The sequence below is a fragment of the Ornithodoros turicata genome, chromosome 1 (assembly GCF_037126465.1).
Source record: "Ornithodoros turicata isolate Travis chromosome 1, ASM3712646v1, whole genome shotgun sequence".
Lineage (NCBI taxonomy): Eukaryota > Metazoa > Arthropoda > Arachnida > Ixodida > Argasidae > Ornithodoros > Ornithodoros turicata.
Window position 1 is genome coordinate 185,388,035 of NC_088201.1, and position 60,948 is coordinate 185,448,982.

Here is a 60,948-nt window from a genome sequence, read left to right on the forward strand (position 1 = left end):
TTTGTTTGACCGCAGTGCCGCGCTGTCTCGTATGTCAGTACGACCCCATCGATGCCATGCTCGTGGCCATAGAAAGAGAGCACCAAGCTAGAATAGAGAATCTCAGTAATAGCCCAGTCGTCCTTTCAGATGACGACGACGACAGAGTCAGTAGTCCGCCTTTCGTAATACCTGAAACGGACGACGACGAACCCCTAGATGGACATGACAATGCAGACGAATTGCTCATGTGGGAAGAGCATCAGTCGTATGCAGATTTCATTCCTCTGTCTGGTAGGGTTCGAGATGAATCACCAGATGCAAGCCCACAACTTTGAAACGAAGCTGAGCCTGTCCAGGGTCGTAGAATCGTTGAAATGAGAGAACACGTCATAGAGAATCATCCCTCCATCACGGAGAGACGATTCCTTCCTTTTTTGTCACAGATGAGGCATTTGACGGAACGGCTACTAGGTACACGCTTCTCTGTTCCCCGCACGATGACAACGTCGACGATTTGCGACTCTATTTACCGAGCATAGCTCCAGTAATCACGCGCGTCCTCGAAGCATATCCCATGCCATTCAAATTTTGTCTGTGCTCGAAAGCGCTCATGATTAAGGACGGAGGCGACGGGTTGACTTCTCATCTCCTTCACGTGAACCTTCACATGAGCATCGTTCATAACCGCCAAGAAATTGAAGGCGCGATAAATGCTGCTATCGCAGAATCCTCGCAACGCATTGAAAACTATGCGAGAGAAGGGTCTGGTTTCACCTCGAACGACGTCCAATGTGTCGACTTGAAACTAACGCGCTTAAAACCGAAGCGGATTGGATGCACGATCGAGCTTCCCGAGCTGCTAAAAAGAAAAACAAAGACTCTCACAAACGTCAAACTTCCACCGAATCACGGTGGTTCAAGTATAGCGTGCTGGCACTCTTGCATCCTTTGAGGAGCAAACCAAACCTTCATGTAAGCTACCACAAGTACATGAATCCTTCGAATGCGGAGACGCGCGTAACGTACTGGCCGCCCTGCTTCCCAGTCACTTACGAAGACATCTCCCTGTGGGAGAGAAAAAACAAAATCTCCGTGTACATCTACGTGTTCGACGAGCAGACGAGTTCGATAACAACAGGACGGGTTCTCTGTACGCTCTATAAGGATAAAGTCCACTTGTTCGGGATCCGAAAATTTAGCACTTTCATGGGACGAAGTGAGTACTTTTATTGCGAGAAATGCACGTCCGGTTACGGAACGAGAGAGGCATTGCAGCAACACGAACGTCTGTGTCGAGACGTAAACAACAACAAAACTTTATTTTCGCCCTTGGAGAGTGGGGAGTTTCATCGCCACAGGCGACACTCTACCCCATTGCTGGGTGGAATGGGGAGAATAAAATAACGAGACGTAAACGAACGTAACGAAGGGAGACGTAACGAGACGTAAACGAAGTGATTCTCGAAATGCCAAAAGCGGGGGAGAGTGTCTCCTTCAACAAGATACAGTACATGCATCCCTATCCCTATTTCGCGGTGTTGGACAGGGAGAGCGTTTTGGAAAAGAATGCGCTCGTGAAGGACGCCGTAAGTGTGCACAGGATGAGCTCGTACTGCATCGTTGTAGTGAGAAGTTGGGACGGAAAAATACTAGGCGTAGATGGCTATTTGGGACCCAACGCGGCAGAGAAATGCTTGCTCTCGCTCAAGCGATTTAGCGATCAAATCGATAGGTTGAACAGTTGTCCCGCGCCGTTGGTCATGAGTATGGAAGACCACTTTCGGCACGCGAGAGCTACACACTACGAATTTTGTGGAATCGAATTTAACCGACATACGCAGAAGGTATCGCATCACGACCACACCCGCTTCGTATAGCCCGGTTCTTCGAATTTTGTCGCGACGCTGTGTGATACGTGTAACCTTACGTGTCGTAACACCAAAGAACTCGTCGTGTGCGTGCACAACCTGCAGTACGATTTGAGCTCCCTTCTGCGCCACATGTACGTTCTAACTCTGGGCGAGCCGTGGATCTTAGCTTCGAGCTCGGAAAAGATAAGAGGGTTCAACATTGGCGATCTCCATTTTCGCGATGCCACGCAGTTTTTCAACCTCTCCTTGTCGAACCTGGTGGAAACCCTGCTCGCCAGCGGTGGCGAAAGCGCGTTTCATTGCACCTGTCAAATGTATGGTGACCGTTTCCGACGCCTGCTCAGGAAAGGCATTTACCCGTACACCTTCGTCGACAGTTTCGAAGCGTACAATTTGCCCACACTACCGCCAAAGGAAGCTTTCAAAAGTGACCTGAACGACCAAGAGATCACGGACGAGGACTATCAGTACGCCCTCGAGATTTTCAAATTGTTCGAATGTAAGAACCTCGGCGGTTACACGCGTCTCTACGTCATGCTCGACGCCTGTCAGCTCTGCGACGTCGTACTGTATTTCAGAAAAAGATTGCGCTAGAGACGGATAGGTTAGATATCCTACGCACAGTGTCCCTCGCCAGTTACGCGTGGAGCAGCGCTCTGAAGCCCACCAAAGTCAAACTCGAGCTCATGAGCGATCGCGAGATGTACGAAACGGTCGAGAAGGGAATCAGGGGAGGCATTTGTAACAGCTTCCACAGATACTATCGGGCTAATCACGAGGGGTGTGACGATTACGATCCCCAGCAAGAAAAGACTTTTATCCAGTACCTCGACGTGAACAGTTTGTACCCGTATGCGATGACTTTCCATCTCCCGACAGGTGGTTTTGAGTTGGTCGATCCTTCGAGGTGGAGCGAGATCATTTTCTCAACATTCCTCACAATTCGGAAGTGAGTTACGTCTACATGGTAGACTTGCCATATCCTGAAGAACTGCACGCGCTCACCAGGGATTTTCCTCTGGCTCCCGAACACAGGTGCGTGGACGAGAACGAACTCTCCCCGTACCAACGCCACCTGAAAGATGCGTTGGCGCTGAACGCTCCTTCCACAACGAAACTCTTGCTGACATGCTACGACAAAGAACGCTACGTCGTTCATTATGCATTGCTCGCTCTGTACGTGAGGTTGGGCATGAAAATAAAACGTGTTCACAGCATCCTCTCGTTCTGCCAAGCAACTTTTTGCGAACCTTCATGCAGAGAAACGTCGCGTTGAGGAATGCTGCGAGCACGAAATTCGGGCGACTTCTGTACAAAACCATGTCGAACAGTACGTTCGGTAAGTCGATACAAAAAGTGATTCGCATGAAAAGGTACGCTATAGCCTACGACAAAGAAAGCACGCTCCGAAAAGCTAGCTCCGTCGACAGTCAGCATTTTCACATTCTGAGTGACAAGTGCATCTTGTACGAGATGAAACAACGCCGCATCAAATGCACGCACCCCCTTTACGTGGGCTTTGCCATTCTCGAGATATCCAAAGTCCGAATGTACAGCTTCATCTACGAGTCGCTGTTTTCTCGCTTGACATGTCCAGTGCAATTGATCTATAGCGACACGGACAGCATAATTTTTTCCCTTACGTGTGAAAGCCTGGAAGAGCAGCTGATGAAAATTGAGGACAACTTAGACCTGTCCTCCTATCCAGTGAACCACCCAGTTTCCAACGACGAGCACGCGAATCAGATGGGGTACTTCAAAGACGAGACGGGGCGGAGTTATTCTGGAAGTCGTAGCCATCCGAGCCAAAATGTACAGCATTCTCTTGGCTGGGACACACAAACAGATCGCGAGAGCGAAAGGAGTTAAGAAAGACGTGGTGAGGAAACACTTATTGCACGAAGTGTACTGAGATTCTCTGTTCAATGAAAAGATGGTCTCTCAGAAGCAGTGCACCATCCAGAGTATAAAGCAAACGATGTACACCATTTCGAGACTCAAGAAGAGCTTGGTCCCCTACGACGACAAACGCTATCTCGTGGATGCCGTACACTCCTTCCCTTATGGGAGCTGCGAATACGGTAAGCTTTACTGCTGTTTTGACACGTATCGCATTACGATAGTACTCCCTCTTTGTGCAGCACCATCCAGAAGAGGGCCCGAGACCGTCGACGTCATGCATCGAGTAACCGTGGAACGAAGAGCTGCACGCGCATGTAATCGAGAATAAAAGTTCTAGTCGGGACATGCTTCTCTCTCTCTCTCTCTCTCGCAGACAGGAGAAGCACGGGTCATCGTGGCAGTGTGGTAGCGGAATGGGTGTACGAAAAGAATTACCATTCTGTCATCGTGCTGGTGCAGTGACCCGCGCAATGACGGCGCTGCGATGAAGATTCCTCTTTTCTGGCTCGTCTGATCTCACGAACGCAAGATTACGAGATGATCTGAGAAGGGAGGGAAGGTGCAGGCATCTATTGACCAACTCTTTTGTTTGTATTCAATAAAGATGTTTCAGTGAAAGAACACACAGAGCCTCGTCAAAGTTATTCAGACTGTTTAATGCGTTGCATGTCAATAACCAATCGGTATTACAATAAAGCAATGACCAAATTGGCGATGTAGACTGCTTGCAAATGTCGCTGCTTCCGCAGGGCGTGCTTAATATGAGCGATGGCACGAGCGAGAAGGTCCACGATGTCTGTAGCGATGTAGTTGAATTCTGCGTTGGACAAGCTCACAAATTCGCTCATCAGTCCCAGGGGTCCGTCCGGAACCATTATGCAGACGTTCTTTTAACAGGTGTAGATCCGACGCACCATCTCCTGCAGCGGCCCCGGCGAGATCTCTCCTATATTGCCAAAGCCTACCATGTCTATCACGTAGCGAAAAGCAGTGATGACGAGCTCGTTGTGGGGAGTTTCACTGTTGAAACATTCCTTCTCCACTTCTTCCCAAGAAGCGTGGGTGTGGGAACAATTTTGTAAAGAGTGGTAGCTGAACATCTTCACGTAGTGATGAGGCGAGCGTGGCGCGCGCTGCCTTTATACAGATAAACGCGCGCGCAAAGAAACGAGAGTGAAACCAAAACTAAGAAGCCACCCGTCGCCGCTAGGAGCGCGCGCGCATCCATAGCTGCCGCGGCGCGGCGCCTCAGTCAGTTTCTCTCTGGCTGTCGCGGAAAGCAGACGTGCGGTCCCCGCACTCGCTCAGTTTCTGGCTGGCTGGCGCAGAGAGCAGACGTATGCCTGGGTGGTCCGCGCTCGCTCAGTTTCTGCCTGGCTGATGAGCAGTCGCCGCGGGGGAAAAGGTGAGTGATTTGACGCGCTCCTTTTCTCGCATGTTTGCCGTGTGTAGCAGTGACCAACGAGTGGTTTGACCGCGCTCATGTTAAGCCTTTTCTCGCATGTTTAGACTTGTTTTGCGGTGAGCAAGCCTTTTGTTCGTGTTGACGCATGTTTACGGATGTGTGGCCAGTGGTTCCCGCCTTGTGTTAGCTGCATAGTGTTGTGAGGTTGTGGTTAGGCCTAAGCGATCGCCCCTGTAAGCCTTTTTCCACGATGTGTACTGTTTTCTCCGTGCTGTTTTAGCAGTAGCGGTTAGACCTTTTCTCTCGCAAGCCTAGACTTGTTTAGCAGTGCTGCCATTTTTACCTGCCGCTAGTATTTTGTTCTCTGTCTTTCTCGTCTAGAGCTATGATGGTGGCGCCATCTGGTGTGATGCCTTGCAACTAAGTGGCCACCTGTCGTCGATCTCTGCAACTGCTGGGTGCCAACTACCAACATGGCGGGCGCTGGTCACTCGGGTGTTGCGGAGCGGCTTCTTCGCCGCAGCATCGTTGATTTTCGAATAAATTGTTTCTCTCCACTCTATTTCTGTATTTTTATTTTATTTTTTGCCTATGTTTTTATTTTTTATGACCACGATTATCCGGAAACGCACAACTGGTCTGGACACGAGATAGACGTTCCCCAATTAGTGTGATGGCTCTCTGGACGGTGCTGATTAATGTGGAGGGTCCCAATTAGCTCTAATTGCTAATTAATGGCGTCCAGACGAAGATGTGCGTTTCCGGATAAACGTGGTCAGTACTTACTACTCTCATGGGCGTTCAGTGCGGCTCTGTCTGCTGCTTCGTTGCCGCTGATACTGACATGTCCGGGGATCCACTGCAATACTACAGTGTGCCATACAATGGTCGCCTTCTTATAAGCTTGTAGGATGTCAAAGACAACAGGACCGAGGGGTCCACGTATCCCCAAGTTGGCCACACACTGGAGCGCGGGTCTCGAGTCTGTAAAGACGACCCAGGACTGGGCTGGACTGGCTGATATTTTTTGCATAGCAAATAGAATGGCGTAAAGCTCGGCACACGTAGACGATGTTCTGTGAGAAAGACGGTGACCACAGGAGGCTGACTGAGATGGAATGACAAATGCCGAGAACGATCCACCCCGAGTAGATGACCCGTCAGTGAAAACTGACGTTGACGCCGTGTAGTTCATCGTTCATCATGCCCAGGGTAAGCTGCTTGGCGACACGCAGGGCTGTATCCCTTTTCCTTCCATGCAGGCCAGGAACAGTTAGGCAGGTTACTGGGCTTGACAGAGACCATGGAGGGGCACTGGGAGCCACTGTCTTCACTACGAAACGCGGGACGCTAGGCTTCGGATGAGTCATCACCGAGCGGACCTTGATGACGTCACGACCAATAAGAAAGGCCCGCAGGGGGCGCAGGAATGCTCTTCTCTCATAGCCTCTCGGAGGTGGTCGCCCCAGAGGGCGCTAGGAGCGCGCATGCGTAGCGGCCGCAGAGCGGCGTTCCAGCCAGTTTCTCGCTGGCTGTCGCAGAGAGCAGTCGCATCGGTTTGCGCTCCTGCTGTGGTGAGCTGATTTGTTGTGTAACTAATGCTTTCGCCAACTTTGTTCCTGCTTTGTTCTTTTTGCGATTTTCGTGCCAGTGCACATCGGGTGCTGGTTGCTGTTGTCCGGGCATCCCCGCCGTTTTCTATCTTCTTCTGCCTTGGGAACGTAGTAGCGCTGGCGTGATTCTTAAGAATTTTGTTGTGAGAATAGTTGAGAAAGTAACCGCTAGGGGGTACAGCTGTGGGGCTTTATACAGGAGAAAAAAACTATTACGAGTCAGTTCTCTGCCTGGCTGTCGGATAGAGCAGCGCTCCTGTTGTGGTGGGATCATTTGTTGTGTAACTAGTTCTATTTTCTTGTTAGCTATTGATGGTTTGCATATTTACTCTTGCTTTCCCAGCCTCTGTATTACGAGTGTTTTTCTCCTTGCATGTCCAGAGCTGTCGTAACTTGCCCAGACATGCCATGATGAAGTCACAGCTGACGTCACAGGATGTCCGGAGCTGGTGGTCATAGCTGCGATGCTTTGCAACCTGCCTCCGTGCTCCGTCGCCCAGCGACAGTCAGCGGCCGTTCCGGACCGCTTTCTTCAAGATGGCGTCGTTGATCTTCAACTAAACTCCTTCTCTCCACTCTATCTCTACCTATTTTTTTATTTTTTATCAGCTCAACTAGCCCACAACTCACACAGTGGTCTGGACACGTCCTAGATGCCCCCAATTAGTGTAATGACTCCCTGAATTATCCTAATTACTATGGGGGGTCCCAAATTTCTCTAATTGCTCATTAATGGCGTCCAGGCCACTGTGTGAGTTGTGGGCCTGTTGAGCTGACTATATACTACTGTCTACATGCATGTCCGTTAGCATCGTTTCTGGGAGTTTGACCTGAAACAAAACAGAGCAGCGTGACATATCCCCTTTTTCTGTATAACGCCGCGTGCACAGGGTTTTCGTGCAGGAAAAAAAAACAGTTTTCACGAGTCGAACTTCCATGGTGACGCCAGGACGAGCGGAGTTATCTTTCTGCAGTGGAGCAGGCTAGATCGTGCTTGTCATGCTGCTAAACCAGCACAATCTTGAAAATAATTGTCTGTATGGCCAGCAAAATATGACTGATTAGCATAGCGCACATGTTTCTCTTTCTTTTTACGATTACAACGCTCAGCACCACTGCTGACACGGTCACGTGAGGTAGGAAGAACATGTTTTTCGAGTGGAAGACGAACTTCTTTTCCCCACCGTAGCAAAATATAAGGTACGCCATTTGTATGCGTGTGTAGAAAATGGGCATGATCTGGTTCTGCATCACATTTACACACATGCATTTCCCGTTCCCTCCTATAGAGGGTCAATAAATTGCAATATGGTCCTAAATTTTCTTTGACAGGTACATGCTGGTGCGTAAATGCCATCCCAACAAAAATACTAAAAATGGCATAATTCGACTTATCACCTTATTGCCCCTTATTTTCATTATCCCCTTCTATCAAACTACAACGCAGATTTCAGACGAGCACAAGAGCAAATTGATGATCAGACGAGCTTGAAAACGACGCAAGTCGCTGGCGCGCATGTGCACACTACAAAGATCACGTGATTCCAAAGATTTCTGCGAGCGCTACCTACTGACCGGCGCGATGCCGCTCGTCGTCCATCCCCTGTACGTTAACGGTGGATCTTTGCAGTACTTTTGAGACAGCTCGAAGCGGGGATGTTCGCAACAGGGATGTTCGCAGCCGATCCTAGAGCGGCGAAGACGTTAGGCTCAAGTATGGACGTTCGTGGTTCCGTTGTGGTTGTGTCGGATACTTATCACTCGGTTTTGCTTGTATCCCTCATATTTGAATTGACTTAAACCTAGTGAAAGTATGTAGTGAGTGTTTTGGCTGGGATATGTGGTGTAGGAGAATTATGGCCCACCTTGACATGTTTGAACATGTTTGTCACGCATCTGCTATGAAAGACGCTGAGCTGATCGAATTTGATCGATAAAAGTATTTTGAGGTGTACATTTCTCTATTCTCTGCGCGGGAAAAGCAATAGCCCGTGGGGCGTCGATGCGTCTGCATGCAGGGTGAGTTGTAGCAGTGCGTGGATTCCACAGGGGTGACACAAACCCGCAATTGTTTTAACTGTCCTCAAGCTGGTGCTTTTGGCAAAACTGCCATCTTGTCCTGGTCGCGATTCATAGAAAACGTCATTTTGAGGTCATGTGACTTTGTTTACATGTCGTTTTGCCGCTTATCGACATATTTCCGTCGTCATAACGACAAGAGATGGACGTATTTTGTCAGCGTAAACCATTTCGTGTTTCATCGGCAACATGGTAGCCCATTTCTTCTTAGTTTAAGTAGATCGCATCGGCTCAGTGAGTCTTCACGCGCGGTCGTCATCACATCTTTGGAAGTCGCCAACAGTGCGAGGCTTTATGTGCAAAACTGTGCGTTTTACTGCGAGAATATGGGATAAAAATAATTGCCGTGCTCGAAAAACATCCAAAACGTTGCGCAGGACAACAACTGCATTGTTTACAAACGGTTTGGCTGCCGATCACCGGCGCCGCCATGTTTAAGGTCACGTGCCCCTTGACCGTTTGCTGTGACGTGCGACCAGGACATGTCCAGGATGCACTGCGTTCGCCCAGCACGCTTTCGTCTACTGAGCAATACAATGGATGCCACCCCTGTGGTGTGGTCGCTAGTGACCGGCGGTGGTGACATGTGGTGCTATGATGCGGTATGTAGAGTACGGTATGTAGAGTCTTATGTCATGAAGGATATGAATGTGTAATATTGCGTATCTTTTCTGACCAAATTATCTTTACTTTTTATTCTTTTCCATTTCTTTATTCAAGGAACCAACGTTCTCTGAGTGAACACAATCAATATTAACAGTTAATTGAAAAGAAAATATTATTCAATGCAATGCGCACTTGCCACACGTTGCGGTGAAACAGCCTCATCATAATCATTAAACTAGAGTTGATTTTACCAGGCGAATACTAAAGGTTATACATGATTGGCCAACCGATACATGACTTGCGCGAATCATAAGAAACCGTCATTCGCTAGAACAGTGTTTTAAAATGCGAACTTTATTTCACTGAGATACATTCATTTAAAACGGTGCTTCCTCAAGCACATCAGTAATTTCACTTCTGTTCTACTTGAGAAAATCACAATTGTGGCATCCCATGCCCGGATCCTTCTCGCACAGTTCCCTCCACGTCACCTTGCCTTCCTCATCTTTGGTGGTTATTTCCTTGTCAGGGTACCATTTCTTCGTAAATGCAGCGTAGAAATTCGGAGGATCGAGGAATTGCCACTTTTTTTCTGTCTCATTTGCTTTAACTTCACACTGTTGCATAGATGACCACCATGAATAGCTTCACATGGAAACATGAAAAGATAAAAGACACGAAGAGACTCTCGGGTTAAATATCTGATCATTTCAAATACACGGTAACCAATATTAATTTGAAGGAAAACTCTTCGTGGAGAAGCAAGATAAATACACGTGACTGTACTCCGAGCCATACCATTGAAGACAATACACCTTCAGAAGCATACTAAAACTCCCGAAACGACCACTATTCAGATCGCTCTGTGTGGTGATTTTTCCTGAATGTTTTCACACAGCTTCTTGCGTTTACTTTGTCTACATGATAAAAGCACAGAAAGGCGTCCACTCCATTCTAAAAGCTAGTCAGAATATCAGAACTATCAGCTTGTCAAAACCGCTCAATAATTGCAGAACCCATCTAGCGAACGTTGTGCATACTGGTCAGCTTAACCAAAACCGCATGCGAAAATAAAACATGGATAACCGACATATTCATGCATCTGGAGCGAGAGCTTACGCCGTGGTCTATCATGAATGGCGCTCGAACAGGATATCATCACGACGACGACTGGCTTGGAATATGCGTCTTTCCAGCTAGTTTGCACAAAACTGGAAGCTTCTGCTAAACTACTCACCTGGTGCAGCTTACTTTGAGAGTGTAAGCAAAGCAAGGAACTCCAAGGGCGTCAAAAAAAGCTTGGCCAAACTGATATGAGTCTGTGGAATTGTCTTCCAACAAGCAGTTGAAGAGCTTTATATCATCCGCGCAGTTGGTTCTGCAACATTCCACATTGCACGATGAACGTATCTCGGTAAAAAAATACTAATGTTCCGTATGTGCTTTTCCAGAATGGCAGTCGAAGTGGAAAACAACATACAGGGTGCATTTCGCTTTTTAACGAGAGGAAACTTTGATGAACAAGTTATGAGAGCGACAGAAATGCCGTGTATTTGTCGCAGAACACGCATCAGCCAAAGACAGAGAGAAAACGGGGCCACCTGATTGCTCTATAAATGTCTCGTGAAATCGTTTATTCTTACTTTTTGCGTCAGTTGTCGCGCAGTACTAAAAAAAAGGCACTTAACTTAACGCACAAGTACTGAGGAATTTGCTCAAAGCGAGACCCCGCACCAAAAATATGTTGAGGTAACGGTGCGACATCATTCCGTGGCTATGATATTTCAGTAAATACAATTCGTTATCCACAAGCGGCACAGATAATTAGAAAAGGAATATCTTCGTTAGATGTGAGTAGGCGCTCCACCACAGAAAAGTAGTCCTACAACACTGGGCTTCACCTCACCGGTATTCCTCGTGTAGGGCTTTCTGTAGGCTTTGCTTTTACCCCTGGCGAATATTTTGGAACGAAATCGCAGATGACTGGTCATCCATGTCGTGCGAAGAAGTTGCAAAGCTCGTGTCCGAAAAACAGCCGGTGGTCCACACGAGAATGCGGGTGACAACACGCAGGGCACAGGAGGTAGGAGAGTGAACCCTCAGAAGATTCGGTTGTGCTTTGAGCTTCCCAGCTCTTTTGGATGTATCGGGAAGACAGTCTGGCGATGTGGTTCCTGTACCACAAGGTGATGCCAAATGGCCCGGTGCCCAGTACACAGACACAGCGCTCTGTCCTATACAGCTATTGGTGGAAAGGAGCACTGAGGCGATCCCCAATGTCCGTTTCTGTTTTTGGATGTAGCGTGTTCAGCGACGAATAAAACCATCTCCTGTGAAAGAACGAAGGGCGCGGGTGACCTGAAGAGCGCGCAAGAGGCCTCTGTTCCGCACAACTTTGAAGAACCCTGGAGAGTGCATTGGAGAATTAGAGAACGTGATAACGTAGCGTGTTCCTATGACATGTGACTCGTAACGTAGATCGGCGCGGCTCAAGCGAGTACACTCCACGTAGCATAATTTGAATTTATTCCACAGTCGGTAATTTGGGTTGGTGTGAACCGTTATTGGAACCGATTACCGAAATTTCTTTAACGGTTCAGTTCTGCTTCAGCTCCAAGATGGCGCCAACAGCTTCGGTTTGCATCAATTCCGGTTCGTTGAATAGTTACGGTTAATTAGGTTTTTCGCCTCACGTTCCGGTTCGGTTCGACTCGCAGTCTCCTCGAGCCTGGTATTCAATTTGTCAAATTTGGAGTACACGTAAGGTGAGTCAGCCTATTTGTGTGGCGGTATACTGCACGTGCGGCAGGGTAGGGCTGCGGATAATTTCGGTCACCTGGTTCTTTTGACGTGCGCCGGAAAACCCTGACACACAGTGCTGGAGGCAATATACCTCAAACGCTCTGGAGGCAATGTACTTCCCCAACACTGCTACCGTCACCGGCCGTCATCGCACCCGCGATCTTAATATCAGCAAGCCAGCACGTTACCGACTTAGCTACCGAGGCCGGCGAGGCTTAGCTACCGAGGCAAATCACTCCGTCCTGTGATTCGCCAAGAGCTCATGCGCGAGCTTACCAAAGCGTCTTTACTTTACCTACCAGAGCGCGCGAACTTTAAATATAATGATAACGTCTTAAATGGCAGATTGGGCCAGTTGGTATATGACAGAGGTTCGTGAAACTTGGACCAAACATATACGAACAGGAGGACGGCACACCACACAGTTCCTGGAGCCGCGTAGTGCCGTCCTCCTGTTCATTTATGCTTGCTCCAAGTTTCACGAAACTCAACGATAACGCTTCCTATGTCAGATTTGAAGATCGGGGCTTGGTGTTTTTAACACATATCTATCCGTTGTAACCTGTATTTTGCGAAAAAAATTAGGGAACTTCGTGAATCACCTTGTAAATTAATGATAAATAAATCAATAAAGGGGAACATTACGTCACGGTCGGTACACCTTCCCTTCTTCCTTTCGGACCTGCATTGCGCGTTCGTTCTGCTGCCCCGAAATAAGAAGAAAAAATCATGTAGTATATGTGGTAATTGCACACAGTGTTTACACTTACACGGTATATGATTTGGGGTTTACCAGTTCTGTATGGTTAGGGTGTGTTTCCGACTCTAATATGTAATCCTTGGCTCTATCATGCTCTTCGCAGCACTTGTCTGTCACATTGGCACTTCCATACTGGTCACCTTCTATGGATATATTTCCAGCGCCGCACCATTTTGTACCTGTCAAGTTTTGATAAGAATGAGTAAGTATGCATAGGGTAGAAAACGGATGCGTATACTTCATATGATCATTATGCACAGAACACGTTTCTATATAATTAAATATTAGTATACGACCAGTCAACGTGTGTGCGTTGGTTCCGGTACTAAATAACCTATATTGCGTCTACACACTAAACTTTTTTACACCCTTTTGAGTGTAAGCTGGGTGTACCATAACTCGCACCCCTTTGAGTGTAAGGTTTGTAGGTGGAATAAAAGACACCTACCTCTCAGGATGTGTTTCACAACACCTTCAAGCTTTTACACTTAAAAGGGGTTGAGTTATTGTACACCCACATTACCTTAGCAAGTGTGCAACATTTACTTAGCGGGTGTGCGGCTTGTTGATCTACACTGGTAATTGGACGATACCCTGATTTAATTTTGGTGTAAATCAGCACCCTTACTCATTGGCGTAACATGTGCGGCTTTGTTTCCATAGTGAGTGTATCATGCATATCAGCCAAAGTAAATTCATAACATGAACATGTAATGCATTGTGTTCTCCCAATATAGCAATTCCGAACTGATGCCATTGGGACCAATATACGATCTGATACACGGATAAGGATATACGCGCTTAAATTTAGAGATCACTTTGAAACATCACATAAATGGGATGACGAACCAAAAGCTCACTTAGGAAGGCATTTTCCTTTCTAAGAGAAGACAGATACTATGAGTATACAGGGTGTCTCAGGAAACGTGTGATTGAATTATAATAAAGGAACTACACCACCTAGAGTCATGTGGTCAACGGCATTTGTTCTTACAGGGTTTTTGCCACCTCCTTATGTGAACGTCGTGTAACGTAAGTTTAATTATGTCAATTTTTGCGAGCTTAATTCGGAAATTTGCAAGGTAAAGGTCACTTTTTACACCACCAATGTGAAGAGCGTGCCTAATTTAGTCAAATTAATGATAATTGACAGGGATATTCGGGAGCTATCCCATCGGAAAAAATAGCCGAACATCATGCTCTACGGAGGTCGCACAGAATAGCGCACGATGAATTTTTGAGCGCAATCTTTGTCAGTCCGACAAAAGAAGGTTAGAAACCCAGCCCTCCCCGACATCGCAGAAAGAGATAAAACAGGCACGGCTTATCATGTCCGACTTTCGCTGGGATAATGCTTTCCCTCTCCCAATTTTAGGAACTTTAACTTTTTCTACTATCACTCTGTGGGCGGGCTTCGGAACCTCCTTTCGTCGCACTGAAAGCGATTGCGCTCAAAAAGTCATCGCGCGCTATGGTCCGGTGCTCCGAAAAGCATGATATTCGGCTATTTTTTCCGATGGGATAGCTCGTGAATATCACTGTGAATTATCATGAATTTGAGTGAATTCGGCACGCTCTTCATATTGGTGGGGTAAAAAAGTGACCTTTACTTGGCAAATTTTCGAGTTCAGTTCGCAAATATTTACATAATTAAACTTGAAGTACATGACATTCACATTAGGAGGTGGCAAAAACCTAATAAGAACAAATGCTGTTGACCGCATGATTCTAGGTGGTGTAGTTTTTTTTATTATAATTCTATGACACGTTTTCTGGGACACCCTGTATACATTGCCTGTCTCGCGAGCGTCTGCAAATTCCATAGCCCTGCTCGCATTCCAGTCAAAACGAAGGGGAGGGATATATTTAATTTGTGGGAACAATACCTTCCATTTGCATCTTATCTTTGGTTGTGTGGCCATCAACCCCAAGCAGCACAATGTACTGAAAGTCGAGTGCAATAGCGGTGGGCGGGTAGGTGGAAAGCCTTGAACGGACTTGTGAAACTAAAGAACATTAATAAGACACATACCGTCCACCCCTATTGCACCTGACGTTCTGTACATTATGCTGCTTGGGACGAGGTCTCGATGACTTCTCCGTGTGTACGCGTGTCTGCGGTGCATTTTGGGGGCGTATCACGGGTAATAAAAGCAGAGCTGCGGTAGCAGTGGGGGCCTTCTTTCTACCATCGTCTGGGAGCGGCTCGGTTCACTGTTTGGGGAGCGGATGCGCGGTGTTGGCCTGTTGTCACGGTGCGTGAATAAATGCGTTGTTGTTTGTGAACTAGATGCCCCTTGGTTTCACCGGCGGTAGTGCGGACAGCGATTCCACGTCATCTGATTATTTCATCCCAGAGTTCTAGGCTGTATTCTCCGAAGCCATCTTCGCGTGGAGCGTGTATTTCTTCCGGTAGGCGAATGGGCAGGGGAATATTGCATGAGAGGGGAGCCTCAGTCAAGCCTCCTCGGCGTTTTGCTTCCCCTTCCAACCGAAAGGAAAATAAATACTAAAAAAAGATAGCCAGAAATTATATTCAAAAAAGGCACTGATGTGAGGAATTGCTTGGTGAATGAACTCACGATCAAGATAGCGTTTGCGTTTCATCTGCTTTTGGTATGCAGCGAAATTAAAACTCAGTGTACACGCCATTCATATTAAAATGCAACATTTTACAATAAGGCAAGACACCCTTAAACAATTACACCTTTATGACACCCTTAGTACACCCTTAACACACCAATGTAGATGTGCACCCAATTCATACCCGTCTATGAGAGGATCAACCTCGAAGGGGTGTAATATGAGTGTGATCTGAGTTTCACTTCATTTCATTGTTTAAAATTTATTATGGTATCTGGTTATTAATATCCCGTTCGTGTTGCAATGAAAATTATGGAAATTGATTTACAAAAAGATGTGATGAGTAAGAAAAAGCGTGTGCTTTCAATGATCGTATGGACAAGGCACACTAGAAAGCTCCCTTCCCTAACTTGATGCTGGTGTTGCGGTTGTCGGCTTTCATCACTCACTTTCTCGCTTGAATCCACTAGTTGATCCTGTTTATTCATTGAAAAAGAAAAGTTTGTGTACAGATTCTGTAGTGTATTCACGTTGCTTGCTTACAAATGATTTGTCTGAATTCAATATTGTTTTGGCTTTGTTTCAGGTATTCACTCGACTGATATTCTATGAGTTGGGAATTATGCATGCATTATGTATTAGTTGTGTCCGCTGATTTCCTTTGAAGAACACTTTTAACTATTTCTCGCTTGCTTAGAAATTGACTGCCTGACATAATTAATGGCTTGTATTTGTTCGAATTGTCCACTCGATTGATATTAGTAAAAATAATCTCTGAGCTGGGAATGCCTCATAGTTCTGAGTTGCAATTCACATATGTTGTTTCTGTGTGGTTCATCTATATAGAACTTTCTGTTGCAAGATAATGCAAAAATTGATGTAATGAAATTTGTTTCTCGTTTGTGATTGAGTATTGTTTCTATCATTGAATAATTTGGACTTTCTCTACATGTTCAATCAAAAATATCGCCTCTGTACAAGCTAAGCCGACTTGTCATACACTTTGACGAAATGCTTCTGTTTCAAGGAAAGAATGTGAAAAGTTAGTGATTCCCGTGAATAATGCCAACATGTCTTTGCTATAGTTGTACAATAATATATACCGCCTTTGTACATTCTAATCTGACCATGAGAGCATCCTGTTTGCTGAAAGAAGGAATAGTGATGTAGCACCAACCCTTGGAGTGATAAAGCATGCGCGGTTGCTTCACTTTGGTTGTACAGATAGAGAAATAAAGTCTCCCGGCTTCGAGAAAAAGAGTGAAAACCGAGAGCCTCTCTCATTGTGACCATGAATATTTTCCGCGTGTTGGATGCCTCCATGAATGTAATGTTTGTACCGTTCGTTAGAATTAAAATTATATAGTGTTCGATTAAACTGATTGATTAGATTGATTCGATTACATAGATAGATGGATCGAAGATGATTTTATGATGGTTCAAATGATAGATTATTTTCCTCTGTTGTTTACGTGTTGGTGAACGTGCAGCTTAGAGTGTTCCTCTGTTCTTAAGCGCTAAGCATGTGCTAGTCACAGTATTAAATTTGTAATGTTTCTCGTTTTGATGGATTGTTTCGCTATTATTTTACTGCCTGTATCTGTTGTTTACGTGTTGGATGATGCGCAGGTTTGGCACTCTATTAATGCTAGCTGTTGATCGTGTTCTTTCTAATTATTTCCTTATGCCTATATTATGCAGTTAATAAGAAATTGGTTAATTGTGTCATGTTGGAATATTCCGTTTAGCTTCCCTATTGTACTCAAAATTACTTACATCTATCGGCACTTGTTAAAATCCCGCTATTACAATGATGGTGGTCATGTCTCAGACTTTTTTATAATAAAACTTGAAAGTTTGATTGTTATCATATTGATTAAGAATGTATTTTTAAATAAAAGTCACGTCCATTTCTCGTTTTGATAGAGCAATGTTTTGCTATTATATTTCATACATGTTGGAGGATGCGTTGGTTTGGTTCTCTATTAGTGCTAGCTATTGATTGTATTGCGTTGACTCAAATTATTTCCGGATGCCTGCACTGTTCACTTTATAAGAAACGTCGGAATATTCAACTTAGTTTCCCTATTGTGCTCGAAATTACTTACATCTATCAGAACTTGTAATTCAAATTAAAAGTCCACTGCTGCAAATATTGGTGCTCACGTGTAGGAATATTAGACTTTTATAACAAAACTTGTAATTTTGATTCTAATCATATTGATTAATAACACCTTCTTCGATAAAATATGCTATTCCATTTTAATTCTGGTTCAGTGAAAACTTGTGTGTATGATTACCGTTAATAAAAAAATATTGTGTTTGATTCTTCGTATGTGATACCTCTTCAATGCTATTGTATCGTACCTGTAATACGTAGGTATACCCTTTTTTACGTGGATTGTATTGTGTTTCTTCTGCTTCAGGTTTTTGGATTTATTTTTCTCCTTCACACATAGTCACAACATAATTATCAGCAGTATTGGCATTAATAAATATTTTTTCACTTGTATTTTTTGTGTATGACTTCTCTTTGCATGTATATGCATTTTTTAAGCGCGCGGACAACCCTCCGCACACGCCCACCACGCGCGGGGGAAAAGTTGGGGAAAAAGTCCGCCCAGACGCGCCTGGACGTTGCTAGTGGCCTGGGGGGCCGTTGCTCTGGGCTAACTCTCATAAGTCATATACGACTGAGGCAGGCCTAAAATATGCAGGACACAGACATGTAAGTATCCAACGCCCCGAAATTAACGAATTCGAGCAGCTCAGGGAAAAGGTGCTGATGCCAGGAATCGGACCTGCGTCTTCTGATTCGACTACCCGAAATCAGAAGGCACGGGTACGATTCCTGGCTCCAGCGCATTTTCCCCTAGTTACTTGAATTCGAGAACAAGTTTCTTTTTTTATATTTTAGTGCCCCTATAAAAACTCATTATTTCATGTTGTTCTACAGATAAAAGTGGGGAACACAAAGACGCACACAAGTTGCCACACAACGATAGGCAGCAGGACTACTTAAGTTGACCTTCTCTGTTCTCCAAATACTGTGAACCTTCGTTAATATGACCTCCGCTGTTCCCGTGGATGTTGGTAACGAAACGAATTGTCATACTAACGAGAAACGCGCCCTCCTGACAGACTGCTTCACAGAACAAACGCCTAAGTAGTCATGTAGTAACTGAAGGATGAAGATGATACCTGGAGCGTGGGAGCGAGCGTCACGGTTTGGGGCACGAACGTAGTTCGGAACGTTGTAATTTTGGTTACCTGAGATTAAACAGTTCAGTACCTGAGATTAAGCAGTGAGATCTCGTCTGGTAGCATTCCTGTAGCTGTAACAGTAGTGACGAGATGAATACCGCAGAGGGGAAATCAGCTACCACATCATTCATGGCTACTCCACATCGATTCGTCGGACCAGGGATTTTCGACCCCAGCAAGGAAGAATGGAAAATAAGATTCCAAGCTTGACTACATGTAGCCACAGTATCTTCAGACACGGACAAGGGGAATTTGATAATTTTGTCATCGAGTCGGAAGAGTTTGTATCTACAGTGTACGCTTATTCAGCCTAATCAAGTTACTGACATTACCTTTGCAGAATTGGTCAAGAAGCTAGACGAATTTTGTGCTTCCAAACGGTTCAAGGAATTTCGGGGAGCGACTTTGTTTTCAACCATACAGAGCGACGGGGAGGCAGTTTCGGATTTCTTGGCAAAGTAAGAGTGATTATTGCAACTTGTGTATAAGAGAGCGAGACAGACTTCAGAGCATCGTCTTTGCTCACAACATTCATAGTCGTGTTGAAGGTTACACGTCTGCGCGCAAAGTTGGTGCTCCAGAGAGTGCTCCTCATCATTGAAATTGCGCTTCGGTTATCTGAAAACGGTATGCGTGCCCAACAGGTGTCACGACAACTGGAAACACTAGCGGTACTGCCTACGCTTTTGTCTGTAGCAAAGGCTCAGGGCAAGCCCAGAGCACACCGATGTTGGAGATGTGGGAACACAAATCACGTGGACAATGCCTGCCGTTTCAATGACGAAGCATGCAATACTTGTGGAAAGACGGGTCACATTGCTCGAATCTGCAAGGCGAAGACAGCCAAAGGAAATGGACGTCACAAGAGTACAGTCAAAGCAGCTTCGCGCATTTTTCTAGCCGGTGGTAGAGATGGAACGTTTATTCAGTGTGTCATTCAAGTTCAGAATGTTGAAATACAAGTGGCCACGGGTTCCAAGAATAAGCTTCTGGATCAGAGGACTTGGTTTAAACTTCGGAAACCGAAGTTGGAGGAGCTACAGTACAGGGCATGTCAGGACATTCGTAAACAAACACTGTCACACGAGGAAAATCGCAAGACTGCTGGGTAACACAGACAAGCAAGCACAGAAACACACTTGAACAGAGTGAAGAAGACACTCTCCGGCATCGATGTATTTTGACGTACATTGCACTCCCTCATAGTAAATCCACTCGACACAAAATGCACCAGACGTACCCCGTGAGAGGCAAACTGAATTCCACTGAGGCTACACTTCCCCTGATGACCAACGCAATTCCTAGGAACATAATCAACGCGCGTCATCCACCCCTAACACGTCCATAACCGTGATAGGCTAAAAGAGAAGTGAATCCTTGCGCCCTCTGTGGGCCTTGGTCACTGGTCATGACGTCATCTTATTGTCTCAGGGCTACACTGTTTTTTCCGCTAATGCCCAGCGCCAGTGCTCTGGACAAGGCCCAACTGAAACAATAGAGCCGCGGCATGAGGTCATCACCCAGGCATGCAGCTGCATGGTTCAAGAACGCGTACGGCTGCGCCCCTGACAGGAGACCTATTATTTGTTGAATCACTATCCCAAGATTATTTACTTTATTCTACTAAAATGATCGCATAAGAAACAGAAAAACCATTGCAGGAAAACACAAAACACCATGCACGAAAGCGAATCGTAGCAATTAAGCATTTTAATCCCAAAGACTTACTAAATGAGACTTACCAAAATCCAAAATACCAAATACCAATATCAAATACCAAAAAAGAAATAAAGTATCCTAACAAGGAACACCATCAATGACTAATAACGACGAGCTCACTGATGTATGTCCGCTCCGTCCGACAGCCAGGCAGAGAATCGAATAATGACGCTTTTCCCCCCTGAATAAAGCCACCCATCTGTCCCACTTGCGGTTACTTTCTGAACTAATTTAATCGCGAAATTATTAAGAATATTGCCAGCTCTACTCCCATTCCGACCAAGGGCGTGGCAGCACTATCGTCATCGTCAAGACACTGCCTCAGCAAAAATGTTTCTTGTCAAAAAAGAAAAAAAATACCGAACTATATGCGTCAACAAAAGGAAATCATGCATCATAAGACAGAACATGTCTGGGCATGTCAGGACATTGCTCAACAAGCAGTGTCACACGGGGGAAATTCGCACGACTGATAGACAACAAAGGAAAGACACCACACAGAAGACTTGAACAAAGTGGAAAACATACTCTCCAGTGGCAAACTATTTCTAAGCACACACACTCCACTTTTTCAAAAACAGCCCTCATCGTAAATCCGCCCCGGAAATTGCACACATCGACCCTCCCATTTTCTGAGGCTACACTTTTTCTCCACCAACGGTGAACACTATGCTACAGACGCCTGAAACATACAGCCACTGCATGACGTCATCACATCCTGTCTGAAGACATGTAGAGCTGCGCTAGACTACTGCTCTACGCCGTCCTATTATTTATTGAATCACAAGATTATTTCCTTTGTCCTACTCTTAATGCTATTCACTCTTACATTCAAATTCAACAATAGAAAAAGCAACATGCATGGCATCTGATCGTAGCGATTAAACATTTTCACCCCAAAGACTTGTCAGAAATCAACATCACCCTTGCTACTTTCACTGATTAGAAACACCACAGCAGTAAAATCCTAACTCATTATGAGAACTGCTACCACTGCTTTCTAAAATAATAATTGGGACCCTGGAACAGTCAACAGCATCACTGGGCTGATGTAATGCGCGACGCGCAACCTTTTCTATGCTCATATACTCATTGTCTGAGGCTAAACCTGCGAGCAAAAAGGTGCGAAATCCTGGGGGTAAAGTTCCATTCACGCTCGACGGAGGGCTAGACAGGACGCCGCTACGGGAACAGATATATCATGTGATTGAATTCCTACTAAATTATTGATTTTCAGTCTTGCGTTGCTGTTTAGAAAAACTATAACAAAAAGCCCGTACTACTCTTACTAAGCTCAACTATAATTTTAGCAGTCTCAAAATATTACTCCCTATGGAAGCTACAATTGCACTATTACTTAGATTACTATCAATTAAGCGCTCCAAGCTTTTCTCTCTTCCTATTTCAGCCTACCGCATCTTGTCATGCAGTGAAGCAGACTCACATGCAAAATGATTAATTTACCAAATACCACTGAGGGTGGCGTGCTTCATAGGAATTTCTACCCAGCGCTCAGATACAAGCATTTCTACACAAATACCCATAACTGCAAACAGCTTACTTCATCAACATATCGACCACCGAAGAACATCTAACAAACAAACAAACCCACTTCTCCTGATAGAACACTATTCAGCTTCACAAAGCGACGCCCATTTCTTTTGTGTAAAAGCAGTGAAAGAAGGAAAGCGCAGCGAAAAATAGCACGCACTTGTGCTCGAATTGCTATGACTTCGAAAACCGAAGCATACGCTGATAGACTGAGAGAAACACCCCCATTTCTGCCATCAGAAAATGATTGCATAATGCGATACACACAGTTACATTGTCTCTGCATAAAGAAAGCACAGAACAAGGGTACACAGGTTCCCTGAAGAGATCAGGGAAAATCACTTTTACTCGGGCAGCACAATACGATATACGCTGAATTTTGACGGGTGAAAATTGCAATCAGAAAAGCACTGCTAAACAAGTCCACACATGCGACAGCGCATACAAAACACGGCGGGGAAAAACGGAGCGCTCAGGAATAATCGCAGCTTCACTACATATCGCTACGAAACTCAATGGCTAACACAAGATGAGAACAACAAGATACTAGCGGCGGGTAAAAATTCCGAAAGAAAGGCACTGCTAAACAAGTCAAGACATGTGACATTCGCTGCACCCTGTACCTCTTATCATTTTTAAACCAAACCAGGTTACAGATGTTTATAAGCATACGACCCTTCACTAAATAGGTGAGTCGCTAATGACTCAAATCAAATCATATCAAATAATAATTCTCACGTCATTGACTGCAAGCCGCCTTGAGGTCCCTCTACTCGCCTTCGGCTCACCTTACACATTCGGAGCGTTTCTGAATACATTATGATGACTCTGGAATAAAAGATTTATCGCGAGGATAATCATCTGCTGCGCGTTGTATTTTTATAAGAGACGCCAACAAAGGCTCGCTCTCGTCGTGTTAAGCACTACGTAGGCTATTTTTATTGATTTTTTTTCATTTCCAAGAGTTCATTACTTTGTGCGTGTCACCGAAAATTAAAACGTCAGTTCTGCTGCTGTTAAAGCGATAAAACAGTGCGCTCGCTCGGGAATCGGTAACGGATCCCGATCGCGCGCGTCATTTCGTCAGCGTGTCCAAACCGCGAGAACGGGCCCGCGTGCGGCTCGCGTGGGGACGCGGTTCGAAAGCACTGTTTTATCGCTTTCTTTAAGAGGGCATACCAGTCCGGGAGCAACTTTGATTCACGATTTTCTCTAGATGGCGCAACGCACGCCGTTCGCCTCCGACTACGAAATAATCCCCATTGTGCACGAGTGAGGTCGCGAGTTTAAGGCGGCACAGTCCCCTGCGCTCTTTGTCGAGAGGCATAGTGTCGGACTTTGAGGCGGCGGTACGCAGTTAAGTTCGGGACACTCACGTCTTTTTGCTTGTCTCCTTGTCTCCTATGACTGCTATGACTACTTTGTTATTGTTGTTTTGTTATTATATGTTTACGCTATAAAGTTTGTTTTTTAACAAGTCACTAGCATCTGTATTGAGTGATTACGGAATTTTTAGTTGCTCTTCGTATTGTTGTACTAGTGCATACTTGCTATATGCTGGTGTACAAATGTGATCGGATAGCATGGGTGATCATATGTGCAATACAGACACAGATGGTATTATAAACGCAGGTTGCCGGCACTGAGTGTGAGCACTAGTTGATTGCCAATTAAAGAAATCAAAGAGCGGCCACGGAAAGGTTACTTCATATGCCATCAAGCTCGCCCGAGATGTCGGTATCTCGGAGGCCCTCAGCTGGATGTACTGGAGTCTGTAAATTAGGCGATAAACATTCCCGCGCTTACAATGACGGTCTGGAGAATTTCGTGCTCAAAACAGTATTGTTTTCCTGCACTCGCTTACACACAATTATCTGATAATGCCTCTATTATTCATGTCAAAATGACATTTTATTATGTAGATTTCTGGTAAGTGAGTATTATGAAATACAGTCGACCCCCGTTTATCCGGACGGTGCCGTTCCCGGCGAAATCGTCCGGATACCGGGGCATCCGGATAAATGAAACGACCGAATAGAAACGTCCTACAGAGTAAGGTTTAATTAAAACACAGAAATCTCGTCAATGACAGCTGTTACATAGTAGTGTATGCACTCGATTCCTGCAAACTTTTGCTAATTGCATAGAGTTGAGCCACGCTGTTGCGCTGCTCGAAGAATGTCAGTGCGGACGCAAAGTGTCAATGTCGGAGCCTTGTTTCTCACTGGCGTCATCGGCACCGTCTTGCTGCACATCATCGGAGGCAACAGCAGCAATCACACCGTCATCAGTCATGGCTGCGCACGCATCATCATCCTTATCAACGTAGTCAGAAACCGCAGCATCATCTACGGCAGTCACAGTGAGCCTCTGCATCAGGGATCGCAGCTCACCTAGGGGAATGTCTTCACCGGCCAACGGGCTGTAAGCAGCAGGCCCTCGGGTTGGAGTTTTCCCCTCTAGAACCGGACAGTTGCTCGAGATATTTCCAAATGACTCGACTAGTCAACGTGACCCAACGCACACAAATAGAAAAGGGGGTCATCGTGCACGGTTGTCTCCCCTACGGAGGAATGTAGGTCCCTAACGTGTGACGGGAATAACCCCACCAAAGCGAAAAGGGTGACGAAGCGGGGTCAGTGTCTCCTCTTACTCACGGTAGTCCGGATAACTGAAGCTGGAGTACAAGAATTTTCGACTTTCGTTCCCTGGAATTCTTGTCCGAGTCCGGAAGCTGAAGTCCCGATAAACGAGAACAAAATACATGGAGGAAAATCCGTTCCCGTGCCTTTTGTCCGGATACCGCGGGATCCGGATAAATGAAGTCCGGATAAACGGGGGTCGACTGTATTTGAATTCATTTTCAAGGAGTTGGTACAAAATACTTTTCAAAATTTCCGTTTCAAAATAAACTGCTTATTATTACCCGGAAACTTATATTTTAGAGACTCCTTTCCCCACTGTTTTCTCTTTTCTTTCACATTACACCAGCCCAGAAGGATGATGCCATGTAACACTTGACATATGCCACTCAACACTAACAAGTGCAAACACATGTCGCTATGTCGCACTAATCATATACGCTCAACACTTATTCTCTAGATAATATCATACTTGACTCTGTAAGTTCATATAAATATTTGAGTGTTCATATCACTAACAACGTCAAATGGGATCTTTACATTAATGATGTATACTGGAAATCTAACCAGATGCTAGGCTTCATAACACGTAACTACTCCGAAGCACCTATCGAACTAAAGATTCAACAGTACACCACACTAGTTCGCTCTAAAATTGAATACGCGGTGTCTATTTGGGATCCTTACCAGAATCACCTCATTCGGAAATTCGAACTGGTACAGAACAGGGCTGCTCGCTTCATTTTTTCAGGTTACTCACGTCATTCCAGCGTCAGCGAGCTCAAATGTCACGCCCCTCTACCACAACTATCTCTACGCCGTAAAATATCTCGTCTGTTGCTATTTCATAAAATCTACTATAATGACATTCTTCCCAGGTATCCACTTTTTTCTCCTCCTCACGGTATATCTAGGAACTTGGATCATCCTGGAAAAGTCCCCATTTCGTTTGGCCGAACTAATCATTTCCAGAACCCATTCGTTCCGAAGACGGCTAATGACTGGAATGCCTTGCCTGCAACAATCGCAGTGGTTCAGGACACACGTGGCCCCGCCAGTGATGACATGTCATAAGTACCGCAAACAAAGACCTAGTTCAACGTCTTTTCCGGTACGCCTACATCAGGGTTTCTCAAACCAGACAAACACTGGAGAATTCAGGAGGAAGTAGCAGTAGTTGTAGTAGCACTGTAACCGTTCAACAGACAGTAATGATCTGGGAGAAACGCTTCCCGAGTGACCACATGAACTTAGGTCACAAAATGTCTGTTAGCCGCGTTTACCAGAAGCTGCTGCAGTGCTTGCTGATGCTGCGTTAGCCAAACATCCAGAATTTCCCGACACAACATAGTGATGCGTTGAATAGTGCATCAAGTAAAGGTCCCGACTTGCCTGGATATATGTAATTTCCATCGCTGTTCCATTTCATAAGAAGAATGTGTTCCGGAACAGGGCCAACAACTGGAGAAGTACAATTGCCTATGTAATCCAGCGCCGCTTGCTTCTCCGACTCGGAGACGAGGGAGGACGCTCCTGCGAGTACCCATTCACCACGCAACAAGCCTAACCTAGAAGTGCAGCCATAAAGAGCTCCAATGCGTACATTCGGGTGCCGGACAAATAATTAGACAGTAATGAAAGCGCCAGTATTTCAATGCAGTTCCAATGCAAGTATGAAAGTTATTATCATTCCTATCAATGTCTTTTAGACGGATAGTTACTTAATGTTTCTCGTTTGCTCGAAGGGTGTTATCCAACGATAACTTACATATAACTCATGCCGATCGTGGCTTGTTTCAGTTTCTTGCATTTCTGTACCAAGTCGTCACTTGTCGTCACGTCGCACCCGTCAGGCGCAACCCTGAAGGATGAAGAGGCATAGTTGGTATAGGAATGAAGAACCATATTCATATCGATATGCAGCTCTACTTCCCAAAAATATTGCGTAACTTTCAAAAGCAATGGCCCATTGCGCTATAGCTCTAAATTTCAGAGTTGATAAGCAGCAGGACACACCGCTGCACAAGGAAGAACGTTGGACCGCAGCTCACAAACATCCGGTTTGATTGCCCATCACTGCACATGCATATTTGCTTTCGCGACAGCGTAACTGCGTCCTATTCCCATGGACGGGAGTAGACATTAAATTCCTATTAAATTATCACTCGATACAGAATATCTCGCGCAACAGAGACAAATTCTTGTCACGTTGGAATCTAACCATTGTCTCTTAATGCGATACAGGTGGAAATAAAAGTACAATAGCTACTAGTACAGACCTGGCGTTATCATTAGCTGTCGGTCAGTTCATTGTGATAGAAACGACAACCAGAAGCTTTGAACTGGACCGAACAGATCATGGAAGAGTTCCTTGAATAATACTGTGTTATTATAGCAGGCTTCGCAGATCGTAACTTACAAAGGATTTACATGCTGGCAGCATTGTATGTAGCGGCGGTTCCAGCACTGCCACGACTGTGTTTTCTGCTTTTTTGGTGGCCGATTAGATGCCCCGGTACATTTTAAAATGGTTGCGGAGAAAGTATTTCTGCTACAATTCCGACAGCAGTGAACATTTCCTCCGCTACCGGTACTTTCCATTGGATGAAAAATGTAGAACAAAGACAAGGAAGGCAATGCAGCGGCAAAAAAATATACCTCCAGCTGGGGTACAATAATTGATCCGTCCTGCAAGTCATACCTTATGATATGCATTTAATTCCAGGGACACCCTATAGTAATGGTATAAAAATATAGGCATTGGGGCGTAAAAGATATGCCATTTACCAGGTGTAGTCTAAACACCTTATAAACTTAATATACCTTAATAAACGTATATCTTAAGTTTATTACCAGGAACAGTGTTTTGCAAAGGTATAGCTAAGTGTCATATAAAATATACAAAAATAAAAATATATACCATGCCAAAGGTTCAGATTATATACCCCAAAGCATAACAAAAAATGATCTCTGTACATCTCTGTTTTCTCCCTCTTATCCCGTGATGCGGCCCTATTCGAATAGAGGAATATGAAACAGTGCATCCTGGATATAAAAATGAAAATGGGGCTAGTCCACAGCATTGTGTGTGTTCAAATTTGCGACACTAGGTGCGAAGCTTCGCGTCCATAGCAAAATCACTGGAGGATGTGGAGCCGTCTACGGGTGAGTGCTCATCTTATACATTTTAATTTATGTACGCATTTATTTATCAATTTTATGATTTGCGTAGGGTACACGATCCCCGGAATCTTTGCGCTGTTTTTTAAACTTTTTTGCGACTACGAGGTCCCGAGGGTGGGCTTGGAGAACCTCTCCGAGTTCATGGGGTACCCCAACGATGTCGCCATAGAAGGGTAAGTTGTATTCGCCTCCCGTATTACATCGTCATCGCCCTGATCAGATTTTCTCAGTTGTACCCCGGAACTTGGAGGATACCCACATCGACATCTAATTGGATGTCGATGAGGGCATTCCCCTGACCCCTGGAGAGATCCACTGGCTCATGTGGACACCGATCTCCCAGTGCGATATGTAACGCGAAATGTAAGGGAGTTCCACATCAAGATCGCGTAAGATTTTTTGCCCATTTGTTCAAATGAAGTGTGAATTACTCTCGTGATTCTATATTAGGCTGTCCGGGTTATTCACCCTCGACGTGTATGACGAGGATACTAGGTTCAAATACTTTTAAAAAATTGTCTTCCTAACGTTCCTTATGATATCATTTTGCAGCCTCTTTGTTGAGCACGCCGATTAAACCAAACAACGTGCCTTGAAAAAAAAAAGATGAAAGGTTATCATAAAAAGAAAACTAGAGGAGATTGGAACGACATCGCAAATCGACATCGTACAGCGACGTACACGATATTGTAGAGTACATCGCCACTCCAGCAACACAAAAAATCACGGCAGAAATCGCTGTGCGGAGTATCATTGACATGCCATAGCATTTAAGAGTTCATCGCGGGCATTCTCCGACGAAGGGCAGGCCTGTGAAGACTGAAGTAGCTGACTTGGCCACCACTTGCTTGTCTATGCTCCTGACGAAGACACAGACCATAGCACTTTCCGTACGGGTCATGGGAAAGTCCGCGAACCAGTCGCCCCGTGTTTCTTAGTGGTCATATTGAAGTACACATGACAATCATGGACGCGTTGTGTTCCTTCATGTGTTATACGAAGGTGTTGCTCCAACAGTAATTGAAGTGTTCTACTAGAAGTAACTTCTTCACCTTGCCTTTAGTTAGGGGATCCCGGCGCAGCGTATACCAGCGCCATGGGGGCGGGGGCATCTATGTATAATCCACTTCTAGACGCATAGGTGGGGTTACTTCACGGACCATGCTGGTGGTCACCGTGGTACAGAGAGCATCCCAATGAAGGCTTCTGAGACATACTCGTGTGTTTTCTGCGACGGGTAGTTCACTACTACCCTAATATCAGATCAGGATGATCTTCACACCCCTCCCTCTACTGCACCACCACCACATTCCCCCTTTTCCCCCCTTTCCTCTACTACCCTGCCTGGCTGCGCCGAGCCGCCACCCTCGACTGGGATGACCACACCTCCCTGTAACATAATTCCCAGCCTGTAGGACGCATACGTCACCAACATCGTTTCAAGCGGTTATGTAGTGCGCTACCTTGTCTATACTTTGAGCATGACTATCTTAGTTGCCAAGATAGTTTCGTCATTTCTCGAGTGGGCGGCGGCACCGACGCTTCGGTTGTCTTCTCTCTTGATAAAGGAAACGCATCACAAGACGTCAATGTCGCGGTGGTGGACAAGGTCTCCGAGAGGGCCTGGACGTTGCACTTGGTCAGTACCGGACCAGTCAATATGTTGGTAACATGTGCATTGGGGTTGTGCACGTTAACGGCCTTCATGTTTGTCGTTCTCCTTGCCTGCTGCAATATCCTTTTCTCAAAAGGAAATCATGAGACTAGTCAACTTGCTTTTTCTTTTTCTTTTTTGTTTATTTTTGTTGTTCATGTCGTCTAGCGCGCGACCTCCTAGCATTGTACGCGTAGATACGCGTTACTGGTAACTGTCCGTTTCGTGAGTCACTCTCGCTCGCTAAAGAAGGGGGGGGGGGGTGCAACGTTTGGCACACGAGCGGTCTGTATGCATAGGCTAGCGGCACGTTGCTTGGGGGAGAGGTCTGTACGAGTGAAGGGAAAGCGAGGACGGTTATAAGTTATTCGCTGGAAAGCGCAATTTCCTTAAGTTGGGGTTCAGGGGTGCTGGTGGGCTGCTTAGCACGCTGCAGCTTGCAGCTTGCATCCGTTTGCATCGCCTGCTTAGCTTGTCGCATTTTGCACAAACACGCTGTGCGTTAATCTGAAGTCTTCCCCACACGCAGTTGTCGCTGCACCTAGACACACTTACGCTTCAAGTGGGGAAGCGGCGCAGCTGACAGCGCTGCTTGCGCCGGCGTGCGTGCGTGGATGTCCAGGTTGTGGCATCTGAAAACTCGTCACCCTCTCTCGTGGCGTTTTTGTGCGCGCGCTCGAGCACGTATAATTTTCCACCCCCAGAATCACACGAGGACCTTTCTGACTATTGCGGCTTCCAAAGAGATCACCGCAGCGCTTAAGTTAACGAACAGAGAAGTTGTGTATACGCTTAAATGCAGTTCTGACGTGCTTGAGCAGTGCGCTGTCCTCGGGCTCCACTGTGCAATGCTGCTGTTGTGAATGAGCCACTCCTTCAGTTTCGTCTTGTCTCTTCTTTTTCTATGTGCTTCGTGCTGTTGTCACAACCCACTGCCGAATTCGACGGCATCGCTGCATCGTCCCTGCGAGGGAGTTTTTGATGAAAATTTCGGCGTTATCCCCACACACGTGTTCTCCAAGTAGCAGCCAATGAGTGCAGGTATTGCACGGCGACATATCTACCGCAAGAAAACGCAGTGGGTTCGCTCACAAACGCTATCTCATTTAATGATGGACGCAAATGCGTATTTGGAACTAAATACTGAAGAAAAACGCTTGCTTGTGCTCAAATGTAACCGCCTGTGCTTAAACCGCCGCACAGTCGGCAATGACACTCGCGGACTGCCTTGATCACCAAAGCTCAACACATTGCGAATCTTATAGCACAGAGCTGAACGAGAGTTTAAGGAAGGTGTAGCATCACGATCGCACCTGCTTCATAGAACGAGATCCTTGAAATTTTATTGCGATGCCGCGTAAGGCTTGTAAGCTTGCATGTCACAACACCGACCAACTCGTCATGTGCACAACACCTTGCGATACGATTTGAGTACGTTTCTCCGTCACATGCACCTTCTAAAGATGGGAGAACCCTAGAGATATAACTGTCAGTATAAGGGGTTTTAACATTTTCGACCTGCATTTCCGCGATACCTCACAGTTCTTCAACCTCTCTTTGTTTAGTCTAGAGGAAACGTTGCTCGCTAACGGTGGAGAAGACACCTTTCTTTGTTCCCGTCAAATGCTTGGTTGCCGTTTCCACTCTCTCCTGAGGAAAGGCATTTATCCATATACCTCCGTCGACACTCTATAGAAGCATACGAGTTGCCCACAATACCATCTTTATTCACATCACATCACATCACATCACATCACCGCCAAAGGAAGCCTTCAAAAGCGACCTGAATGACGGAGAGAACTCGTACGAGGAAGGGGCTCAAGTAGACTTTCGCTTTGAGGGGGGGACGGTTTCCTAGCCGGAGTCCGTAACTGGGGAGAGAAGGAAAATGATAAGCGATACTTTTCCACTACCGTGCCTTTCCCTACGGAGTAGCTTATAGGTGTCTCGTAGTCCAATGTGTCTAACGGCTGTGCAATATTCATGTACTCTCACATATCCAGCATGTACCAAAAGGTATACCATTAATTACAGCCAGGACATACTGCCTCATATGGAGCATGCCAGCAATGGGGTAGAGTATCGCCCCTGGCAAGTAGACTCCCCATTCTTCATCTCGCAATAAAGTTGTTGTTGTTGACCTTGAGATGTAGCATTTAAGGCAATTTAATGCACAAAGCGCATATGCGCATTTAAAAATTTTCCAGGCGGAATGTTTCGAACACAGTTCTGTTTTTCTGTAATGACAATTATTTTCTTCGAGATGGCTGCGAATGCCGACCTCAAAGTTTTTCGTCCTTTGCTTAATGTGAATGGATTGATCAGTTTTTCCTATGGTCGACCGCAACTGCCATCATAGGCGACCATTCATCGAGTCATCAATAAGTAGTTCTGTGGTCGTAAAAGAAGGGAATTAAATTTTGTTTGTTGAATTAAATTAAATGAAAAGAAGAGAATAATGTTTGGTCATTGGCTTTCGTCAGGGCCAACGCCTACAAGAAGAATACACAACTTTTTGAGTGCTCTTGGCATTCTTCTCCAAAGCGGAGGATCTCACAGGAGTTACTGTTGTTACGTACACCCCTGCTTCCATACTTCCATGCACACAGCGACTTCTCTTGCAAAAGGGTTTGACTGCACAAAACACTACGTTGAATACGCTTCTCTCGAATGTATGAGTTCCTCGTGATGTGTCTACCGGTGAGAGATTGCGGGAAAAAATATTACCTAACTTTACCTAAAGATGTCAAATGATGCAAACTATTTATTGCGTTAAAACTAATCGCCTCTGTCCTGCCACAAAGCAAGTGTGTAAGGAGCATTATTAAGCATGTTGGCATACTCTGGATCCCGAATAATATTATTCTTTCTGCATTTTGTGTGACTCACATACCTACACAGTGTAACGTATTTAATATGAGAAAATAACGAGATCACGTCAGTCATCCTGTGTAAGCTTAGGTAATTCGATCTTACTGAAATGTTTCACTTGCAGCAAAAACACCTCAAAGAAAAGTTGGCTGTATGCTTGCAGTGCACTGACTACGTTGCTATATCATCGTTTCGGCCACTCGGTATTCCAGTTTCAAAAGACACGACGCTTTGTTTCTCTGGGGGGGAGGGGGGATATATTTATTAGACGAAAAGGAAAAAAAAAAACGGGGAAAGGTCAGCCAAACGGGACGTCGGCTTGCTATTCCAGAAATAATAATAAATAAATAAAAAGAAAAGATAAGAATTAAAGAAAGAAAGAAATAGGAAGGAATAAGAAGTAAATAGAGAAAGAAATTTAAGAAATAAAGAAAAAGAAAAAGAATTAGGGAAATAACGAAAAACTAACAAATGATGAAAGAAGGATGAGGTAGATTAAAGACAAAGATGGCAAAAAAAAGATGACTAACAAACGGTGAAAGAATGATGAGATGGATCACAGAAGATGACTTTAAAAGGAAAGCATGAGGTTAATGCGTTGATGGTGAGAGTGGGGCACAGAAGAATGAGATTGCACGACTGAGTTCACAGGCTGTCCATCATACCTGAATCTCTCAAGAAAGCCAGAACTGCTTTGGTCACAGACCGCTGTGTGGGATCTCGTACTGGGCCGAGCAGAGTGGCCAGAGAAAAGTCCGTGCACCGCAGCTCGAGTAGCCGTCGTCTCAGCGTGGCTCGAGTGGTGTCGAATCTATGACAGTCGAGGAGAAGGTGTGGCACACCATCTTCAACAGCGCAAGTGGGGCATTTGGGCGACTGGAGAAGACCCATTTTACAGAGAAGTAGAGGTGTCCTTGCGGCATTAAGGCGTAGTCGGTGTAGAATGGACGTTTCTTGACGCGAGCAGTGGTGTGTGGCAACAAAATCCGTCGACGGGTCGATAGACCGTAGATGGTCATTCAGTCGGCCAGCGTCCTCTTGAAACTGCCGAGTGCCGTTATGACGAACTCGCTGTGTCTGTAACCGACACGATGAGGCTGAAAGTGGTAGGAGACAGTTATTGGAGGTGCCGTCCCCATGTGCCCGACGTGCTAAGGCGTCTGCGCGGGTGTTTCCACGCAGGCCAATGTGACTGGGTACCCATTGGAAACTCAGGCTATGACCAAAGGATGGAAGTCGATTGTATATTGCGACTATCATGGTGTCTAGGCCGCCGATTGTTCTGGAACAATAATTTGCTAGAACTTCTAGCGCCACCTTACTGTCCGTGAACACAACGGAACTGTGAACAATAAAGTTGCAAGACAGAGTCCGAAATGTGCTGTCAACCCACTCGTGCTAGTTTTGCAAGCGACCGTATGACGGAAACTTGCAACGGAACTTGTAGCTTGTACACTTGTAACGGGTTGTATGACGTTGCCCATATCATTCAGTATGTTACATATACCGGCTTGTGTTTCGCAAATGCAAACCTCCCTAATCTTAGTGCTGCTGCTATGTCCTGCCTTCTTTATGTGTACAATGCGTCGTGGAGCAACAGCGTGGTGTCCAGGGGCTGGAAAGAAGCCCTGGTTGTTCCTTTTCTAAAGCCTGGGAAGGATCCCTCACACCTTGCATCGTTTCGCCCTGTCAGCTTCACAACTTGCCTCGATAATGCACTGGAGCGCATGGCGCTTCATCGACAAAAATTTTGGCTAGAACGGCATAGTGTATTCCCGAACAAGACGTCTGGCTTTCGTCGGCACCGGAGTTCAATGGACTCTGTCCCTTACCTTTTCACCACTGTCGAACAAGCAAAGCTCTATAAGAAAATCGTAATGGCGTTTTTTTTTTGTTTTGTTTACGTGAAGAGAGTGTACGACGCCGTCAGCCATGCTGTGGTGTCACATGAGCCTATTACAAGCTAGTGTTCCCGCTAAACTTTTCCGGTGGCTTGCTGACTCTCTATACAGCAGATAACTTTATCGGTGCGTACACGTGATGGAGCCATACCGGAAATCGTGGTAACGCACGGGTTACTACAAGGTGGTGTGTTAAGCCCTATAGTACTTAACCTCTTCATGGTGAGTCTGAAGTCCTGCATAACATCCAAGGTCAATATCTCGATGTATGCTGATAATGTTTGTATCTGCACACTTGGAAAATCAAGTCCTGCAATTCGGCGTCGTCCATGTTTCACTGAACAGAATTACGCAGTTTGCCACCAAAGTTGGCTTGGATATATCGAGAGACAAATCTGCAGCTGTCGACTTCACAAGGAAGCATATGCACCGATATTAGCTCTTTCTTGCTGGCTCGCCGATCAAGCAGGTGAAACATCCCAGGCTTCTGGGTGTCGTCTTCAACTGCAACTTGTCCTGTAAAAAACACATCGATCACCTTGACAAGAAGGCTCAACAGTGGACCTCCGTCCTTCGTCATTTTAGTGGCGCCAAGTTGGGTATGGGTGACCAACCACTGCTTGCTGTTTGTAAGGTTCTTGTTCGTGGTTCACTTGTGTATAGCCTTCCTGTCCTTCACGGCATTTCTGAGACGCAAGTTCAGCGGCTTCGGTGCTTTCTTGCACGCAGCCGGCGGATCTGTCTTGGCGTCCCCAGAGCTGCAGAAACGCGGATGGTCATAGCCGAAGCTCATGGCATACCAATTGAAGTCCTCAGGACGAGGGAGACTGTACGTCCCTATTTACGCCTTATAGCTCATCACCACCGTCACCCATTAGCAGCAAAACTTTATTAGCGCAAGCAGAGCAACATCTACAAAATCATTGCCAAAGTAAAGCTTAAATTTCCCTCGTTTGTAGTAAAATCAACAGTGTCTTCGTCTCCCCCTTGGGCTCTGTCACTGCCCTTGATCTCCCCAGGCACTCCGGGACTCAACGTTACCGACGGGCCCTCTACATCTGTAAGTTCATCGGTCGCCTTAGTTACTCCATCGATCCAGGTGTCTCACGGGTATAGCCGGGCACATTGGTATCGCCTGGCACACTTTCACGGGTATCGACACACTTCCGGAGAGGATTACGATATCTTGTCGTTCCTGCGGTATGTTCTACACAAAACACCGCGAATGTGGGTTCTATGCACGGGCTCCAGGGCGGCCCTGCAGTGCATAGAGAACATGGGTGCACGGGGTACGTTAGCTCCAATTGTCACGGACATCCTCAGCGACGCTCAGCGTCTCTGCGACGTAGGTCCCTCCATCACTTTTGAGTGGATCCCAGGTCACTGTGGACTAAGCGGAAATGAGGAGTCTGACAGAGTGGCTGCTGCTGCCCGAAAATGCCAAGCGGTGATACCGAATATGTTGACCCGTGGTGACACGAAGGCATTCTTGTCGGCGATGATCCAACCAATGGCGTCCCATCAATATCGCCGGGACATCACAGACAGGTTCTTGTTGCATGCCGGCGATCGAACTTTGTTGTTTTCCCTCCCAGGCCGTTTGCCCCGCTGTCTCACCTCCCTTCTGTATCGACTGCGCCTCAATGTGGCCTTCACCCTGCAGTTCAGACACAGACTACGGTATGCTTCAACCAGGTCGTGTTTTAACTGATATACACTCATATACGCGATAGAAGATTGACCCAATGAGAACATCGGATCCCTTGGGGTCACTGGTAATGCTACCATTTTCAGAACAAAAATTGAGGCAGTTATAGCGCGAGGAAAGGGCCTGGAAATAAGGTCATGTTTCGACGCTCAAGTAGAAGGGCTCTCGTTTCCATTTCCTGTGAATGCGGGGGTGGGAAATAACTGTCGCACCAATCTGTCCCCATACAATCCGTCCCCCCTGCGATAGTGTTTTCCATCCCCGGCATACAGAGGAAAGGGAAACGGGAGCGCTTCTACTTGAGCGTCGAAAAACGACCAGCAGACCGCCTTATTTCCAGGCCCTTTCTTCGCGCTATAAGTCCCTCGATTTTGGTTCTGAAAACGGTAATGTTACCAGTGATACCCGAGGGATTCGATGTTCTCATTGGGTCAGTCTTCAATGGTTGATAATTACAATGTTAATTCATGAAAGCTAATTAATGCATCGACACAGAATTAACTGTCTGTACCCTTTTAAGGTGAGCATTTAGGCGTAGAGTACATCGCCATTCGTTAAAACTGGGAAAAAGTGATTTTTCTATTTTTAAACATTACTTCTATAGTTACGGTGGACACCCTGCATATACAACACTGGACTGTGGAGTGTCTCAAGGTACGATTCTCTGCCTGCTTCTTTGCTTTCCAATTAAGGATTCTAGAGTCTCGCTGTATGTAGGCAACATCAAGATATTTCGTTGGCTTGAGAATATTTATGATTGTGACTTGGTCGAAGATTATACAGATTCTGTGCATCATTGGCTATGCGCGGTGTACAGATGTGCACAGATGCAGTGAGTACAGCAGGAAGAAGTGGGGGACATGAGGTTAGTGTGCGTCCTGTGCCGACTTTAGGGCGAACTGTGCCAACATTCGTCTGAAAAGTATTCGGAAAACCCATGGAAAAAGTCAGACGGCCGCTAGTAGGATTCGAACTCCCAGTCTTCAGCATATGATTGGTGTAATGCTAATATGGTACGTATCAACCTTGGGAGGATTGTACACATGACATTAACTCAGAAACTGTTGCGTTTCATACAAAGTAATTACACTTTGAATAATCAAGTTCTTAAGCAAGTCGATTGTACAAGGGACTTTGGTGTACACATGGATTCCTCACTGAAATTCAATCCACACATCAGTTTTATTGTCAGTGCAAGTTACCATACGTGCTTAGTATTAGAGAGTTCTAGTACATAGTACGGTATCGCCTTTGCGTACGTAAGGAATAATAAAAACTTATAGTGCATCTTACGCCAAGGCGATAGCGCACGTAACAGATAGCGTTGATGGCTCTGCGCACTGCGCGAAGCTCTCTTTCTGTTGTGCGCGTGCGCAGAACCATCAACGCTATCCCTTACGTACGCTAAGGCGAGGGTACGATGTACTAAAACTCTCTAGTGTTGATGGTCCTGCGCATACTCATAAGCCTAAAGAGAACTTCGCGCAGTGGGCAGAGCCACCAACGCTTTCGCTTAGATGCCAATCTTCGAATATCGCTTAGTTGCCAAAAGAGCCGGGAAGCTCAAAACGAAACCGAAACTTCTGAAGCTGCCCTTTCCTACCTCCTATGCAATGCGTGACGTTTCCGGTAGCCTCGTGTGGGCCGCCGGACGTTTTTCATGCACATGCATTGTAAATTCTTCATGCCACATCCATGACCAGTCATCTGCTTCCTCGATTTAATTATAAAACATTCGCCAGCAGTAAAAGCAAAGCGTACAGAAAGCCGTACACGTGGAATACCCGTGAAGAAAAGCCCACGGTTGATGAACTGTTTTTCCTTTGAGGAGCGCCTAATCATTCAAAGGAAAATATTCATCTTCTAATTATCTATGCCGCTTGGGGATGAGAAATTGTATTCAATGTAATATGATACAGTACCGATTGACGTCGCACTGTTACCTGAACACGTCTTTGGTGCCGAGTCTCCCTGTAATGACGGAAATGTATCGTGTAGACAGCGGAAACCCTGTCCCCCCAATAAATCTCTGCTGTGTCTTCCAATGCACGATGAGTTGCTTACGCGGCGAGATGTGGAGCCGGTAGTAAATTCACAGGCGACTATTTTGCGCTACAATTCTACGTCTATTACGCCACAGGACGTACCCTGCGACGGCAACAACGAGCATCAGAAAGTTATCTCTAAGTCGCCCACCCGCACGATAACGAATGAGAAAAACTGGATAGACAAGATACCAGAACGTTTTTGACACATCATCTACCAATAACATAGAGCACGGTTTCAAAGGTCGGAGAGTTAGGACAAAGCGAGGTTCTCTTAACACCCCAGAGAGTTAGGCGAAAAAAAAAAGAACACAAGCAGCTTTTCGTACGACATGACGAACATCATGGGGGAAGCCATCGGACCAGGTATCTATGCATTGCAAACCTAGGCAGTCTAATCCCACACATCCAAGAAGGAACCACGAACGTCCATACTTGAGCCGAACGTTTTCGCCGATCTGGGACCAGCTGTGAACAACCCTGTTGAATCCCGTTTCGCGCTACATCAATAGTACGCAAGAGGTGAGTGTGTGCGTTCGGATGATAGTACCGTGAACGTACAGCGGATGGACGGCGCCCGGCATCCCACTCCTCAGTAGATCATCAGTGGTGCTCCTGCTCCTCAGTGGTGCTCGCGCTAAGGAGCACTGCTGTGACTACTCGAATCCATCGAGTGTTGCCCTGAAGAAATATCATCTGGGTCTTCCAAAGTTGTGTGAAAGAAGAAAGTTCTTTTCTATTTTACCTATACCACAAGTTCTTCCACACAACTTCATTACAGCGATTGTACACCACTAGGGCATACATCAACCCATCGACCACACCTTCAAAGTATCACGTAGCGTTTGTCACTCAGAGTTCTTCAGAAAGTCATTTTTCGCATGAGCCGACGTCGAGAGGAGCGCCCTCTCAGTCCATAGTGGATATTGTTGCTCGCATTGTCTTTCGGAAACATCTCCATAATCATTTATATTGCTAGTAGCCAACTACCTTTCTGTTCGTCATGTTTTCTTAATAAATGATAATAATAATAATAATTAATAACTCTTACTTGTATGAAGCGAGTATTAGTAATATTTATTCAGTGTTCTTAATAACGTATTAACACGTACTGTGGTCAGCCTCAGCAATCTGCGATACGGTCGACGATACGGTCATGCTTAAAAGAAAGGGTAAGCTGTCCTTTGCGAAGAAACAAGAATCATGGTCGCGGTAACAGAGGGTCTTATCGCTGTCCTGAACTCTTTATAAAATGTGAGCCCGTCACAACCTGGTGCAGATCAGCTCTCGTTCTTGTAATAACGTCCAGAATTTCTGACAAAGTAACTTGGGAACACAGCGCTTCACTAAAATATTAAAAGGTCATTCAGGTAAGCCGCCAAGCGGTTGAAGGGCGCTCTGGAGACGCGTGTACGGAATGTACGACGGAAGAAAACTACCAAGAACATTGACCACCCTGTGATCCACTGGTACGATCTCTACCTTTGGTTACCAGCAATGCAACCAGATCTTCTTCACGGTATTCGCTGGACACATCCTTTGGTATGAACCGACGAAATGAACCGCAATGGCCTCGTTGAAATGACCTCACAAACGGGTTACGGGCCATCAGCAAAAACGGCGCACTGATCCCGCGATATTTTCACCAAAGGAGAATAAAGTGGTATGATAAGATTCTTACGTGCTATGTGATGCGTCAACGTAGGCACTTCCCCTAAGCAACACGGCTAGAAGAACGAACCTCGTACTCGTAAGTGACATCTGGAAAGGAGAAACGCTTCGGCAATAAGACAGTAACTCTACTGAGCACATATTTGATTCAAATCGTTCAAAGGCTGAGTGGTGTTGTCTTTAATATTGAGTTGTTTTCTTGTCCGATAAAAAGTCACTCAACACTTTCGTCTCATGACCTCAACCGCTGACAGCACTATGCACCATTTCTTCTCACTTTAGTCTTACTTGCAGCAAACTCTGCAACACGTATGCCAATTCACACCTTGGCCATAGATGTCTCAGTTGCCTACTAACAATCCAGGCGCTGCACCGAATAATGGTTTCATGCACTAGAAACTCATTACCATTGTGCAGAATTTCTTTTCTTGCCAACTATACACTGACAGAAATGTCTGCAAAATTGCAAAATAGACGGTGTGATCAAGTACTGCTTGGGACAAAAGTTTATGGAACACGGCACTTGCACATTTCTTCATCGGAGCGGCACGCTGCTAGCTATTCGCAAGAGACCCAATAAGAAACGCTGACCGGCTATTCTATTCATCTCTCAGTGTGCGTGTCCGCTCCTGTTTGCTAGCTGTAGCATAATAGAAAAATGCGACACTCCGGTGTCCCGTAAGCTTTTATCGCAAGCTGTACCGCTAATTATCAAGTCTAATTTGCAATGCCTATATTGAGAAGGAACAAATACACCTGCCATTCAGTTGTCAGAGCAACCTTACTCAGTAATATTTGGTTGATCTCAAGAAGCGAATGAATGGAAATGAAAAGAAAATATGTATTTATTCTAAATTGCTGCCAGTGCTGCAGAATTCAATCTGAGCTGCCTAAATCCTGTAACTTTCATTGTATGCTGCACAAACATTCGATCTCCTCCCCCCCCCCCCCAGACAGAGCTGTAAAACAATCCCACTTCCCGTTATTACGCGCCGTTTAGTTCAAGATCAACTCTTTTCTCCAATTTCAGTACCGACTGTGGATGCTTAATGACGCGTCAGCGCCATTATGCCGAAATGATTATCAACAACAACAACAACAACTTTATTTCAGGATGATGGGTTGGGAGTTTCATCGCCGGCGGCGATACTCTACCCCATTGCTGGAGGTGAAGCGGGGTATCAAGTAATGGGTCACGTTACAATGAGGATAGAAGTTCTGTGGCGTCCAAAAGGGCGAAGAGAGCCTTGAGGGCAGAGCGTTGATGAGCTGGATGCGGCCAACGGCCAAACAATTTTGTGAGGGAGAGGGGGTTAGAGTCTAGCTCGTTGAGGGAGGCGAGGCGGAGAGTATGGAGCAGGAAGGGTGGTAGTGATTAACAAATCTTCATCATAATTGCGTATTCTGCGGGAAGAACTTCATCACACAATGCTAATTGTGTTCCAGAATTACCGGTTTCAGCTCAACACTTAGATACGGCTTGCATGAACACCTTTACATGCATGAACTTGCATGAACCACTACATGTGAGTCGTTCAGAATTTGTAGCTTACAGAGACGACGCACACAAAATATAGTTGTTAAAATGAACCAAATATCTCATAAAGAAGGTGTTATGCCAGTTTCAAGAGTGGTGTTTCAAGGATGGAGCAAATAGGAATGGATCAAAGAAAACACATACAACAGCTGCAACATCAGCTACAAATAAGCCTGTGCTGCTATTTTGTACAACAATAGCATTGTGCTTATTTCTTCAACGTCATATATTATTGAGGGGACACTTTTACACAACTAGTTGGGGACTTACATGTTTTCCATGCTTATTCTTTACAAGCTTCTTTCTCAACTTCATACTGGCATTGCAAATCTCACTAGCATCATCATCGCACCATTACATGCCAAACCATCACCACCACGAATGCCTAAAAACTCCCCACAGCTCATGCCATGCCATGCTAGAATATGGCTGCCAACAGCACATCATGCATTAAACAAGTGTAGGAAGGCGGGGTAGGTCGTACGAATTATAGTGTGTAGACAGCCAAAAGACGTGGACAGAAGAACAATGACATGGAACGACTGCATCATGCACTATGCTCTGTAAAATCTCTCCTTAATTAAGTTTTTAATTTAGGAATCATGTTCAGAAAGAATTTGCGTAGTGATGCAGTTAGTTATCACTCCACTTAAACACAGATAACTCAACTTTGACTGTGAAATGACGTAAGAGGCCTGTGTGATGCCATGAGAATGATAACTGCCACTGTATAACTGTGTAAATTGTGTAATTGTGTTTTGTTAATTTTTATGTCACCAGCTCTTCACCGCTTGCTTGCCATTTTTTTAATTTTCCAGTCATGGAATAGTTCTCAACCTATTTTCCCAGTTTTCCATGCCTTACTAGATTGCAGACATCCTGAGATATACACAGTAATTCAAACAACTGGGCATTCGAGGATTGCATGTTCGTATCGCTCATGTTTGTGACCTGCCTCGACTAACTCTCCTTCTTTACGCAGATGATAAAGCTCTGAAAAATTATTGCGCAGGCTGCATTTATGCACTGTGTGGTTACGCAGTTTGGCTGTACAGCTTTGTACTGAGAGATAGTGCTATTTCTTGTGAAACAACACAGTGGAATACCAAAGCAAGGCACACCTAGAGGTGCTCATTCTAGCATGAGATTTCTGTAGTCACTGATCATTGCCTGCTTGCTTTCTGTATTGATCTGTAGCAGACAGTAAGATGAAGTTCGCAATGGACAAATGTACGCAATGCAAATAAGGTCACACCAAGAAAGGAATGCAACTTGAAATCTGGTGCATCTGAGCTACAATGTGCTGTATTACTCTTATTAAAATTTACATGATTGTATATCTTTCTTCCACAATTTCCGTTAATTTTTGAGCCACTTTGGTAGTTGTCACTTTGTAGAGGCCGACATATTCATCCAGGTGTGTCAGCACAAATCTATGCAACTGGACAGTTTAATGTAGTGAGCATGGCGTACTGCATCATGAAGGACAAAGTATGGCAGCAGATGTATGGGACATAACACTGAATATGTAGTAAAATAATATAGATGCCTCTGCATGACTAACCACCTAACTTCAGTAACGAGTGATGAACATGCAGTCTTCAGGCAACTTCCGGAAATTAATACATGATGTATGGGGATATGGTTTGCAAGATATACCAGCACCCAAAGCAACAGTTTCACAGGTTCCGGGCAAATGCATTACGTTGGCGCACCCCCCCCCCCCCAAGATGAGCATGTAATTATTTCGTTCCACTTTGCTGAACTTTATGCACCCCTGAGCGTGCAATAGAAAATGTGGGAGGAGAGGGGGGTTCTAAAAAGAAGCTGAAGTAGTGTAAATTTCCCATTAAAAAGAAATGCAAAATTCCACACATACAACTACATGATTTATGAACCTATGGTGAAGCAAGCTCTTACACCAACTTGTTTTTCGTGTGTTTCATGAAGGTCAGTTGTGTTCGAGATGGCATGGTATGCGATAAGCCTAAGCTAATGCCAGTCACAAATTTGTGTAGCAGTAAATTTTCTTTACATGTGGCTTTGAAGAACTGCTTACTTGAAAAAAAAATAAATAACCAGGTGTGACACATATACAATCATATGTCACGGGCATTTGCTGCCAGTCATTCAGTGAAAGTAGTTTGCATGAGATCCGACATATTCTCCTGGTGACGATGAGGGGGAAGGAAGCTTTCCAGCGATAAATGTACTTCATGGTGTCGCGTATTGCAACAGCATTCAGGCACTGTTTCGAGTGACAGGTCCATAGATGTTAAAATCATTTGTCCTGACGCTGATGACACATTCTTAGTTACATCCAAACTTTGTAACCGTAGTATTCCCATATCCTGTATACCCTCCACTCACTACTTTTGGAGTGGAGTGCGAGTCAAGGCAAAGGAGAGCTTGTGTGGAATGGGAGTACCCATTCTGGGTAGTTATTGTACAGGACATGTCGTATGGGAAAAACCGTGGACACTTAGCATTCAGCTGAGCTGGAATAAGGAGAACGAGTTGTAACATAATTGAATGTACAGTAAGGTATTACACACATGCATATTAGAAGTGGATATTGGTTTGGTTCACTATTTTTGAACTCAGCTATTCAGAACATGTTGAAGGCAGGCACACCACCAAATTAGAGGCATTCGCGATAAATAGAAGCATGATTGCAATGTGGATGCGGGAGTATATTATAAATCATGTAGCATAGTTCCATAGGAATGTGTTTTCCCATTCTTAAGATTTACCTCTACAGGATACGAGACTACATAACAAGAGTGCACTGGTCACGCCAGCGTAAAGCTGCAGTGTCGTCGAGCAATTTTTAACAGTCCTGCTCAAAGAAATGATGCAGAACAGCATGTATACATTTTAGCTTGAAAGAAAAGCCTTGGGCTTCGGATAGACACAAAAGGGACACTGTTTTTTTGTTTAGTGCTATATTCACACTCAACACCTGAGTACATGGATAAACTCTGTGGCCAGATGATAGATATCAACAACATAGAAGAAGGAGAGCTAGTGTAACATGGGTACATGTTTACACTGCTTTACTACTCTCATCTATACCGACACTGAACACATGCGCACAGAAATTAACTGTGCAGCCATACGGCAAGTAGTAATGACTGGACACAGACTGTCCGCAACGCTACAAGGCTTCTGGACACGTTTAATTAGCAATTAGAGCTAATTGGGACCCCCCACATTAATCAGGACCCTCCAGGGAGTCATCACACTAATTGGGGAGCATCTAAGACGTATCCAGACCACCCTGTGCGTTGCCGACAACCTGTGTCCATAAAAAATAAAAATTAGGCAGAAAATAAAATAAAAAGATAGAAATAGAGTGGAGAGAAGCAATTTATTCGAAAATCAACGATGCCGCGGCGAAGAAGCCGCTCCGCGACACCCGAGTGTCCAGCGCCCGCCATGTTGGTAGTTGGCGACGGGCAGTTGCAGAGATCGACGACAGGTGGCCACTTAGTTGCAAGGCATCACACCAGATGGTGCCACCATCATAGCTCTAGGCGAGAAAGACAGAACAAGACACTAGCGGCAGGTAGAAAATGGCAGCACTGCTAAACAAGTCTAAACATGCGAGAGAAAAGGTTTAACACACAGTACACACAGAAAACAGTACATATCGGGGAAAAGGCAATCGACTAGGCCTAACCACAGCGTCACAACAGTATGCAGCCAACACAAGGCGGGAACCGCTAAACAACAGGCTTCCTCTCCGCTAAACAAGACTAAACATGCGAGAAAAGGCTTAACACGAGCGCGGTCAAACATCGACAAATCACTCGTTGGTCACCGCTAAACACGGCAAATATGCGAGAAAAGGAGCGCGGCAAATCACTCACCTTTTCCCCCGCGGCGACTGCTCATCAGCCAGCCAGAAACTGAGCGAGCGCGGGGACTGTGGAGCAAACGAGCGCACGTCTGCTCTCTGCGACAGCCAGCGAGCAACTGACTGAGGCGACGCGCTGCGGCAGCTACGCATACGCGCGCTCCTAGCGCCCTCTGTGCGCTCCTACCGCCACCTGCGGCGACCACCTGCGAGAGGCTAAGAGAGAAGAGCATTCCTGCGCCCTCTTCTCGCGTTACTCATTGGTCGTGACGTCATCCCATTGTCTCAGGGCTACCCTGCTTTTTTTTTTCACACAGTCGACACAACTGGACAAGGTCAATCTGCAATGAAGCCATGGCATTACATCATCATGCACCTCCGTGGCTCAAGGACGCATGCGCTCTAGACAGGGGACCTATTATTTATTGAATCAGTATCCCAAGATTATTTCCATTATTCTTCTATACCGATTGCATAGGAAACTATTGCAGAAGAGCACCATGCATGAAAGCTGTTCGTAGGAATTCCAAAGTCTTACTAAATGAGACTTGCAAAAGAACAAAATATCCTAACACGTAACTCCATCAACGGCTAATAAGAGGACTAGGCACTGAACAAATCAACACAGAGTACGGGTAACAAGGAGCGCTGAACGATGCGTCTACTCCATATGACACCCAGGCACGGAAGTCGTAATGCTTTTTCTCCTCTATAAAGTCATGCGTCTGTCCCTCTTGTGGTTGATTTCTGAACTAATTTAATCGCGAAATTATTAAGAATAGCACTATTCCCATTCAGGGCAGCACTATCGTCAAGACAACAATGTTCCTTGTCAAAAAATACAAAGCGTCAACAAAGGAAAGCATGCATATCGGGGCATGTCAGAACACGTCAGGACAAATTGCACGACTGCTGGGCAACAGAGGAAAACAAACACTTGAACAGAGTGAAAAGACACTCACTATCATCGGACATGTACACTACATTCCCTCATTGTAAATCCGCTCGTCACAAAATCCACCTGCATCGTCGAACACCATTCACCAGTGACGAACCACACATCCGCACCTCATCAGAGGCAGACAGAACCCCAGCGAAACTAAGCTCTTCCACTGACGGCCAACGCAATTGCTAGGAGCAGAATTAACGTGTCCAGACCCGCCAGTGTCCAAGAGAGAAGTGAATCCTTGCGCCCCCTGCAGGCCATTCTCATTGGTCTTGACGTCACCCTATTATCTCACGGCTACACTGTTTTTTTCCACTAATGCTCCTCTAGACAAGGTCAACCTGAAACAATAATGTTGCGGTATGACGTCATCATGCAGGTGTGTGGCTCAAGGACGCTTACGCTCTAGAATGGGGACCCGTTATTTATTGAATCACAATCCCTAGATTATTTCCTTTATTCTACTATAATGATTGCATAGGGAACTATTGCAGAAAAACACCATAGATAAGAGGAGACTGTAGCATTTCATTTCCAAAGTCTTACTGTACAGGAAAAAACAAAATAATGGTTCAGCAAGACATGTCCATCCCAGCCGAGAGCCATGCAGCTAACCGAATAATGACGCTTTGTTGCTCCTGAATAAAGTCACACACCTGTCCCCCTCGCGGTTACTCTCTGAACTAAACGAATCGCAAAATTATTAAGAATAGCACTATTCCCATTCAAGGCAGCACTATCGTCATCGCCAAGAATATTCCTTGTACAAAAAGAAAAAAACTACATGTAGAAGGAAACCATGTCAGAACAGGACAGAGCATGCCAGTGCATGTTTGTCAGACAACAAGAGGGAAAAAGCGAAAAGAAACAAAGAAGAAAACCAGCATCAAACTATTTCTAAGCACATGCACTCCTCTTATTCAAAAACAGTGCTCATCATAAATCCGTGCAGGGCAATACACACCATTTTTCTATTGCTACAATTTTTTCCAGCAACGGTCAATGCATTGCTGCAGACTGTGTGACGTCTTCACATCCTGTCTGAAGAAAACAGCGGCAAAGACAATTATTGAATTGCAAGAGTATTTCCTTTGTCCTACTCTTAAAGACATTCATTCTCTCATTAAAATTCAACAAAAAAGCACCCTGCATATTAACGATTTTCACCCCAAAGACTCATCATGGTCATTAGAATCACATCACCAGTAAACTACCACTGCTCTTTTAAAATAATAAGTGAGACCACTCAACATCATCACCAGGCTTATGTAATACATGACCCTTTCTATGCTTATACATTCGTTGTCTGAGGCGAGCAAAAAGGCGCGAAAGGCGGGGGGCAAAGTTCCATTCGCGCATTGCGAGCAAAAAGGCGCGAAAGCCGGGGAGCAAAGTTCCATTCGCGCACGCCAAAGCACAAAACAGAACGCCTTTACGGGAACATGATGGCATTCCCACCATATTAATGATTTTCTACCTTGCATTGCAGTTTAGAAAAACTACTACAAAACTATAATTTTAGGCGCCAATTGAAATTCTACTTTCTATGGAAACTATATTTGCCTTATTACTTGGACGCTGCATTTCGCTGTTAATGAAGCGCTCCAATTTTTTTCTCTCTTCCCATTTCATCCTTGTCATGCAGTGAAGCAGACTCACATCCAAAATAATTAATTTATACTGAGGGTGCCGTGCTTCAGGAATTCCTATCCTGCGCTCAGATGCAAGCATTTCTTCACGGATACCTTTAACAGCTGACTTCCTCAACATACCGAGCTCCTAACAACATCTAACAAACAATCAGAGAAACCCTCGTCTCAGCTGCACCATGCGACTTTCTTCTGCGTAAAATCGGTGATTTGAAGAAGAGAGCAGCGAAAAATTGCGCGCACTTATGCTTGACTTAAAAAACCTGAAGCATATGCTAATAAACTAAGAAAAAGACACTCATGTCTGGTATCTGATAGTGCCACATACACAGACGCATTGCCCTTGCGTAAAGAAAGCATAGCACAGGGATACACAAATTTCCTTAGGTGAGCAGGGAAAAGGCTTAAGACCTCAGGTCACCACACATCGCCACGCGGCTAGCACAACATGACACCAACAAGATACTAGCAGCGGGAAGAACTGCAACACTGGTAAACAAGATCAGACATGCCATGATGGCGTCACACATCAGGAAAAAAGCACACGCACGCACGCACAGAGGACAACGCATTAAACACACGGAGCGCTCAGGAATAATCGTAGCGTTACCGCACATCGCTACGAAGCTCGACGTCTAACACAAGACGACAGCAACAAGATATTAGCGAAGGGTAAAAATTGCAACACTACTGAACAAGTCCGGACATGCGACATCGCATACAAAACACTGCCCATCGGGGAAAAGGCCTAAGCCTGCGGCGGATCATCATAGAGCATACACAACTTCATTTTTCTATTTTGTGTAAACAAAACGCGGTCTGCTTGGAAAATGACGTACAATTTTTTTTAGGGAGCTGAGAAATATAGAAATTTCTACTCCGTGCTCAGATGCCAGCATACCTCAAAAACCCGCAAAATTAAGCACTGCTTACTTCGTCAAGATATCGAACACCCAACAAAATCAAACAAACAACCCCACTTCCACTGATAGAACACTATTCAGCTTTTACGCAGGAGGCTTTCTTCTGCATAAAAGTAGAGAAAATAAGAAAAGAGCAGCGAAAAATTACACGCACTTTTGCTCTCATAGCTATAAGAGAAAAAAAATAACGACGCACACGCTAATAAACTGTGACAAAGACACCCATTTCTGCTATCAGATAATTATTGCATAATGCTAAATACTCATTTGCATTGTCCCTGCGTGAAGAAAGCACAGGACAGGGATACACAATTTATCTTAAGCGAGCAGGGAAAGTCACTTCTACTCGAACAGCTTAATACCATAAAGTCTGAATTTTCGCAAAGAAAATACAGGTTGAACAGTGCTACGAAGGTGACAGACACATACTAACAAACAAACAAACACTTCTATTCATTTCTATTGATAAAGGCGTAAACCACACTACAAGAACAAAGCACACTGCTTCAGGAAAGCGTATCAAACACAACGCAAAAGGACCGGCTCTCATAAAATAGCCTGCCCAAAACAAAGACTTCACCAGGTTCGCGAGGCAATTCCATTAAAAACGCTCTCGGTCTATCCTACAGATAGCAATGCAAGCGCTGCTACTCATATTTTTTTAAACCACTATTCCACGCAATAGTACATAAATGTATCACTCGTGTCACATGAAAAGGCACACACAAAGAACTTACTTGTCAAGTGGGATCCCTGGTTTAGAAAAGCGCGCGCGCCCGTGCGCACACATAGACACACGCTCACATTTTCACACTCACAAACACAAAGTCTATTCTCACAACCACATAAATCCATGTTATTCCTCAGGTCAATAATTATCCTACCATCGTCAAAAGATGGCTCACTCTTGTATGCGATCGCAAAGCGTTAGGTCCTCGTTCCGGATGTAATAGGATATCGCCACTGGACCGACGCGAACCAAAAAAGAAAGAAAGGAATGCACGTTCGCTATACCTCCACGAAGAAAACGGTGCCGTGCTTCTACGCAGCGATCATCATACAGGAGTGAATTGTCTTCTTCGTTTTCCTTTTATTTTCTTGCACCCATATATTTTGCAAGAATACTATAGAGACCCAACAGAGCAGTGCACTCCCATCAACACACGTTGGGTTGACCTTACACACCCGAAGCCTTGTCTGAATACATTCTGCTGGCGCTGGAATAAACAGATTTATCGCCAGGGTACAACAATGTCAGCTCTGCTTCCGTTTAAGTGATAAAACAGTGCGCCCGAACCGCGCCCCACGCGACCCGCGCGCGAGCCCGTTCTCGCGACGCGACGCGCGCGATTTCCCGTGCGAGCGCACTGTTTTATCACTTAAACGGAAGCAGAGCTGACATTGTTGTACCCTTGTTGTAGAATGTATTCAGAAAAGGCTTCGGGTGTGTAAGGTCAGCCCAAGGTGTGTTGACGGGAGCGCACTGCTCTGTTGGGTCTCTATAGTATTCTTGCAAAATATATGTGTGCAAGAAAATAAAAGGAAAACGAAGAAGACAATTCACTCCTGTATGATGATCGCTGCGTAGAAGCACGGCACCCTTTTCTTCGTGGAGGTATAGCGAACGTGCATTCCTTTCTTTTGTTTTGGTTCGCGTCGGTCGAGTGGCGATATCCTATTACATCCCGAACGAGGACCTATCGCTTTGCTCTCGCATACAAGAGTGAGCCATCTTTTGACGATGGTAGGATAATTATTGACCTGAGGAATAACATGGATTTATGTGGTTGTGAGAATAGGCTTTGTGTTTGTGAGTGCGAAAATGTGAGCGTGTGTCTGTGTGTGCGCGCGGGCACTTTTCAGAACCAGGGATCCCACTTGACAAGTAAGTTCTTTGTGTGTGCCTTTTCATGTGACACGAGTGATACATTTATGTACTATTGCGTGGAATAGTGCTTTAAAAAAATAAGGGTAGCAGCGCTTGCATTGCTATCTGTAGGATAGACCGAGAGCGTTTTTAGTGGAATTGCCTCGCGAACCTGGTGAAGTCTTTGTTTTGGGCAGGCTATTTTATGAGAGCCGGTCCTTTTGCGTTGTATTTGATACGCTTTCCTGAAGCAGTGTGCTTTGTTCTTGTAGTGTGGTTTACGCCTTTATCAATAGAAATGAATAGAAGTGTTTGTTTGTTTGTTAGTATGTGTCTGTCACCTTCGTAGCACTGTTCAAGCTGTATTTTCTTTGCAAAAATTCAGACTTTATGGTATTAAGCTGTTCGAGTAGAAGTGACTTTCCCTGCTCGCTTAAGATAAATTGTGTATCCCTGTCCTGTGCTTTCTTCACGCAGGGACAATGCAAATGAGTATTTAGCATTATGCAATAATTATCTGATAGCAGAAATGGGTGTCTTTGTCACAGTTTATTAGCGTGTGCGTCGCTATTTTTTTTCTCTTATAGCTATGCGAGCAAAAGTGCGTGTAATTTTTCGCTGCTCTTTTCTTATTTTCTCTACTTTTATGTAGAAGAAAGCCTCCTGCGTAAAAGCTGAATAGTGTTCTATCAGTGGAAGTGGGGTTGTTTGTTTGACTTTGTTGGGTGTTCGATATCTTGACGAAGTAAGCAGTGCTTAGTTTTGCAGGTTTTTGAGGTATGCTGGTATCTGAGCATGGAGTAGAAATTTCAATATTTCTCAGCTCCCTAAGAAAATTTGTACGTCATTTTCCAAGCAGACCGCGTTTAGTTTATGCAAAATAGAAAAATGAAGTTGTGTATGCTCTATGATGATCCGCCGCAGGCTTAGGCCTTTTCCCCGATGGGCAGTGTTTTGTATGCGATCTCGCATGTTCTTTCTTCACGCAGGGACAATGCAAATGAGTATTTAGCATTATGCAATAATTATCTGATAGCAGAAATGGGTGTCGTTGTCACAGTTTATTAGCGTGTGCGTCGTTATATATTTTTTTTCTCTTATAGCTATGCGAGCAAAAGTGCGTGTAATTTTTCGCTGCTCTTTTCTTATTTTCTCTACTTTTATGTAGAAGAAAGCCTCCTGCGTAAAAGCTGAATAGTGTTCTATCAGTGGAAGTGCGGTTGTTCGTTTGACTTTGTTGGGTGTTCGATATCTTGACGAAGTAAGCAGTAGTTAATTTTGCAGGTTTTTGAGGTATGCTGGTATCTGAGCGCGGTGTAGAAATTTCAATATTTCTAAGCTCCCTAAGAAAATTTGTACGTCATTTTCCAAGCAGACCGTGTTTAGTTTACCCAAAACAGAAAAATGAAGTTGTGTATATATGCTCTATAATGATCCGCCGCAGGCTTAGGCCTTTTCCCCAATGGGCAGTGTTTTGTATGCGATGTCGCATGGCTGGACTTGTTCAGTAGTGTTGCAATTTTTACCCTCTGCTAATATGTTGTTGCTGTCGTCTTGCGTTAGACGTTGAGCTTCGTAGCGATGTGCGGTAACGCTACGATTATTCCTGACCGCTCCGTGTGTTTAATGCGTTGTCCTCTGTGTATGCGTGTGGGTGCTTTTTTCCTGATTTGTGACGTCATCATGGCATGTCATGTTGTGCGAGCCGTGTGGCGATGTGTGGTGACCTGAGGTCTTAAGCCTTTTCCCTGCTCACCTAAGGAAATTTGTGTATCCAAAGCAACGCAAGAAGAGGGTGCAGGAATGCTCTTCTCTCTTAGCCTCTCACAGGTTGTCGCTGCAGGTGGCGGTAGGAGCGCGCAGAGGGCGCTACGAGCGCGCGTATGCGTAGCTGCTGCAGCGCGTCACCTCAGTCAGTTGCTCGCTGGCTGTCGCGGAGAGCAGACGTGCGCTCGTTTGCTCCACAGTCCCCGCGCTCGCTCAATTTCTGGCTGGCTGATGAGCAGTCGCCGCGGGGAAAAAGTGATTTGCCGTGCTCATTTTCTCGCATGTTTGCCGTGTTCATCGGTGACCAACGAGTGATTTGTCAATGTTTGACCGCGCTCGTGTTAAGCCTTTTCTCGCATGTTTAGTCTTGTTTAGCGGAGAGCAAGCCTGTTGGTTAGCGGTTCCCGCCTTGTGTTAGCTGCATACTGTTGTGACGCTGTGGTTAGGCCTAGTCGATTGCCTTTTCCCCGATATGTACTGTTTTCTGTGTGTACTGTGTGTTAAACCTTTTCTCTCGCATGTCTAGACTTGTTTAGCAGTGCTGCCATTTTATACCTGCTGCTAGTGTCTTGTTCTGTCTTTCTCGCCTAGAGCTATGATGGTGGCGCTATCTGGTGTGATGCCTTGCAACTAAGTGGCCACCTGTCGTCGATCTCTGCAACTGCCCGTCGCCAACTACCAACATGGCGGGCGCTGGTCACTCGGGTGTTGCGACATCATTGATTTTCGAATAAATTGTTTCTCTCCAGTCTATTTATATCTTTTTATTTTATTTTCTGCCTAGTTTTTATTTTTTATGGACACAGGTTGTCAGCAACGCACAGGGTGGTCTGGGCACGTCTTAGATGCTCCCCAATTAGTGTGATGACTCCCTGGAGGGTCCTGATTAATGTGAGGGTCCCAATTAGCTCTAATTGCTAATTAAACGTGTCCAGAAGCTTTGTAGCGTTGCGGACAGTCTGTGTCCAGTCATTACTACTAGGGCAGCTCTCTATAACGTAATAAAACGATAGCTACTGTTAACATGGGACCGTGCTCTTCCACGTTCTCGTGTGCTCGGTGTATATACAAACGGCTGCACTGGCAGGAAGCTAACAGAAGCTAACTTTCTTTTAAGTAGTTGACAACGGTCATGTGGCCATGTACAACATTTCCATGCACTCATGCTACAGTTATGGCAGAACCACATTTCCATTTTGATGTTCCATGTACCAGCTGGCTACTATTATAATTGTCAATACCATCTATTGATCAGTCTGTAGCCTACATTTTGTTATCTCTGTCTGGAAGGTGTTATATGCAGTAATTGCTGTTGATCTAATTTTCAACTTGCAGTGCAGTGCAATGTGAGCAAGGGAGCTCAAAGTTTCTGTACACATTGCCCTTGATTCCTATGCCATTCAGCTCTTTTGCAGTACACCTCAGACACATTATTGGAGCCAGCATGCGGAATGTAGCAAGGATTTTTTTTCCTTGTGCACCATTGCCCACTCATGTTATCATGTGACCTCACCAACTAATTGAGCAGGGTATGGAGAGTGCATGCCTCTATGAAAAAAGTCATCCCGGTGGAATTACGTAATAGCCTTTATTATCTGAATATAAACAAAAAATCTCACGAATACAAAGTTCTTATGACGAATGAGTCCACGAGACGACAACAGATAATTTTTGAGAAAGGATCTACAGAATATCTATGCTTATACAATGCACAAAAACTGTCAGTGATTGGTTATGTACCTGCAATAGTTAACCTAAAAAGTAATGATGCTTCCAAATGTCTCCAGCCTCCTTTAGCACACTGCATTGTAGTGTCTTTTGCAGAAACAGCCCTACAAAAGCAGATCTACTGTTACCAGACGATAAATTAAAATAGATGTAAGCAGCTGTCTTTTTGAATGTTTTCCAATGTAGCAGTAGTAACACAATACCTGAAGAACTGTTTTTCATTGGTCTCCTCTGCTGTGGCATGCTGAAATAAGTAAAACACAGCTTTCAGTTTCATCTATGCTTACATGTGAATCCAGGGAAAATGGGGACCTCGTTCGGTTTTGCTCCGGTATTTTCATAACCTGGGAACGCAGAATCTGCTCAAATTTCGTGTTCAGTGTAGTGCAACAATATGCAATATTTCCATGCCTCGATAGTATCCATACAACAGCCGCAAGACGCTAATGCACTCTATGATCAGTCTTATTGGACGGTTAAATGTCTCTGGAGATAAGACACGCTGCAGAGAGGTGATAGATACTGGGGTGGTTAATACACATGCGAGTGGATAACGCCCCTCAATTTCTTCATCGGGGCTCGCAACAAACATCTAGCACGTTATTGCTCTTACTGTACAATGACAGGGGTGCTTACAGTGTGTATCACAGTAGATGACACTCATATTAAGCGCCAGCACAGACAGCACTACGCTTTCTTTTTGAAGATGCACATTGAAGTTCGGCCACCCGCATGCTCTGTCGGTCCATTGGATTGGTATCTGGATTTTGTCCAGTGGCACATGTCGATGTCACTCTCTTTGACCACACTTCTACGGTGCTTTTACGTTTACCATGCAAGAGCTTGCAATAGCGCCTTCTAAAAACAACTGTTTTATTTCGTGATCCCGGAAAAGCGTTACGCCACTTTTCTTTACTAACTGCGCATCTAAACCGATTCTGCTTAATTTTTACCAGTTAGACTTCGAATTAGTGAAACATCACCTACCACAACCACTCTACGATAGTCTTTTCAGCACACGTTCACAGTTGCAACGTTCTTAGGCCGACGTTAAACTAGCCCCTCCCCTAGTTTAAAATACGTCCCACTCAAATACATGGGCCTTAAACCGCCGGTTTAAGTAGCTTGGGTGGATGATCGAAATGGAATAATTGAAGCGAATATTCGTCCCATTGCGATAAAATCCATCTCCTGGGCGCTTCTAGTAACTATATCAATCAAAACTTACCCAAGATTTGATGAAAAATTCTTCGTGAACCGAGGATTAGGCTTATCGGTCACAGCCGCTTCTGGCAGACTCTGGCGAAATGCGCATGCGCCGTGCAGGAAGCTCGCTATGTGCGGTGCCATTGGCTTCACAGCAACTGGTGGTAGGGCATGGGGTGGTGATCCAGGATTGGCGAACGAAAGTCTCACGTGATAGATTTAAACTCGACGTCACTAAACCAATGGTTTAAGTGAGTTCGTGAATACGGGTACATTACAACGCGATTAAGCCGCTTTGACTGCCTCTGAAAGTTGACATCTGCGCTAGGTTTGCCACACATGGAAAACGCTGCCAATTGAGTAATTCCAGCACTTCTTCTACATTTTGAATCTAGATGCTTCATTGAACGCGTATCTACGGGAATGTCACAGTGCATCACGCAATGCCAGAGATAGTAAGCTATAGAGTCTGCAGCAGACGACGATGAAGTGGTCCACGACCACCGGTTCAATTCTCGCGACAAACCTTCGGCCTGCGAGCCGTTGTTCCTTTCCATTTAGTTCGGGGCCAGACAGCCCAGAGTAAACATCTACCGTTGACCCTTCCGGCTGTGCCTGTCTCTACGTCAACACTGGTGACCCGGACGTTGCCCAGTCATGGCCAGCCCTCTGCAGAGCGCTGCCACAGGAGCTGGAATCGACGCCGCCGAGGCTGAACCCGCCGTCTGCCACATCGCCGTCCACCTACCTCCCTTCTGGCCGCAGAACCCCACAGTCTGGTACCTGGAAGTTGAGTGCCAGTTTTCCCTGGCAAACGTCACCAACCAGCTGACGAAGTTCCGCCACGTCATGTGCGTGCTTCTGCCGGACGTCGCCGCCCAGATCGCTGACGTGCTTGCCGCTCTGCCAGCTGTTGCTCCGTACGACGCTTTGAAGGCGGCCATCCTCGACCGAACGACTGCGTCCGAGCGCAAAAGGATACATCAAGTCCTAACCACAGAAGAACTGGGAGACCGCAGACCAAGTCAGCTTCCGCACGACATGCAAGCCTTACTCGGTGAGCGCGCACCGACGTTCGACCAGGCTCTCTTGAAAGAGCTTTTCCCCCAGCGCCTTCCCACCAACGTTCAGATGATACTGGCCACAGCCTCCGACTTGCAGCTTCCCCAATTGGCGGCGCACGCTGACAAGATAATGGAGGTGTCCGCCCCGCACATCGCCGCCATTACCAGCGCCGCACCCAGCACCGCCGACGTTCCTTTGCGTACCACCCAAGCTTCCACGTCACACCCAGGTGTTGCACCGCCACAGTTCGCCACTGCACTCGATCCAGTTGCGCAGCTTCGTTAGGATTTCACCCGCCTATCCGCCCTGGTGGCCTTTGCGATTCACCCGACCCCCCTTCGGTCGCGCCGTCGGAGCTCTGCCCGACGTCAATTCCGGTCCGGCAGCCGTCGGCGCTCTCCGCGATTTCATTGCCCCGACCAAGAAGCCTGCCCTTGCCTGCTCCTAGCAGGGAAACTTTTCCGGGGACCGCTAACGGCTGCGGCCGTCCCCGACGCCTTCAGCAGCCGTCTGTACTTCGTCACGGACCACACGTCAGGGGCAAGGTTTCTCGTCGATACCGGCGCCGAAGTCAGTGTGCTGCCCGCAAACGCTCTTGACCGGCGACGCAAGCCCATTTTCCACCTGACTGCCGTGAACAACACCGGCATTCCGGTCTACCGCCAGGTGCCCCTACTACGTCGCCTTCAGGACTTCACGGTTAACTTGCACGGCACCACCCTCTACAGCAAGATTGACCTGATGAAGGCCTACCATCAGATCCCGGTCGCAGCCGAGGACGTCAAGAAAACCGCAATCACCACCCCTTTTGGTCTGTTTGAGTTGCCCCGCATGCCTTTCGGCTTGCGCAACGCGGATCAAACATACCAGCGGTTCATTCATTCGGCCAGAAGAAAACGAACTGCACCTTCGGCTGCTCTTCGAACGACTGACCGCCCATGGTATTGTGGTCAACGTAGAGAAATGCGAGTTCGGCGTTTCATCTACCGAATTTCTGGGCCACAAGGTGACACCCGAAGGAATTGCTCCTCTCGAGAGCAAGGTAGAGACGATCACCACGTTTCCTCGCCCCCATTACTGGCACCAGTTACGCCGTTTCCTCGGCCTGGTCAATTTCTATAGGAGTTTTATACCCCACTGTGCCGAGACTGTGCACCCTCTGGACACCCTCCTCGCCGGGCACAAAACCCCTTCGTCCGCCCTTCAGTGAAGTCCACGTGTCGATGCCGCATTCACTCAAGTCAAAACCGGCCTCGCCCGCTGCACCATGCTTTTCCATCCCAAGCTTGGCGCCCCCACCTCGCTGATGGTCGACGCGTCAGGCATTGCTGCCGGTGCAGTACTTCAGCAGAAGATCAATGAGGCCTGTAAACCAGCCGCTTTCTTTTCCAAGGCCCTCAAGCCGGCGGGGCAGAAGTACAGTACTTTCGGCCGCGAACTGCGAGCTGCCTATCTTGCGGTACGCCACTTCCGACACTTTCTCGAGGGTCGGCTATTCACCATCCCAAAGGACCACAAGCCGCTTACACACGCATTCCGGTCGGCGAGCAGCCGCTACTCGCCACGGGAAATCCGGCACCTGGCCTATCTCTCAGAGTTTTGCGCGGACACTCAGCACGTCCCCGGCACCGCAAACTCTCCTGCAGACGCCCCTAGCCGGATTGCGAGCGTCTCTCCCATCGTCCAGGCGCTTACTCCCGAGGAAATCGCTGCTGCACAGGCCACTGACGACGAACTTCTGCGAACCAAGCCTGCCCGATGCCCGACATGCCTGCCGAAACCGTCGCTGCCACGTTCCTAGCCACATGAGGTGCCCATTTCAAAGTACCCTCCCAAGTTACCACCGACAGAGGTCGCCAATTTGAGATCAACTTATTCTCTGCTTTCGCACGGCTCCTTGGCACCTCACGCATACTCACGACATCCTACCACCCGGCATCTAATGGTGTCGTGGAGCGTTTTCACCACCACCTGAAGACCGCCCTCATGGCATCAAAAGACCACGAGCACTGGGCCGCTCACCTCCCACTGGTTCTGCTCGGCCTACCCTGCTGCATTCAAGTCCAATCTGGGTAGTAGTCCTGCCGACCTGGTGCACGGCCGCGCCCTTCGCCGTCCCGCCGAATTTTTCGCCGACACCTCCGGCCAGCCTGACACATCCCCGTTGGTTCAACGACTACACCAGTTCTTCCGCACACTGCGCAGGTGCCCCCACGTTCTTCAACCTCTTACACCCCTTTCGTCCCGCTGGATCTTCCTACGGCGACGCATGTGTTCATCCGCACTGACGCCGCCCGGAAGTCCCTCGTTCCTCCATACTCCGGTGCCCACCCGGTTATCGAACGCTCCGGCAAGAACTACCGCGTCAACGTCAACGGTACCGAAGAAACGATCACCGTGGACCGGCTCAAGCCAGCCTACATTGAAGCACCGCCCACTTCCGACCTTCTCCGAACGAACCACTGTGACTTCAGCCCTTCACCACCATCTTTGACCCGTTCCGTCTAGACTGTCACGTGGTCAGACAGCCTTCCGCTGTCTCCAGTGGGGGGGGGGGCGATGTAGCAGACGACGAAGTGGTCCACGACCACCGGTTCAATTCTCGCGCGAAACACTCGTTGTTCCTTTTGTTCCACGACAGCCGTTGTTCCTTTTCATTTAGTTCGGGGCTTGACAGGCCAGAGTAAATATCTACCGTTGACCCTTCCGACTCTGTCTGTCTCTACCTCAACAAGTCGTCTCCTGCGTGAAAGTTCCCCCAACACACACGCATTGACGCTCCGAAAAGTGGGATGTCTGGGAAACCAAAAGGTATTTTGTGCATAATCTCAGAATCTCAGAAGAAGTCTTCGAGAATATTACAATACCTAGAATAAAACAGCTGCTAGAGCACTTTTCTATAGTCTCGAAGGCAAATTTCACTTAACGGCCACAAGAGGGCGCGAGGCGTCGCTTTCCACGAAAGCTAGAGATTACCGGCAAAATTCTTGCGGTATTGCCTTTGAACCAGGAGCCGGCACAGACAACAAAATGTCACCCATCGCCATGGCTAAACTTTACTGACATACTGGATTGCACGTAAAAGGGACGTGCTCTCAATTATTTGAACAGTTCCAAAGAGTAAGGGAAAATATCACATAAAAAATGATATCTCCGGTTCCTCGACTTCTCTGTTGAATACAAAATATATCCTCCCAACCAGCTCTTCCGAACAAATCAAACGCAAACATGAGCACTGAAGGAGCAACTGTCAAATGAGGTCATGGGATACATCGCGCCATATCATGCCATTAACGCGACGCCAGCGCTGTGAGGAAGGAGAATTGCTACGAGGTGTAAGAGTCGCGATGTCTGTCCTCACAGCATTCCGTCGTATTTAAAAAGCGTCGTTCAGCATTTGTCGGCTGAGCTGTGAAGTCAACGTCAAAAGCGTTAAAGTAAATGAAGAACCGTCAATCGTCTGTTTTGCGTACAGTGTCGATGATGTTCTGCGGAAGCTCCAACGTCGCAGGCCCCCCGCGCATGCCGGTAAACGGCGGAGAATTGGCGTTGCGCAATAGCGAATATTCCAAAGTCGCACTGTAATAGCTATGAGCAGCTTCAGCATGACTCCTGCTGAGGGAAAAAATGGAACGCATCACTCACCTGTTTCTTTCGCTTCTACGTCCACGTCGAGCAGCACACACATACACACGCACCTGGCGCTTTCGTCTAGTGATCTGCGCGGTCCTTAACCGTCTGGTACAAGAACCTTGGGGGCGCTGGCGTCATTGCAGCTGAAATGCCTCCCTCCTTCTCTCTATTTCTTTTACACTTCGCTTCGCCTCAGAATAATTTGAAACAATAATATGAAGTTGCACTGAGATTTGCAATGCAGCAACTGTAGGATATTACTGTAAGTGCATGATGTAGATGAGCTTCCAGTTCGATACTGCCATACTGTGGTAATAGAGGGTAGAGGCTGTGACAAAAATTCGGTGGCGATTTAGCGCGAAATGCGAGAGAAATGCACTAGCATTAAGCGGTCTATACTTGACCTCCAGGTATCAATTTCCTGTTCAAACCCGACATTCTGTTGTCCTCTCAATATACTCATATTTTCTGGGAGTAGTTTGAGTGAAATCTTAATGATCAGCAGGAAATGACGTCATGTAATGCCGGTGAGGCAAACCGAGTTTTGTTTGCACGCATGTAAAGAAAACCCAGTTTGCCTCACCGCCATTGCATCACGTCATTTTATGCTCATCATCGACATTTCGAGCCCTAAACGAAACCTATTTGTGGCAGAAGCTTTGTAGGATGTTGGCTGGTACTTTGAAACATGCTCAAGTAACGCTACGCAGAGAGGACGAACATGAACAACGTTCTCGTTGTCGATATATTTAACGTGGTGATAAATTTGAGCGTTCTAAGCATTTAAATTTTACTTCCTAGAAGCAGTATTCGATGACACCTCCGTGACATGCGTGTGAGTACCCTTTCTGTGTATCCGTCTCATTGCCTCGTCGTGTTCCGACGTACTGTGTGTTACTTATATTTAATTGAATGCTGTTCTCATATAGCCGCAAAGCAAGTACACTCGTTAACCC

General features: G+C 45.9%; 1 protein-coding gene across 1 annotated transcript; it reads right to left on the reverse strand.

The window, feature by feature from the left end:
* Window positions 1–9,793: 9,793 nt before the first annotated feature.
* LOC135373998 (group 3 secretory phospholipase A2-like) lies at window positions 9,794–60,085 on the reverse strand. Its single transcript, XM_064607020.1, has 7 exons — window positions 60,005–60,085; window positions 39,823–39,902; window positions 26,548–26,640; window positions 26,172–26,347; window positions 13,031–13,199; window positions 10,696–10,836; window positions 9,794–10,103 (listed from the first exon to the last, which is right to left on the reverse strand). Exons 2-7 carry the CDS (start codon window positions 39,900–39,902, stop codon window positions 9,881–9,883), a joined length of 882 nt encoding a protein of 293 aa, XP_064463090.1. The 5' UTR covers window positions 60,005–60,085; the 3' UTR covers window positions 9,794–9,880.
* Window positions 60,086–60,948: the final 863 nt, after the last annotated feature.

Bases quoted from the DNA above. Each gene is read 5' to 3' on its own strand.
- LOC135373998 (XM_064607020.1), bottom strand. From the start codon at position 39,902: ATGTCACTTACGAGTACGAGGTTCGTTCTTCTAGCCGTGTTGCTTAGG. The intron at 26,641-39,822 runs GTAAGAATCTTA...TTCATCCTTCAG, and splicing joins GTTGACGCATCACATAGCAC to GGTTGCGCCTGACGGGTGCG. The intron at 10,837-13,030 runs GTAAGTGTAAAC...GGAATGTTGCAG, and splicing joins AACCCCAAATCATATACCGT to AACCAACTGCGCGGATGATA.